This window comes from Carassius auratus, chromosome 1 (genome assembly GCF_003368295.1).
Source record: "Carassius auratus strain Wakin chromosome 1, ASM336829v1, whole genome shotgun sequence".
Taxonomy (NCBI): domain Eukaryota; kingdom Metazoa; phylum Chordata; class Actinopteri; order Cypriniformes; family Cyprinidae; genus Carassius; species Carassius auratus.
In genome coordinates, this window is record NC_039243.1 from 11,864,191 (window position 1) to 11,925,117 (window position 60,927).

General features: G+C 36.2%; 2 protein-coding genes across 2 annotated transcripts; one reads left to right on the forward strand and one right to left on the reverse strand.

Annotated features, from left to right (window-relative positions):
• Positions 1–20,652: 20,652 nt before the first annotated feature.
• On the forward strand, positions 20,653–41,647 carry muc13a (mucin 13a, cell surface associated). Its single transcript, XM_026272887.1, has 5 exons — positions 20,653–27,420; positions 40,663–40,727; positions 40,834–40,979; positions 41,073–41,150; positions 41,327–41,647. The coding sequence occupies exons 1-5, from the start codon at positions 21,043–21,045 to the stop codon at positions 41,428–41,430; spliced, it is 6,771 nt and encodes a 2,256-aa protein (XP_026128672.1). The 5' UTR covers positions 20,653–21,042; the 3' UTR covers positions 41,431–41,647.
• Positions 41,648–42,724: 1,077 nt separating this feature from the next.
• On the reverse strand, positions 42,725–48,010 carry LOC113109550 (mucin-5AC-like). The gene is made up of 13 exons (XM_026273176.1): positions 47,918–48,010; positions 47,489–47,552; positions 47,074–47,136; positions 46,410–46,969; positions 46,097–46,158; positions 45,706–45,875; positions 45,091–45,479; positions 44,776–44,837; positions 44,385–44,554; positions 44,016–44,158; positions 43,839–43,900; positions 43,452–43,612; positions 42,725–43,272 (listed from the first exon to the last, which is right to left on the reverse strand). Exons 2-13 carry the CDS (start codon positions 47,526–47,528, stop codon positions 43,187–43,189), a joined length of 1,968 nt encoding a protein of 655 aa, XP_026128961.1. The 5' UTR covers positions 47,529–47,552; positions 47,918–48,010; the 3' UTR covers positions 42,725–43,186.
• Positions 48,011–60,927: the final 12,917 nt, after the last annotated feature.

Genomic DNA, 60,927 nt, shown 5'->3' on the forward strand with positions numbered 1-60,927 from the left:
AAAAGTATTTTTTAACATTATTCTTCAAATTGAGTTGGCAGCAGAAATCACACAGAACAGAACAAAGTGTTATAATGTTATTATTTTGTAGAACAACATTTTGTGTAAAATACATACAAATCCTCAGGAGATCATGTTGAATTTGCTCATATAAAAATGACGCCAAGTAAACATGCTTCATGATGCTTGGAATATCTGTGCAGAATTTTGATTATGAGATAACAGGCATCCGTAAGATGTCAATTTAAAAAAAAAAGAAAAAAAGACAGACAAAGTTTTGTTCGGATATTAACATTTATTCTTAACACAGTTGTCTACTATTGTTAAAGACATAAAAGTGAATGAATGAATTATTCAATTATTAAAAATCCAACAGGTTTAAATTCAGATAGAATATAAGTAAAATAATGTGTGCGTATCTTAGTTCACTGAGAATATGTTTATTTGTATGTATATATTTATTCATGTCTGTATACAAAATATTAAAGAATGTAAACTCTCTTTTGAACAAAAATGCAGTAATTGATTCATGTAACATTGGCAAGCTGACATCAAGATTTTACTAATACATCTATAATCTGGCCTGTGATTAACAATAAATAATAAATAAAAAAAACATGAAAAGCTAGTTTGACCGGTTTTTTTTTTTATTTTTATTTTTTTTAGTTGTCTTCTTAGTATGCTGCAAAGAAAATATGGGGCTTTCCTGAAAACTTTCCGGGATTTACCAGCATCTTTACAGGTGCTGATCATATAATTAGAATATCATCGAAAAGTTGATTTATTTCAATAATTCCATTCAGAAAGTGAAACTTGTATATTATATTCATTCATTACACACAGACTGATATGTTTCAAATGTTTATTTATTTTAATTTTGATGATTATAACTGATAACTAAGGAAAATCCCAAATTCAGTGTCTCAGATAATTAGAATATAACTTAAGACCAATACAACGAAAATAATTTTCTTGGCCAACTGAAAAGTATGAGCATGTAAAGCACTCAATACTTAGTTGGGGCTCATTTTGTCTAAATTACTGAAGCAATCTGGCGTGGCATGGAGTCGATCAGTCTGTGGCACTGATTTTCCTTAGTTGTCAGTTATAATCATCAAAATTAAAAGAAATAAACATTTGAAATATATCAGTTTATGTGTAATGAATGAATATAATATACAAGTTTCACATTTTGAATGGAATTAGTGGATAAATCAACAACTTTATATTTTGATATTGTAATCATATGACCAGCACCTGTATTTTACTAACTCACTGCATGCTGAAGGAGACCCAGCTGATCTCACCAGAAAAAAACTCAGCACCACCATCTAGTGGACTGTAAAGAAAAGTATTTTATTATTCAACCAAATATTATCATAAAGGATCAATATTTGGCATCGGTGTATCGACACAGTACTACTGTATCGATTACCCACCCCCCTCCGCACCAAGTGTCGCCTAGGGTCACCTTCATAGAAGCAATGCCATTTTTTTGTTGAGTTGGTGCAATAATATTTCATGTATTTGCAGGAACCCAGGTTGACATAAAAAGGACCATGCCCACATTAGTGGTTCTATTGATTATTATAGGTAAATATCTATTTAAGATTTTAATGTTTGTGCAACATAGTAGCATTCTAGCTCTAGAAAATCTAAATAATGTGTCTGATTCAGGTAAAAACTAATTATCTGCCCTTTTCTACAGTGGAGAAGTAACACCAGTAAATTAAAATAATAATAATAATAATAAAATAAAAATAACAGAATCAATTATTGTTGTTGTCCAATGCCATATTTTTTCTAGCCAGTAACTTATTGTTTCATCTCTCACATCATCAGCAGTTTCACATCATACGCGCTCAGCAGACCAAAGAGTTAACAACAGTAAGACTTTAATGTTTTTTAAAGAAGTATCTTATGCTCAAAAAGGCTGCATTTATTTGATCAAAAAAATACATTAAGAACAGTAATATCGTGAAATATTATTGTAATTTAAAATAATGCTTTTCTATTTGAAAATACCGTAAAATATCATTTATTTTTGCGACGCTAAATTTTCATCAGCTATTACTCGAGTCTTCAATGTCGCATGATCCTTCAGACATCAATATGCTGATTATCAATGTTGAAAACTGTTGTGCTTCTTAATTAGTTTCAAGTTTAAAATTAAATTAAAAGAAAGAAAGAAAGAAAGAAAGAATACTTACCCAAACTTTTGAACAGTACTGTATTTTGTTACGAAATATGAATATTTTGAATAAATGGTGTTCTTTTAAACTTTTTATGAATCAACAAATCCATTTGTAGGCATTATTGTTTTCAACATCAGCATTTTAGACTGATTTCTGAAGGATCATGTGACACTGCAAACTGTAATGGCTGTTGATAATTCAGCTTTGCTTCCCCGGAATACATTGTAATGTATATTTTTAAACAGTGTATATTTTGATGATAAACAACAATAAACAGTTCTAATTCCTAACTGATTTCTACTTAAAATTTTGTATAAGGATTTGTTACTTGATATGAATTTTCGACAAACTAAGACCAGCAGCTGTCAACCAAGATTTCTTAAAATGATTTAAAAAAAAACGAAAAAACAGAAATAAAAATAAACTAAAACAGCGAAATATTTTGAAATTAAACTTACATTTTTTAATTTTCTTTTCTCAATGCTTCCCACTGTTTTTGACAATATAAGGTAGCCTAAAAAGTAATTTAAATTAATAAAATCTTAAAACTTCAATGACATTTTATTATTAAAGGGGTCATATGATGTTGCTAAAAAGAACATTATTTGTGTATTTGGTGTAATGAAATGCTGTTGAAGGTTAAAAAAACACTTTATTTTCCACATACAGTAAATTATTGTTTCCCCTCTATGCCCCGCCTTTCTGAAACGTGTTGATTTCTACAAAGCTCATCATTCTGAAAGGGAGGTGTGCTCTGATTGGCCAGCATTTACTATACAGAGCCATTGTTCGCTGTGAAGGATGAGAAGGACGAGAGAGAGTCCAGGCCTGGTCCTCTCTCATCCTTCACTGTCGTTGCTCCTCTTTTATCCTTCCGATCTCCTCCATGGGACTCGAGACCGATGAGTGGTGCAGGTTTTGCTCATTTCCAAATTACTCCACCAGCCTCGCCCCGTTCCTTCGGCTTTCGGTCCCGCCCCATTCGTCACATTCACTGACAAGCTGCTTGTCACTAAACAACGGCTCTGTGTAGCTAATGCTGCTCCATGTGATAGCGCGCAGGTGATGGAGATTTACCGTTGGTTACAGAACCAGCTTTACTGACAAAATGTGCTTTAAAAATGGCATGCTGCCCTACTGGCTGACTGCCTCAAGTGTGTGATGGAAATCTTACGCCACTTACCATACTGTGATGCAGTGTGTCCTGGCATGATGAGACAAATCCAATAAAATCAATGCTATCTCACAACCAATTCGTACATATTTTACGAGGTGGCTAATTCATACGAATTTGCACGAACTCACTCAAACGATTGTGAACAATTGGTCAGTAGGTTTAGGGGCGTGGTTAGGTGTAGATCATTCGTTTAAAATCATTCGTACAAAATACGTACGATTTAGCATAAATCATATAGCACAAATCATATGAAATAGTACGAATGAGGTACGTACAAATTCATACAAAATAGCCACCTCATAAAATTAGTGATGGGAAGTTCGATTCTTTTCCGCGAACCGGTTCTTTCGGACGGTTCGATTCAATAAACCGGTTGAAAAAAACGGTTCATCGGTTCTTTCACGCTCGACGTAATGACGTCATTGGCGATGACGTAATGGCGTCACATCTATCAAACATTCAAATATATAAAGTCAGTAATCATAACTTTAGTCAGTTAAAACCTCATAATCATGAAAAGTTTACATTTGAGTTTTGCAACAACACCTAAATACAGTAACAGCAATAATGTGCATATGAGGATTTAAGTATTGAAGATATAAAGTAAATAAATTAGGTGTCATCAGCGCACAAACCATGATCCACTTAATAAACATAATCCATTGCGATGTATTTGTTATTAAATGAACTTATGTTTCGCCAGATTGCCCTTCATCCAAGCCCTCGAAATACCCGCGCTCATAACATTACTAGTACAGAATCAGAATCAATCACCAAAAGAATCCCTTCGGTTCAGACATGCTGTGAGTCAGTTGGCTTCACGCTGAATCGCGCATGCGCAGTATTATCAGTTCATCGGTTCTCAATTCGGATGCGTCCGACAGAAACGATTCTCGGTTGAGTGTACTGATGATCCGAAAACCGATGCAACCGGTTCTTGACTCGAGAACGAGAATCGCTCTAACCGGCACGTGCTGCAGTTTGCTTGTGTTCATGTTCTGTTTACTACAAACTCAATTTGTGAATGTCATCAACTATAAATACAGTAAAGATATCTCATAAATCATCCCTTATTCCTATTAAACATAAGAGTCTTTAGAGTCTTAATTATTGTCCAACTTCCCTGAAAACCCATTTGGCCTTTTGCCTGATGATATGCGCAATATCATCAGTTCATCGGTTCTCAATTTGGACGTGTCCGACAGAAACGATTCTCGGTTGAGTGTACTGGTGATCCGAAAACCGAAGCAACCGGTTCTTGACTCGAGAACGAGAATCAGCTCATCGGTTCTCAAATCGGACGCGTCCGACAGAAACGATTCTCGGTTGAGTGTACTGGTGATCCGAAAACCGAAGCAACCGGTTCTTGACTCGAGAACGAGAATCAGCTCATCGGTTCTCAAATCGGACGCGTCCGACAGAAACGATTCTCGGTTGAGTGTACTGGTGATCCGAAAACCGAAGCAACCGGTTCTTGACTCGAGAACGAGAATCAGCTCATCGGTTCTCAAATCGGACGCGTCCGACAGAAACGATTCTCGGTTGAGTGTACTGGTGATCCGAAAACCGAAGCAACCGGTTCTTGACTCGAGAACGAGAATCAGCTCATCGGTTCTCAAATCGGACGCGTCCGACAGAAACGATTCTCGGTTGAGTGTACTGGTGATCCGAAAACCGAAGCAACCGGTTCTTGACTCGAGAACGAGAATCAGCTCATCGGTTCTCAAATCGGACGCGTCCGACAGAAACGATTCTCGGTTGAGTGTACTGGTGATCCGAAAACCGAAGCAACCGGTTCTTGACTCGAGAACGAGAACTGCTCCAGCAGTGGGCGTGTTTGTTCATTATCTGGCTCGGCTCGGTGTTCATCTTCAGTTCGGTCTTCACAGTATTTCATTCAGTGTACTGTTTGAGTAAATGGATTACCCCAGGATATTGGTTTATTCTGACTCAGAGGGAGTGTCAGTCACGTTAAAAAAGTTAACAGCTTAGGTAATTTGTGGATTTATGCTTATTGGAGAAGTGAACCGTTTCAAACGATTCAGTTCGATTTGGTGAACTGGTTCAACCGGTTCACTAAGAATCACGAATCGGCCATCACTACATAAAATATGTATGAATTGCCGTGAGATCAGGCTGAATAAAACCCATTACAAATTAGGCATTTTTTTTGCATCCAGTGTGGGCATAATTACTGATTATAATGACTTTTATTGTTTTTTTACGTGTTGTGTTGCATTCCACCGAGTAAACTTAAAACCATGTCTGCATCTGTGATAAGAGAAAAGACACAACAACAAGCGCTTCTCTTCACTGCTCAAAACTCGTGTTTCAATCATCCGTGACTAATTATTTAAATATGAAAACGTAATAACCGACTGTTAGTCAGAACAGCCGGAATGTAGTCTTCTCTCCCAGGATCAAGAAACAGTCCTTAACCACTGATTTCTAGTCGTGTCTTCTTTTGGAAGGCCAAACAGAGCAGTTTCGCTTTCGCAATGAAACACACAGCGTTTTAACAACATGACGGCTGCAGTGGCAGCAACAAAAAAGTTATGCCTTCATTATTTGCATGAACATTTGAGCTGCGTTCCCACATAGTGACATAGACATGTGGGGGTGCTGTTTAAAATGAGGTTGGGTTTAAGACTTTAGTCTTTGCTACTTTAGGGATTTTATATATGCACAATAACAGCTAGTAACACTCCAAAGAGAAAGGAAAACTTGAAATGGTATCACATGACCCCTTTAATATATACTTTTCTGATAATGCTAAGCTCTAAAAATCTTGTAAAATAAAGGCTTGAATATGGGTCTTTTCCTCACAGCCATGTGGATTCTGAATATCTGGATTACAGTGCACAAATTTCTTTTGTAATTATATTGCATTTGTGTGTGTGTGTGTGTGTGTGTGAGTTTACTTTATGGTTCAATTGTCAGTAACAGCATGTCGGAGAAAATGCATTTTGTGTCCCACCGAAAACAAAGTAAACATTACATGAATGTTTAAATGATTGCAGAAATTTTATCCATTTTAAGGGTTAAAAAGTATTTTTTAACATTATTCTTCAAATTGAGTTGGCAGCAGAAATCACACAGAACAGAACAAAGTGTTATAATGTTATTATTTTGTAGAACAACATTTTGTGTAAAATACATACAAATCCTCAGGAGATCATGTTGAATTTGCTCATATAAAAATGACGCCAAGTAAACATGCTTCATGATGCTTGGAATATCTGTGCAGAATTTTGATTATGAGATAACAGGCATCCGTAAGATGTCAATTTAAAAAAAAAAGAAAAAAAGACAGACAAAGTTTTGTTCGGATATTAACATTTATTCTTAACACAGTTGTCTACTATTGTTAAAGACATAAAAGTGAATGAATGAATTATTCAATTATTAAAAATCCAACAGGTTTAAATTCAGATAGAATATAAGTAAAATAATGTGTGCGTATCTTAGTTCACTGAGAATATGTTTATTTGTATGTATATATTTATTCATGTCTGTATACAAAATATTAAAGAATGTAAACTCTCTTTTGAACAAAAATGCAGTAATTGATTCATGTAACATTGGCAAGCTGACATCAAGATTTTACTAATACATCTATAATCTGGCCTGTGATTAACAATAAATAATAAATAAAAAAAACATGAAAAGCTAGTTTGACCGGTTTTTTTTTTATTTTTATTTTTTTTTGTTGTCTTCTTAGTATGCTGCAAAGAAAATATGGGGCTTTCCTGAAAACTTTCCGGGATTTACCAGCATCTTTACAGGTGCTGATCATATAATTAGAATATCATCGAAAAGTTGATTTATTTCAATAATTCCATTCAGAAAGTGAAACTTGTATATTATATTCATTCATTACACACAGACTGATATGTTTCAAATGTTTATTTATTTTAATTTTGATGATTATAACTGATAACTAAGGAAAATCCCAAATTCAGTGTCTCAGATAATTAGAATATAACTTAAGACCAATACAACGAAAATAATTTTCTTGGCCAACTGAAAAGTATGAGCATGTAAAGCACTCAATACTTAGTTGGGGCTCATTTTGTCTAAATTACTGAAGCAATCTGGCGTGGCATGGAGTCGATCAGTCTGTGGCACTGATTTTCCTTAGTTGTCAGTTATAATCATCAAAATTAAAAGAAATAAACATTTGAAATATATCAGTTTATGTGTAATGAATGAATATAATATACAAGTTTCACATTTTGAATGGAATTAGTGGATAAATCAACAACTTTATATTTTGATATTGTAATCATATGACCAGCACCTGTATTTTACTAACTCACTGCATGCTGAAGGAGACCCAGCTGATCTCACCAGAAAAAAACTCAGCACCACCATCTAGTGGACTGTAAAGAAAAGTATTTTATTATTCAACCAAATATTATCATAAAGGATCAATATTTGGCATCGGTGTATCGACACAGTACTACTGTATCGATTACCCACCCCCCTCCGCACCAAGTGTCGCCTAGGGTCACCTTCATAGAAGCAATGCCATTTTTTTGTTGAGTTGGTGCAATAATATTTCATGTATTTGCAGGAACCCAGGTTGACATAAAAAGGACCATGCCCACATTAGTGGTTCTATTGATTATTATAGGTAAATATCTATTTAAGATTTTAATGTTTGTGCAACATAGTAGCATTCTAGCTCTAGAAAATCTAAATAATGTGTCTGATTCAGGTAAAAACTAATTATCTGCCCTTTTCTACAGTGGAGAAGTAACACCAGTAAATTAAAATAATAATAATAATAATAAAATAAAAATAACAGAATCAATTATTGTTGTTGTCCAATGCCATATTTTTTCTAGCCAGTAACTTATTGTTTCATCTCTCACATCATCAGCAGTTTCACATCATACGCGCTCAGCAGACCAAAGAGTTAACAACAGTAAGACTTTAATGTTTTTTAAAGAAGTATCTTATGCTCAAAAAGGCTGCATTTATTTGATCAAAAAAATACATTAAGAACAGTAATATCGTGAAATATTATTGTAATTTAAAATAATGCTTTTCTATTTGAAAATACCGTAAAATATCATTTATTTTTGCGACGCTAAATTTTCATCAGCTATTACTCGAGTCTTCAATGTCGCATGATCCTTCAGACATCAATATGCTGATTATCAATGTTGAAAACTGTTGTGCTTCTTAATTAGTTTCAAGTTTAAAATTAAATTAAAAGAAAGAAAGAAAGAAAGAAAGAATACTTACCCAAACTTTTGAACAGTACTGTATTTTGTTACGAAATATGAATATTTTGAATAAATGGTGTTCTTTTAAACTTTTTATGAATCAACAAATCCATTTGTAGGCATTATTGTTTTCAACATCAGCATTTTAGACTGATTTCTGAAGGATCATGTGACACTGCAAACTGTAATGGCTGTTGATAATTCAGCTTTGCTTCCCCGGAATACATTGTAATGTATATTTTTAAACAGTGTATATTTTGATGATAAACAACAATAAACAGTTCTAATTCCTAACTGATTTCTACTTAAAATTTTGTATAAGGATTTGTTACTTGATATGAATTTTCGACAAACTAAGACCAGCAGCTGTCAACCAAGATTTCTTAAAATGATTTAAAAAAAACGAAAAAACAGAAATAAAAATAAACTAAAACAGCGAAATATTTTGAAATTAAACTTACATTTTTTAATTTTCTTTTCTCAATGCTTCCCACTGTTTTTGACAATATAAGGTAGCCTAAAAAGTAATTTAAATTAATAAAATCTTAAAACTTCAATGACATTTTATTATTAAAGGGGTCATATGATGTTGCTAAAAAGAACATTATTTGTGTATTTGGTGTAATGAAATGCTGTTGAAGGTTAAAAAAACACTTTATTTTCCACATACAGTAAATTATTGTTTCCCCTCTATGCCCCGCCTTTCTGAAACGTGTTGATTTCTACAAAGCTCATCATTCTGAAAGGGAGGTGTGCTCTGATTGGCCAGCATTTACTATACAGAGCCATTGTTCGCTGTGAAGGATGAGAAGGACGAGAGAGAGTCCAGGCCTGGTCCTCTCTCATCCTTCACTGTCGTTGCTCCTCTTTTATCCTTCCGATCTCCTCCATGGGACTCGAGACCGATGAGTGGTGCAGGTTTTGCTCATTTCCAAATTACTCCACCAGCCTCGCCCCGTTCCTTCGGCTTTCGGTCCCGCCCCATTCGTCACATTCACTGACAAGCTGCTTGTCACTAAACAACGGCTCTGTGTAGCTAATGCTGCTCCATGTGATAGCGCGCAGGTGATGGAGATTTACCGTTGGTTACAGAACCAGCTTTACTGACAAAATGTGCTTTAAAAATGGCATGCTGCCCTACTGGCTGACTGCCTCAAGTGTGTGATGGAAATCTTACGCCACTTACCATACTGTGATGCAGTGTGTCCTGGCATGATGAGACAAATCCAATAAAATCAATGCTATCTCACAACCAATTCGTACATATTTTACGAGGTGGCTAATTCATACGAATTTGCACGAACTCACTCAAACGATTGTGAACAATTGGTCAGTAGGTTTAGGGGCGTGGTTAGGTGTAGATCATTCGTTTAAAATCATTCGTACAAAATACGTACGATTTAGCATAAATCATATAGCACAAATCATATGAAATAGTACGAATGAGGTACGTACAAATTCATACAAAATAGCCACCTCATAAAATTAGTGATGGGAAGTTCGATTCTTTTCCGCGAACCGGTTCTTTCGGACGGTTCGATTCAATAAACCGGTTGAAAAAAACGGTTCATCGGTTCTTTCACGCTCGACGTAATGACGTCATTGGCGATGACGTAATGGCGTCACATCTATCAAACATTCAAATATATAAAGTCAGTAATCATAACTTTAGTCAGTTAAAACCTCATAATCATGAAAAGTTTACATTTGAGTTTTGCAACAACACCTAAATACAGTAACAGCAATAATGTGCATATGAGGATTTAAGTATTGAAGATATAAAGTAAATAAATTAGGTGTCATCAGCGCACAAACCATGATCCACTTAATAAACATAATCCATTGCGATGTATTTGTTATTAAATGAACTTATGTTTCGCCAGATTGCCCTTCATCCAAGCCCTCGAAATACCCGCGCTCATAACATTACTAGTACAGAATCAGAATCAATCACCAAAAGAATCCCTTCGGTTCAGACATGCTGTGAGTCAGTTGGCTTCACGCTGAATCGCGCATGCGCAGTATTATCAGTTCATCGGTTCTCAATTCGGATGCGTCCGACAGAAACGATTCTCGGTTGAGTGTACTGATGATCCGAAAACCGATGCAACCGGTTCTTGACTCGAGAACGAGAATCGCTCTAACCGGCACGTGCTGCAGTTTGCTTGTGTTCATGTTCTGTTTACTACAAACTCAATTTGTGAATGTCATCAACTATAAATACAGTAAAGATATCTCATAAATCATCCCTTATTCCTATTAAACATAAGAGTCTTTAGAGTCTTAATTATTGTCCAACTTCCCTGAAAACCCATTTGGCCTTTTGCCTGATGATATGCGCAATATCATCAGTTCATCGGTTCTCAATTTGGACGTGTCCGACAGAAACGATTCTCGGTTGAGTGTACTGGTGATCCGAAAACCGAAGCAACCGGTTCTTGACTCGAGAACGAGAATCAGCTCATCGGTTCTCAAATCGGACGCGTCCGACAGAAACGATTCTCGGTTGAGTGTACTGGTGATCCGAAAACCGAAGCAACCGGTTCTTGACTCGAGAACGAGAATCAGCTCATCGGTTCTCAAATCGGACGCGTCCGACAGAAACGATTCTCGGTTGAGTGTACTGGTGATCCGAAAACCGAAGCAACCGGTTCTTGACTCGAGAACGAGAATCAGCTCATCGGTTCTCAAATCGGACGCGTCCGACAGAAACGATTCTCGGTTGAGTGTACTGGTGATCCGAAAACCGAAGCAACCGGTTCTTGACTCGAGAACGAGAACTGCTCCAGCAGTGGGCGTGTTTGTTCATTATCTGGCTCGGCTCGGTGTTCATCTTCAGTTCGGTCTTCACAGTATTTCATTCAGTGTACTGTTTGAGTAAATGGATTACCCCAGGATATTGGTTTATTCTGACTCAGAGGGAGTGTCAGTCACGTTAAAAAAGTTAACAGCTTAGGTAATTTGTGGATTTATGCTTATTGGAGAAGTGAACCGTTTCAAACGATTCAGTTCGATTTGGTGAACTGGTTCAACCGGTTCACTAAGAATCACGAATCGGCCATCACTACATAAAATATGTATGAATTGCCGTGAGATCAGGCTGAATAAAACCCATTACAAATTAGGCATTTTTTTTGCATCCAGTGTGGGCATAATTACTGATTATAATGACTTTTATTGTTTTTTTACGTGTTGTGTTGCATTCCACCGAGTAAACTTAAAACCATGTCTGCATCTGTGATAAGAGAAAAGACACAACAACAAGCGCTTCTCTTCACTGCTCAAAACTCGTGTTTCAATCATCCGTGACTAATTATTTAAATATGAAAACGTAATAACCGACTGTTAGTCAGAACAGCCGGAATGTAGTCTTCTCTCCCAGGATCAAGAAACAGTCCTTAACCACTGATTTCTAGTCGTGTCTTCTTTTGGAAGGCCAAACAGAGCAGTTTCGCTTTCGCAATGAAACACACAGCGTTTTAACAACATGACGGCTGCAGTGGCAGCAACAAAAAAGTTATGCCTTCATTATTTGCATGAACATTTGAGCTGCGTTCCCACATAGTGACATAGACATGTGGGGGTGCTGTTTAAAATGAGGTTGGGTTTAAGACTTTAGTCTTTGCTACTTTAGGGATTTTATATATGCACAATAACAGCTAGTAACACTCCAAAGAGAAAGGAAAACTTGAAATGGTATCACATGACCCCTTTAATATATACTTTTCTGATAATGCTAAGCTCTAAAAATCTTGTAAAATAAAGGCTTGAATATGGGTCTTTTCCTCACAGCCATGTGGATTCTGAATATCTGGATTACAGTGCACAAATTTCTTTTGTAATTATATTGCATTTGTGTGTGTGTGTGTGTGTGTGTGAGTTTACTTTATGGTTCAATTGTCAGTAACAGCATGTCGGAGAAAATGCATTTTGTGTCCCACCGAAAACAAAGTAAACATTACATGAATGTTTAAATGATTGCAGAAATTTTATCAATTTTAAGGGTTAAAAAGTATTTTTTAACATTATTCTTCAAATTGAGTTGGCAGCAGAAATCACACAGAACAGAACAAAGTGTTATAATGTTATTATTTTGTAGAACAACATTTTGTGTAAAATACATACAAATCCTCAGGAGATCATGTTGAATTTGCTCATATAAAAATGACGCCAAGTAAACATGCTTCATGATGCTTGGAATATCTGTGCAGAATTTTGATTATGAGATAACAGGCATCCGTAAGATGTCAATTTAAAAAAAAAAGAAAAAAAGACAGACAAAGTTTTGTTCGGATATTAACATTTATTCTTAACACAGTTGTCTACTATTGTTAAAGACATAAAAGTGAATGAATGAATTATTCAATTATTAAAAATCCAACAGGTTTAAATTCAGATAGAATATAAGTAAAATAATGTGTGCGTATCTTAGTTCACTGAGAATATGTTTATTTGTATGTATATATTTATTCATGTCTGTATACAAAATATTAAAGAATGTAAACTCTCTTTTGAACAAAAATGCAGTAATTGATTCATGTAACATTGGCAAGCTGACATCAAGATTTTACTAATACATCTATAATCTGGCCTGTGATTAACAATAAATAATAAATAAAAAAAACATGAAAAGCTAGTTTGACCGGTTTTTTTTTTATTTTTATTTTTTTTAGTTGTCTTCTTAGTATGCTGCAAAGAAAATATGGGGCTTTCCTGAAAACTTTCCGGGATTTACCAGCATCTTTACAGGTGCTGATCATATAATTAGAATATCATCGAAAAGTTGATTTATTTCAATAATTCCATTCAGAAAGTGAAACTTGTATATTATATTCATTCATTACACACAGACTGATATGTTTCAAATGTTTATTTATTTTAATTTTGATGATTATAACTGATAACTAAGGAAAATCCCAAATTCAGTGTCTCAGATAATTAGAATATAACTTAAGACCAATACAACGAAAATAATTTTCTTGGCCAACTGAAAAGTATGAGCATGTAAAGCACTCAATACTTAGTTGGGGCTCATTTTGTCTAAATTACTGAAGCAATCTGGCGTGGCATGGAGTCGATCAGTCTGTGGCACTGATTTTCCTTAGTTGTCAGTTATAATCATCAAAATTAAAAGAAATAAACATTTGAAATATATCAGTTTATGTGTAATGAATGAATATAATATACAAGTTTCACATTTTGAATGGAATTAGTGGATAAATCAACAACTTTATATTTTGATATTGTAATCATATGACCAGCACCTGTATTTTACTAACTCACTGCATGCTGAAGGAGACCCAGCTGATCTCACCAGAAAAAAACTCAGCACCACCATCTAGTGGACTGTAAAGAAAAGTATTTTATTATTCAACCAAATATTATCATAAAGGATCAATATTTGGCATCGGTGTATCGACACAGTACTACTGTATCGATTACCCACCCCCCTCCGCACCAAGTGTCGCCTAGGGTCACCTTCATAGAAGCAATGCCATTTTTTTGTTGAGTTGGTGCAATAATATTTCATGTATTTGCAGGAACCCAGGTTGACATAAAAAGGACCATGCCCACATTAGTGGTTCTATTGATTATTATAGGTAAATATCTATTTAAGATTTTAATGTTTGTGCAACATAGTAGCATTCTAGCTCTAGAAAATCTAAATAATGTGTCTGATTCAGGTAAAAACTAATTATCTGCCCTTTTCTACAGTGGAGAAGTAACACCAGTAAATTAAAATAATAATAATAATAATAAAATAAAAATAACAGAATCAATTATTGTTGTTGTCCAATGCCATATTTTTTCTAGCCAGTAACTTATTGTTTCATCTCTCACATCATCAGCAGTTTCACATCATACGCGCTCAGCAGACCAAAGAGTTAACAACAGGACCCAGCTGAATGTAAAGCCGTGGCACCTTTACAGTTTTTCACTATTCATTTAACTCATTTTAAACAGCATTTTCTTTATCTCTATAGAACAGCTCACTGGAATATTGGCCTGTGGCCAACCGTACAGATATTAAAACTTTCAGGTAAGTGAGAAAACAGAAAAGGGCCAAAAAGAAAACAAAATATCAAAAATATAAATGCATAATTTTCGCTAGCTTTTTTGCAACTTCATGTAGGGACATATTTACAAACCAAACTAGCATGTGACCATAACCCCATAAAAAATAAAAAATAAAGTAAAAAAAATAAAAAGTTCTGTTAAACTTGAAATTGTGACAGAAATATATTACTATTGTACAGTAGAATGTATTTCTCAAAGTAGGAGTAGTAATAATAATAATAATAATACAATTATTAAAGCAATTGTTTAAAGGAAGAACCACATTATTTTTCTTCCAAAATGTTTAAATTTTTTGTAATGGTTAACCTCTTGGGTGCAACACTTTGTTTGCTTTCAAATTAAAAGAATGGTTACATTTTATATGCACATAATTTCATATGCACATAAATTGACAGTCACCACTTATAAGCTGCTACTAAATATTGTAGAAACGTAATTTTCTGTAAAGTTGCTTTGCAATGATTTGTATCGTAAAAAGCGCTATACAAATAAAATAAAATTGAATTGAATTACATTTTAAAAGATTCAATTCTTAATTTTTATAATTAAAGGGTACATGTGTACACACACTAACAACATGTAAAACAACATGTAAAAGTGAGTTCAGCATCTGAAGACCCCTTTAATGTTTTATGACTTGATTACCACTATTTTTGGTAATAAAGTTAGGTAATAGAAAGTTGCATTGAATATGTATTAAATTACAAATACAGAAACATTAAAACAGACAACACAGAATATCTAAACAAATAAAACATTTCATATGACCATACTATTATAAACATTGCGATAAAATGTGAATTTTTTTGACAAAATGTAAATCTAAAATTACAATTTAGTCAAACCAGTAAAAATGGAATCCAGATAAATGAACATGTAAAACAATTAATTAGAATGAGAACAATAAAAAATAAAACAGTTTTCATAGGGCCCTAAAAATATAATTATTATTGTTATTTTTAACAAAACGGGTGCATTTATTTTTAACAAAATTTGTTTTCTTCTTGCAAAATAATATATGTTAATATTAATTTTATCTTTCAGGAAAGGATCACTAGTTATTTCCAGACAGTACTGGTACCCCGTTTTAGAAATAGGTAACAAATCAATATATATATATATATATATATATATATATATATATATATATATATATATATATATATATATATATATATATATATAAAAAAAATCTAGTTACTTAAACATTAAATCTGTCTATATGTTTTTTCTCTGCATGCATTTGTTTTTCAGCCATTAAAAAAAAAAACACATCCCCTGCAATTACCCCAGCCACAACACCAACAGAGTCATTCAGCTCATCACCAGCAACAACTATCTTACCCACTTCATTTTTCCCAACAACTGCACAAACAACTTCTTCAGGGTCATCAACAACCAAAACAACAATATCTACAGTTTCACTAGAGCCCCTAAAAACCAGCATTCAAGCACATATCAGAAAACAGAAGACCACTCAAAGTGAATTCTCAGAAACCACAACAGAGCTTCCAACTTCAGCACTGCCAGAAACAATCACTACTCCAACTACAATCTTACCAATTACCAACTCAAGACAACAAACAGCCATCACACATATTATAACTTCAACAGTGCTACCAAAAACTACCACTTCAAACAATATACCATTAGAAATTTCAACATCAGAGGGTGCTACAACCAGTACGCAGACAGCAACTGTAACGAATGGCTCAAATGCACCAAAGGTAACAACAACTGCCATTTCATCTGCAAATCTGCCTGCTACATCAGGTGCAGGAGTTAGTTTTGAAAGTACAACAGCTGAAAGAACATCCACACCTGCATCACCAGTATCAGATACTACTTTGTGGTCGACAGTTTCACCTGGAACAACAACTGCAGCAACAACAATTTTAATACCCCAAACAGGTTTGACAAAATATGTTACAAACCGTTCAAAGGATTACTAATGTTATAGATTTTTAAATGTTTTTGAAAGAAGTCTCTTAAGCTCTGCTGCATTAAATTTAATAAAAAATGAAACATTATTTTAAATATTTTTATTAAAAAATACATATATATACTTTTTTTATTTGAATATATTATTAAAATCAATGTTGTGTTTGAATTCCTTCACCACTAGTGGGAACCAGGGATGGACTGGGAGTAAAAAATTTCAAAATAATTTCTCCCAAATAGGCCCATCACAACTACAAACAGTTGCTACTATCTCACAATATTACAGCAATCCTTCTGCATTTCTGGCAAATGACATCAAAAAACCCATAGTGCCCTGCAGAATAAAACAATAGAAACCATCACAGAAATTCTAATAATTTCCACTACAAATACCATCACCTTTTAACCAGTAAAATCATTAAATAATGGTTTCTTGTAGTGTCTTTTTGGACATATTACATTAGGATTTAGTGGTTTTAACAAAAGCCAGCAATAGAAGGTGACCAATTAGCTTACCAGTAGAGACCAACATGCACCATTACAGTTTCCATTAAAACCAATACAGTTTTCATTATAACCAGTAAAATCTTTACACATTGTTGTGCTCAGCAGTGTATTAAAAATAAAAGTATGCAAATGCAGAATGCAAAATGTAGAATATATGACAATGATAAACATAAACCTAGAATCTAAAATCCTGAAACATCAGAATTCTTAAATTTGAGTGTCTGCCTCCAACGTCACTTAATCTTACACTTTTTTTTAAACTTTAAAATAATTAAAATAAAGTAGATGTTTTTTTGTTTTTTCCAGGTTTACTTTGATCAGCGAGCATAAACAGAAGCTCAACCATACTTTTGATGCGCAAGGATAAATGGTTCTTCTTCAGGAACTCGAGCTGAATCTGAGAACGCTTTGGGGAATGCCTTCAGTGTGACCCACTCTGAAAAATGTGTGTAATCAGTCCAATTGATTGAGTGGCGTAGGCGGGTGACGTCAGAGACCAGGAAGTTTAAAAGCATGGGCGGCGAAGCCAGCATTTAGACTTCTGTTTTCAGCAAGTGTTCTGTGCTGTGTGTGTACTGTTACAATATTTGTTTGTTAGACTTGGTGTTGTTCCATTGGGCAGTTCATGGCAGCTATGGTGGCAGCGGAGAGACATTTGTGGCTGACCCTGTCCGATATGAGGGACAAAGACAGGGTCTGCCTCATGGACACCCCGCTTGTGTCCTCGGACCTGTTCGGCGACACAGTGTCCGTCTCACCTCAGTGCCCTCAGGAGATCATTCTGCCAACCCTGCTGGAGTTAGAGGGTGCAGTCACTGCCTGGAAATGTAGTGGTGCTGAGAGGCTTGTCACCTCCGCGGAGGTTTCTAGAACAGTTAGTTCAGCTGTCTCCAGCTGGTCCACCATTACAGAGCACTGAACTAGCTGTTCTGATTACACCAGAGGTCAGTCTCGAGAGACTGATTCCCTTAGTAGACAATTTAGCAGCATGGAAACTACTGCCTAATGTGTCTCAATGGGTTCTGAACACTGTAGAAAAAGATGCTACAGAATCCAGTTTGGTTCTCCCCAAGGGTTGCTCCCATGCTGGTGGGTCCAGAACAGGCTCTGGTTATGGAACAGGAAGTGCACACTCTCCTGAGGAAGGAGGCCATCGAGGTGGTCACTTCTTATGACAGAGAGTCCGGGTTCTACAGCCAGTACTTGCATAGTTCCAAAGAAGTATTAAGGGTAGTGTCCCATTTTAGATCTGCATCTATTGAACCATTCAGTCAAGTGATTGAAGTTCAGGATGCTCACTCTCAAACAGGTTGTGTCTCAGATCATGTCTGAGGACTGGTTTGTCATGATCGATATAAAAGACACATACTTCCGTGTCTCCATCCTTCCCCAACACAGGAAGTTACTGAGGTTTGCTTTTGGGGGTGAAGCATACCAATATCAAGTACTTGCCTTCGGCCTTGCAATCTCACCCCACACTTTCTCGTGTGTGGATACAGCCCTGGCTCCACTCTGACTCCAGGGCATCCACATACTGAACTATATCGACGATTGGTGGATTTTAGCTCAGTCAGAGCAGATGGAGGTTCAGCATCGAGACGTCATTCTCACCCATATGAAAGAGCTGGGGTTAAGCCTAAACACCAAGAAAAGTGTGCTTTCTTCATTAGAGAGGACCACTTATCTAGGCGTGGTGTGGGATTCGACCATGATGCAGGCACGTATGTCACCTGCTTGGATCGAGTCGATCCTCACCATGGTCACGAGAGTGAGAGAAGGCAGGTCACTCACTGTCAAGCAGTTTCAAAAACTGCTGGGTCTGAATGCAGCTGCATCCAACGTGATACCTCTTGGCCTGCTGTACATGAGACCCCTTCAGTGGTGGCTCAAGACCAAGGGGTTCTCACCGACCTTAATCATGCAGTGCTGCCTACTTGCCTTGAACATGTGGAGGAAGCCTTCTTGTCTCAGGGCCTGGTGCTGAACGCTCCTTGTCAGTCGGTGGATAGTAGAACCCATTTCTATAGCTTATGAGTCCTCTGGCCTCCCCTCTTCCCTGGGGGTCAAGACTCACTCCACTAGAGGTGTGATAGCCTCTAAGGCCTTCTTAGCAGGTGTCTCTATGCGGGACATCTGCGATGCTGCAGGTTGGTCCACGCCCTTAACCTTTGTTAGGTTCTACAGACTAGATATGTGAGCCACTCCTGTTCTCTTGCCCTAGCTGTGAAGTCTCCCACACTATGCACAGATTTGTAAGTTTGGCTGCATAGGCATTCTCGTTCCCCAAAATGTTCTCCGATAGAGCTTGAGTTCCTGAAGAGGAACATTTCAGGTTACATATGTAACCATGGTTCCTCGAGGGAAAGAGACGCTGGGCCTCAGTGCCATACTTCTGGCATCTCTGCCGGTGCTTGTTTCATCCCTTGAGCTAAATGCTGGCTTCGCCGCACATGCTTTTAAGCTTCCCAGTCTCTGACATCACCCGCCTATGACGTCTCGCCCATCCATTGGACTGATTACACATGTGATTCAGAGCGGGTCACACTGAAGGCATTCCCAAAGCATTCTCCCATGCAGCGTCTCATTCCCTCAAGGAACTATTGTTTTGTGGGAAGTCATGGCCTAGTGGTTAGAGAGTTTGACTCCTAACCCTAGGGTTGTGGGTTCGAGTCTCAGGCCGGCAATACCATGACTTAGGTGCCCTTGAGCAAGGAACCCTCAACTGCTCCCCAGGCGCCACAGCATAAATGACTGCCCACTGCTCTGGGTGTGTGTTCACGGTGTGTGTGTTCACTGCTGTGTATGTGCACTTTGGATTTGTTAAATGCAGAGCACAAATTCTGAGTATGGGTCACCATACTTGGCTGTATGTCACGTTACTTACATATGTAACCTAAGATGTTTTTGTGGAAACTCAAATGTGCCACGTACCACACGAGAATGAATCTTACTGGTTCTCATGTCAAGCAATCATGCTTGAGCTTCTGTTTGCCATAACTGATATGTGCACTGATTAATGTTTATATGTTAATAAAAGCCTAAATTAAATCTGTTCATCATATAAAGTGTTAAAGTCTCTTCCAACAATTCAGACTAAACCTCTCAATTTATAGGGATTAGTTTTACAATCTCTTCACTGAAATGTCAAAGTGGTAGTTGCAGAGACTGTCAATGGAGGGACAGAAATCTCTCATATTCCATGAGAAGTATCTTCATTTGTGTTCCAAAGACACAAGAGTGATTTTTGGGTGAACTATCCCTTTGCAAATGGCTGGCCCTTTTGTCATTTTTTAAACAGGACCATTAACAATAAATATACATGGTGATGGAAAACAACAGCAAGCAAAATAATCAAGCAAAGTAAAATTTAAAAGAACATTGATAGAGAAACATTTTAAGAAGCCAAAAAAAGAAAGAAAGAAAACTGTTGACAAAACAGTTGACTACTTATTGCTACTGATATTGTTACACTAAAAGATGTTAATGTTATTACTGTACACTAACTTGATGTTCATTTGCTATACCTATAGGTGTCGTGACAACACTTCTGCCTACACAAACAGAAGCTACAACAGAGGCAGTGACAAGCAATGCAGTACAATCTGCAATAACAGAGTCATCACCACCTCAAGTCATAACAGAATCTTTAACAACCAAAACTGTGTCAATAACACCAAGTGAAACAACAGTGTCTTCATCAGAAACAGCACCACCAACAACAAAAATAACATCATCTAATGTGATTTTTACAGCTGCCAAGGCAAAAAGTGCAAATACTTTAACATCAACAGGAAAATCATCAGCATTGCCAACAACTGGTTGGGGCACAACCACAGCAGCAACTGCTAATAATGAACCAAAAACAACCAATTCTACACTAACTGAGGTTTCATCTACTGTTTTAGTTTCTATGACAGTAGATACTGTGACAACAACAACAGCTCTAGCAGAGTCTGCTACTGAGACCAAAGCTTCAACCTTTGAACAAGTGACTTCAGCGTTGCCAGTAACAGCACTGGGCTCAACCACAGCAGCAACTGTTACCAATGAACGAGAATCAACCAAGAATACACTAGCTGAGGGTTCATCTACTATGTTACATTCAGTGGCAGTAGATACAGTCACAACAACATTGACAACAAGCTTAACAGAGTCTGCTACTGCACCCAAAGCTTCAACCTTGGTACCAGAGACATCTCAGGTCACAGGAGAATCATCATCAGTCCAAAAGGAAACTACAACATTAATGTCAGTTAAGCCAGTAACAGTGGCACATACCTCAGAAGTCTCCACCACTGTTGAAAGAGTGAAACAAGAACCTACAACACATGCTGACAATGGTTCTTCATCAGCAGGAATAACTACATTGAGAGCATCTGGTACAACAGAATCAACATTGGCTTCAACTACAGCAGTACTAAAAACAGAGGGATCACCACCTTTACCTGAGACAAGTGATGTAAAGACAACAACTGCAAGATCATCCAGATCTACAGAATCAACTGCAGAAGCCCCAACATTGTTGGTACGAACAACAAGTACAACTAATGCAACATCAGCAGGAGTGACATCAGCATTGACAGCAACTGCACTGGGCTCAACCACAGCAGCAACTGTTAGCAATGAACCAGAATCAACCAAGAATACACTAGCTGAGGGTTCATCTACTATGTTACATTCTGTGGCAGTAGATACAGTCACAACAACATCGACAACAAGCTTAACAGAGTCTGCTACTGCACCCAAAGCTTCAACCTTGGTACCAGTGACATCTCAAGTTACAACAGAATCATCATCAGCCCAAAACGAAACTACAAAATTAATTTCAGTGAAACCAGTAACAGTGGTTCATACCTCAGAAGTCTCCACTACTGTAGAAAGAGTTTCACAAGAAACTACAACACACGCTGACATTGGTTCTTCATTAGCAGGAATAACTACATTGAGAGCATCTGGTACAACAGAATCAACATTGGCTTCAACTACAGCAGTACTAAAAACAGAGGGATCATCACCTTTACCTGAGACAGGTGAAGTAAAGACAACAATTGCAAGAACATCTGGAACTACAGAATCATCTGCAGAAGCACCAACATTGTTGGTACGAACAACAAGTGCAACTAATGCAACATCAGCAGGAGTGACATCAGCATTGACAGCAACTGCACTGGGCTCAACCACAGCAGCAACTGTTAGCAATGAACCAGAATCAACCAAGAATACACTAGCTGAGGGTTCATCTACTATGCTGCATTCTGTGGCAGTAGATACAGTCACAACAACATCGACAACAAGCTTAGCAGGGTATGCTACTGCACCAAAAGCCTCAACCTTGGTACCAGTGACATCTGAAGTTACAACAGAATCATCATCAGCCCAAAACGAAACTACAAAATTAATTTCAGTGAAACCAGTAACAGTGGTTCATACCTCAGAAGTCTCCACTACTGTAGAAAGAGTTTCACAAGAAACTACAACACACGCTGACATTGGTTCTTCATTAGCAGGAATAACTACATTGAGAGCATCTGGTACAACAGAATCAACATTGGCTTCAACTACAGCAGTACTAAAAACAGAGGGATCATCACCTTTACCTGAGACAGGTGAAGTAAAGACAACAATTGCAAGAACATCTGGAACTACAGAATCATCTGCAGAAGCACCAACATTGTTGGTACGAACAACAAGTGCAACTAATGCAACATCAGCAGGAGTGACATCAGCATTGACAGCAACTGCACTGGGCTCAACCACAGCAGCAACTGTTAGCAATGAACCAGAATCAACCAAGAATACACTAGCTGAGGGTTCATCTACTATGCTGCATTCTGTGGCAGTAGATACAGTCACAACAACATCGACAACAAGCTTAGCAGGGTATGCTACTGCACCAAAAGCCTCAACCTTGGTACCAGTGACATCTGAAGTTACAACAGAATCATCATCAGCCCAAAACGAAACTACAACATTAATTTCAGTGAAGCCAGTAACAGTGGTTCATACCTCAGAAGTCTCCATCACTGTTGAAAAAGTGACACAAGAACCTACAACACATGCTGACAATGGTTCTTCATCAGCAGGAACAACTACATTGAGAGCATCTGGTACAACAGAATCAACATTGGCTTTAACTACAGCAGTACTAAAAACAGAGGGATCATCACCTTTACCTGAGACAGGTAAAGTAAAGACATCATCCAGAACTACAGAATCATCTTCAGAAGCCCCAACATTGTTGGTACGAACAACAAGTGCAACTAATGCAACATCAGCAGGAGTGACATCAGCATTGACAGCAACTGCACTGGGCTCAACCACAGCAGCAACTGTTAGCAATGAACCAGAATCAACCAAGAATACACTAGATAAGGGTTCATCTACTATGTTGCATTCTGTGGCAGTAGATACAATCACAACAACATCGACCACAAGCTTAACAGAGTCTGCTACTGCACCCAAAGCTTCAACCTTGGTATCAGAGACATCTCAGGTCACAGGAGAATCGTCATCAGTCCAAAAGGAAACTACGACATTAATGTCAGTAAAGCCAGTAACAGTGGCACATACCTCAGAGGTGTTCACCACAGTTGATAGAGTGAAACAAGAACCTACAACACATGCTGACAATGGTTCTTCATCAGCAGGAATAACTACATTGAGAGCATCTGGAACAACAGAATCAACATTGGCTTCAACTACAGCAGTACTAAAAACAGAGGGATCACCACCTTTACCTGAGACAGGTGAAGTAAAGACAACAACTGCAAATACATCCAGAACTACAGAATCATCTGCAGAAGCCCCAACATTGTTGGTACGAACAACAAGTGCAACTAATGCAACATCGGCAGTAGTGACATCAGCATTGACAGCAACTGCACTGGGCTCAACCACAGCAGCAACTGTTAGCAATGAACCAGAATCAACCAGGAACACACTAGCTGAGGGTTCATCTACTATGTTACATTCTGTGGCAGTAGATACAGTCACAACAACATCGACAACAAGCTTAGCAGGGTATGCTACTGCACCAAAAGCCTCAACCTTGGTACCAGTGACATCTCAAGTTACAACAGAATCATCATCAGCCCAAAACGAAACTACAACATTAATTTCAGTGAAACCAGTAACAGTGGCACATACCTCAGAAGTCTCCACCACTGTTGAAAAAGTGACACAAGAACCTACAACACATGCTGACAATGGTTCTTCATCAGCAGGAACAACTACATTGAGAGCATCTGGTACAACAGAATCAACATTGGCTTCAACTACAGCAGTACTAAAAACAGAGGGATCACCACCTTTACCTGAGACAAGTGATGTAAAGACAACAATTGCAAGATCATCCAGAACTACAGAATCATCTGCAAAAGCCCCAATATTGTTGGTACGAACAACAAGTGCAACTAATGCAACATCAGCAGGAGTGACATCAGCATTGACAGCAACTGCACTGGGCTCAACCACAGCAGCAACTGTTAGCAATGAACCAGAATCAACCAAGAATACACTAGCTGAGGGTTCATCTACTATGTTGCATTCTGTGGCAGTAGATACAATCGCAACAACATCGACAACAAGCTTAACAGAGTCTGCTACTGCACCCAAAGCTTCAACCTTGGTACCAGTGACATCTCAAGTTACAACAGAATCATCATCAGCCCAAAACGAAACTACAACATTAATTTCAGTGAAACCAGTAACAGTGGCACATACCTCAGAAGTCTCCACCACTGTTGAAAAAGTGACACAAGAACCTACATCACATGCTGACAATGGTTCTTCATTAGCAGGAACAACTACATTGAGAGCATCTGGTACAACAGAATCAACATTGGCTTCAACTACAGCAGTACTAAAAACAGAGGGATCATCACCTTTACCTGAGACAGGTGAAGTAAAGACAACAATTGCAAGAACATCTGGAACTACAGAATCATCTTCAGAAGCCCCAACATTGTTGGTACAAACAACAAGTGCAACTAATGCAACATCAGCAGGAGTGACATCAGCATTGACAGCAACTGCACTGGGCTCAACCACAGCAGCAACTGTTAGCAATGAACCAGAATCAACCAAGAATACACTAGATAAGGGTTCATCTACTATGTTGCATTCTGTGGCAGTAGATACAATCACAACAACATCGACAACAAGCTTAACAGAGTCTGCTACTGCACCCAAAGCTTCAACCTTGGTATCAGAGACATCTCAGGTCACAGGAGAATCGTCATCAGTCCAAAAGGAAACTACAACATTAATGTCAGTGAAGCCAGTAACAGTGGCACATACCTCAGAGGTGTTCACCACAGTTGATAGAGTGAAACAAGAACCTACAACACATGCTGACAATGGTTCTTCATCAGCAGGAATAACTACATTGAGAGCATCTGGAACAACAGAATCAACATTGGCTTCAACTACAGCAGTACTAAAAACAGAGGGATCATCACCTTTACCTGAGACAGGTGAAGTAAAGACAACAACTGCAAATACATCCAGAACTACAGAATCATCTGCAGAAGCCCCAACATTGTTGGTACGAACAACAAGTACAACTAATGCAACATCGGCAGTAGTGACATCAGCATTGACAGCAACTGCACTGGGCTCAACCACAGCAGCAACTGTTAGCAATGAACCAGAATCAACCAGGAACACACTAGCTGAGGGTTCATCTACTATGTTACATTCTGTGGCAGTAGATACAGTCACAACAACATCGACAACAAGCTTAGCAGGGTATGCTACTGCACCAAAAGCCTCAACCTTGGTACCAGTGACATCTCAAGTTACAACAGAATCATCATCAGCCCAAAACGAAACTACAAAATTAATTTCAGTGAAACCAGTAACAGTGGTTCATACCTCAGAAGTCTCCACCACTGTTGAAAAAGTGACACAAGAACCTACAACACATGCTGACAATGGTTCTTCATTAGCAGGAACAACTACATTGAGAGCATCTGGTACAACAGAATCAACATTGGCTTTAACTACAGCAGTACTAAAAACAGAGGGATCATCACCTTTACCTGAGACAGGTGAAGTAAAGACAACAATTGCAAGAACATCTGGAACTACAGAATCATCTGCAGAAGCCCCAACATTGTTGGTACGAACAACAAGTGCAACTAATGCAACATCAGCAGGAGTGACATCAGCATTGACAGCAACTGCACTGGGCTCAACCACAGCAGCAACTGTTAGCAATGAACCAGAATCAACCAAGAATACACTAGCTGAGGGTTCATCTACTATGTTGCATTCTGTGGCAGTAGATACAATCGCAACAACATCGACAACAAGCTTAACAGAGTCTGCTACTGCACCCAAAGCTTCAACCTTGGTACCAGTGACATCTCAAGTTACAACAGAATCATCATCAGCCCAAAATGAAACTACAACATTAATGTCAGTAAAGCCAGTAACATTGGCTCATACCTCAGAAGTCTCCACCACTGTTGAAAAAGTGACACAAGAACCTACATCACATGCTGACAATGGTTCTTCATTAGCAGGAATAACTACATTGAGAGCATCTGGTACAGAATCAATAGGATCAACATTTGCTTCAACTACAGCAGTACTTAAAACAGAGGGATCATCACCTTTACCTGTGACAGGTGAAGTAAAGACAACAACTGCAAGAACATCCGGAACTACAGAATCATCTGCAGAAGCTCCAACATTGATGGTACGAACAACAAGTGCAACTAATGCAACATCAGCAGTAGTGACATCAGCATTGTCAGCAACTACAGCCAGGACAACCACAGCAGCAACAATAACTACAACTGGAGATGTAGTGACAACAAAAATAGTTCTAGCAGTGTCTTCTACTGCACCCAAAGCTTCAACCTTGGTATCAGTGTCATCAGTATTGCCAGCAACTGCATCAGAGACAAATACAGCAGCTAATGTTAGCAGTGAACCAGAATCAACCAAGAATACATCAGCTAAGGTTTCACCAACTGTATTACATTCTACAACAACAACAACAACAAGGAAGCCAGTAACAATGTCTCATACCTCAGAGGTCTCCACCACTGTCAAAAATGGTACTTTATCAACAGGACATACTACATTGAACAAATCTGGTACCCCCGAATCAAGAATTGCACTGACGACAGTAGCAACAGAGACCACAAACACTGATCCTCCTACCATTGACGAGGGAAGCATACACTTAAGATTCAGTCTAAATGAAACTTTCAGAGAAATATATAACAACCGATCATCCCCTGAATTCATTGCATTAGCAACACATGTGGTAACTGTGGTAAGTCTAACTTGTTTTACAAACATAAATGCTATTTACTTTTAAAAGGATATTTATCAAATCAGCTGGTACATCATGGTTACCTACAGTAACACAAAATTCATTTAAATAATTCACCATTTTATAACAACATTTCTGCAGATACAGTGAAATTTATAAGCATTAAGAAAAGTTTACTTTCATCGCACTACTGTAAAAAGATCTAGAAGGCCCTAGAAAATGAAAGTTCAAATACTGAAGAACTGAATGTGAACACACAATACAATATACTGTTAATTACTCTTCAGTAAATAAATTCAGCTTCCTCTGCCAAATTGCATAACAGTATAGTAGTTACCTTATTTGCTATACTATAGCAATTTCTAATAGTCAATCACTACCTAATATATAATAGTCAAGTAATATCAATATCTAATAGTCTACTGTCAAAAGGCTTTCTCTACACTCTTATGAAAAATGGTTCTAAACACCAGAAAAGGATTCTTCAACTTGTAAGAATAGCAGAACCCTTTTTTGGTGCTAAATAAAACCCTTTTTATCAGTTCCATAAAGAACCATGCTTTGAAAGTGCTATATAGAACCTTAATGGTGCTATAAATAACAATTTTAATGATAGTTTAATTTTTATTAATATTAGTATATTTATATAATTAATATTAGTTTAATCAATATAATTTTAATAAATTATTTATTACTACTGTTTTTTTTTACCCCTCTATCTGCCTTGTCTTATAATATCTTATAGCTTCTATTAAGGTTTTCATTAAAACAACATTAACAAACAGCATGTTGTGTCAGTTAGGTATTTTTATTTTATTTAAGGACATGTGAAATTGTAGCAAAAATTAAAGTGATCTAACAGCTGTTATTAGTAGAATACACTTATAAATGACAATTGACACTGAACATAAATAAAAACTTACATAAGTAAAACAAAAATAGAAACAAAAATTAGTGTAATGAAGACCAAGTTCAAGTGAAATACAGTATTTTCACAATCATTTATGAGTATGGTGGCCATATGCGCCATTCATATGGGACACGACCTGGCCAGGATTTTATTATTGCCTAAAACACCTGAAGCAGTTTGACCAATAACATGCAGGTATAGTACATAATCAATAAATTGTGGGGCTGCATGTGAGAAGGTGAGATCTACAGGGAACAATCAAAGCAATGCAAACATGTGCACGTGTTTGTTCATTAGTTTGACTTGAAGCATCTCTGCGCACTGATCAAAAAAGATGCCAAAGTGACTTGACATACAGCCAAGTATGGTGACCCATACTCAGAATTCGTGCTCTGCATTTAACCCATATAAAGTGCGCACACACACACACCCGGAGCAGTGGGCAGCCATTTATGCTGCAGCAGCTGCCCAGACAGTAAGCAGTTTCGCACCAGGACCGGCCAAATATGGGCTGAAACTGCTTGCTGTCTGGGCAGGGAGCAGTTGGGGGTTCAGTGCCTTGCTCAAGAGAACTTACATCATGGTATTGTCGGCCCGAGACTCGAACCCACAACCTTAGGGTTAGGAGTCAAAACTCTCTAACCACTAGGCCATGACTTCCCTAAAAGTTAAAGTGATGTGACATACAGCCAAGTATGGTGACCCATACTCAGAATTTGTGCTCTGCATTTAACCCATCCAAAGTGCACACACACCGTGAACACACACCTGGAGCAGTGGGCAGCCATTTAGGCACCCAGGGAAAAGTTGGGGGTTCAGTGCCTGAAGGGCACCTCAAGCGTGGTATTGCCGGGCCGAGACTCAAACCCACAACCTTAGGGTTAGGAGTCAAACTCTCCAACCAGTAGGCCACGACTTCCCCAGGAGCAAGAGTGATTTGAAAGCATAATGAGCAGTCTGCTCTGCTTTTCTATAGCTCTCATGAATGTCACACAACAATTGACCTGCACATTGCAAACAATCTAAACCTGGACATTTTAGGCAATATTAAAATCTTTGCCGGGACATGTCCCGTATAAACAGCGCATATGTCCACCTTATCTATGATGCCTGTAAGTCCATCATTATGTGTGAGGTAGATTATTGTGGGTGCTGGTGGAAATTGAGCAGACATAAGTCGTCCGGGTCAGAGACAAAGTACACTTTAATGATTTCAGACTTGTAGAGCATTTACAGTTCTTGAATTTAGTTGAGTGGATGATTGTAGTACAGGCAGCAGAGATTATGGCAGAGTAGTACAGAGTAGTTTGGAGTGTAACTTAATATGAGTGAGTGAGTGGTTCTAAACAAACAGAAATAACAAGAAGCAATTAGTAATAAAATATGAATTCACTCTGTTACTTATACATAATATCTATACTTAAACATAATAGCAATATAGCCTATTAGCAAATTAGTGAAATAAAGATCGTTTCAGACATGTTCTGACTAGATTAGCACTTGTGGAAATAGCATCACATTCTTTGGCAATTGAGCTCGGAAGAACCGTTAATTATGGCTTAAATATCACAACAATCTCACTTATTCAGTAAATGTCCCAAAGTGACTTTAAGTTTACGATTTTATACACCAATATCGCTATATAACCGTATCTCGTATGCATTACTAGAGCTAGCGCCGTATATGGATGATGCAATACACAATGAGTATGGCGCACATAAATAATTAGAATGAGAAATTAGAGATAACACAAACTTATGCCTTCAAATACAGAAATGTAAAGATGAATAAAAAAACACAATCACTCACTTGTATATGAACGCACTCAGTAGAAAACAACAAAAGCTTGAACAACAACGAGGAATGTCCGTGCTTTGAACTGTTAAAGGGATTGTTAAAGGGGGGGTGAAATGCTATTTCATGCATACTGAGTTTTTTACACTGTTAAAGAGTTGGATTCCCATGTTAAACAAGGACAAAGTTTCAAAAATTAAGTTGTACGTTTGAAGGAGTATTTTTGTTCCAAAAAAACCTCTTCCGGTTTGTCACAAGTTTCAGAAAGTTTTTTTCGAGTATGGCTCTGTGTGACGTTAGATGGAGCGGAATTTCCTTATATGGGTCCCGAGGCACTTCTCCCGGAAGAGCGCGCGCTCCCGTATAGCAGAGCACTGAGAGGCTGAGCACAGCCTGATCAGAGCGAGAGCGTCGCGAAAAGTCACAAAAGAAGTGTGTTTTTGGTTGCCAGGGCAAGACAACCCTGCACAGATTACCTAAAGAGAAACAGCATTAAGGGACCAGTGGATGGAGTTTATTTTTACAGAGCATCAACGGAGTTGTGCAAGTGTTTTTGTTTGTTCCCTGCATTTCGGATTGCACATCGTTTATTTCTTAAGGATAATGCAGTCCCAACTTAAAAGGGTCACGATCGTGTGTTGGAACCGCAGGCGGTGAGTAAAACTGCTTCAAATATCTCTGTTTTGTTAACTTAGCTATCAGCGCGTAAGCACATCAAGTAAACAACATGCGATGTTGTCATCAAACTGCACTTTCCACATGTACAGCTTAAAAAAAAAAAAAAAAAGATGACATAAAGTGGAACTTAGTCATTTTCCAAAACCGCTAAGCAAATATATACCATTTCAGTACATACCACATAGCATACCGCCTTTGCTGATGCTGCTCATGTTAAATGTCAGCCTCTGGATCTGTGTCACAGCTTCCACATGCTCTCAACTCAAAAGCCTACTGGCGCTCGTGATTCTTTAGCTCCTCCCACACGTCACGCCTCCAGCCGGTCGTGTTTTTCCGGGAAAAATCGGTACAGACTATCTTTCTTTTATGAACATAATAAAACTAAAGACTTTTTGGAGTTATGAAGGATGCAGTACTACTCTATAGGTACTCAAGATTAGCAGGATATTGAGTGAAAACGAGCATTTCACCCCCTCTTTAAAGGGGAATACTGACAAATCAGTGTAATACCTCATAAAGTCACAAGGGGCACTAATGGCACTTTACTTAGCTGGCCTTTTCTACATTATGTGTATTTTGGTGTGATTGAGTGGCAGTTTCTCTCAGCAGATGATGAGGTTGTATGATGTGACAGCATCTGAAATGGACAATTGAGTTCAGAGTTACAATGTGCCACATTCCTTTTGTTTATGTAAAAACATCTCAGGTTACAAATGTAACCATGGTTCCTCGAAGGAAAGAGAACACTTTGGGAACACCTTCAGCATAACCAGCTCTGAATAACGTGTGTAATAGGTCCATCGTATGGGCGAGAGATCAGGAATTCGAGATAGTCTCTGCCTATTGTAGAAGCCTGAACAGATAGGCTGAGAGAACAGTACAGTCAAGAGTGGCTTGCATATCTAGGTCATATAGAATCATAGGTCTTGCATAGAGACACCTGCCAGAAGGCTTTGGAGGCTCTTGTTGAGTGACCTTGACCTCTAGAGGCGAGGGGAGATCAGAGGACTCTAGATGGCAAGGCACTACTATTCACCAACTGAGGGTCTGTTAGCCTCTCTAAGGGGGACCATAGCACACAAGTGTAACCCCCCTCTCCCGGGTCCTCTCCGCCGCTCCCCACACTCCCTCCGAGTGGGGCTCGAAACCAGGTCTCCGGCATGTGAGGCGGACGCACTAACAAGGAGGCTAAATGGCTACAGCTTGCACTGGACACATACAATAAAGCTTTTGCTGGTCTGACTCCCTGAAGGGAGGAGTACTGAAGGCCTTGAGTATTACAGGCCATGGTGTAGAGGAGGGGAACATAGGAACATACCCCGCATGAAGGTAAGAAAAGCTTTGGCCAGACTTGAGTGCAAAGTCAAGATTGGAAGGGACCACTGAGAGGGCCTTAAGATCCCCAAATCTCTTGAGAGAGTCAAACCGGATTATGTTGCCTCTCTCTACAGTGTGCAGGACCCATTAAGACACATTTGGCAGAAGTTTCCATGCTGAGTGGACCAGCGTGGAACAACTGTACTAGCTGCTCTAGAGACCTCCATGTAGATGGCGTGCCTCTTAACACTGAGCACTTAGTATGTTTCCGGGCTGTGACTGAGAGTGGTGCTTGCAGGAGAACGCTGCTCCCTGTAACTTTAGCAGGGTTTGCAGACCGATCTCCTGAGGGCACTGAGGTGAGACAGATACAGCGTATTGTGGTGTAACTCCTGCCAGTGGCGTCGGGACTTCTTGGTCGAGAACTTCTTAGTCTTAAGTACGGTCTGCAGATCCAGCTTAGACTTTGAGACCCCCTGAGCCAGAGCGTCGGTTACACTAGCGGTCCCGCTTGAGGTGATGCTCTGTTTTTATGCCTCTCTGTATGAGAAGCTGGTACTCAGAGGGGGCTGTTCCCGCACGGCAGCCTCCAGAGCTAGAAAGCGGCGAGGGAGGAACCACTTGAATGCTTCCGCCTGTTTACACCACATTGCCATAGTAGTCAGAAATGGGGATGAAGAGGCTGGCTGGACAGGTTTTCCCCATGACCTCAACACCTCAACACCTCTGTGTGGAGGTCGGGGAAAAAAGGCAGGCTCCAGCACGGAGCTGGTGGCTTAGTACTAGGGCTGCACGATTTTGGGAAAAAATGACATTGCGATATTTTATTTTTCTGCTATATATATTGCGATATTTTTTCTTACAAAGAAAAATGGGGTGAGCACACTTACATTCTCATTTTAAATGATTTAAACATCGACACCATCGTGTCAATTGATTAATATGCATGATGGTGAGAGAGCAAGACAGCGCTCTGTTGTTTGAAGATGACTGCTCTCTCTCTGTCTCTCGTGTGCGTGCTCTCTCTCTCTGTCTCTCTCGCGCTCTCTCTATCTCGGTCTCTCATGCTCTCTCTCTCTCTCTCTCTCTCTCTCTGTGTGCGCATGCGCGAGTGCGGAGCGTTTGGGGCGATTGTATGAGCGACTGAGTGGTGTGTTTGAGTGAGTTTCAAACTTTTTCCTTTTTTCTCTTTTTAGATAAGGTATTGGTTGAGCTTATTGAAACTACGGCAGTTTTTTTTATTATTTGCTGACTCTGTCGGCAAAAGAGAGTAGCTATGGGATCTAATTCTGATGGCTTTGCGTCTTTGACTGCACGCCATGGGTGCAAGTGTTTATCAGATGAAACTGTGTCAGTAGAAGATTGTTTAATTGCTGTTACCAATGCAGTTGGTGCTTTAAACATCTTGTCTGCATCGAGAATGAATAAGGCAGTTGTTATTTTTTTGAGGGAAACGACTATGGTTGATGATTTGGTTGAACGTGGATTATCTGTGAAAGATGCATTCATTCCGGTTTTGCCGCTGTCTAACCCCTCGAAAAAAGTTATCCTCTCCAATGTGCCTCCGTTTATTCCAAAGGATACACTTGAGCGCATTCTTGCGCGTTATGGCAAGTTAATGGGACCGATTAAAATGATACCGCTTGGTTTAAAAGCCCCACAATTAAAGCACATAATGTCACTTAGAAGTCAAACGTACATGATTTTAAATCCCGAATTTCAAAACCTGGAGGTTGCTGTGAAACTGGCATTGAATGGGAAAGATTATACGATCTTTATCACTGTTGATTCAATGAAATGTTTTATTTGCTCGAAACCGGCTCATGTCAGGCAATCGTGTCCTTTAAATATGGAAGCTGAGAAGGAGAAAGAAAGTAATCCTGTAGTGGATCAGGTGAATACTGCTGTGGCAAATGACACTGCAGAAAATACTGAAATAATACAGCAAGATGAAACTGCTGTGTTACTTAACAGTGGAGAGGGCTCTGATGTGCTTGCACAAGATACTGAAGTTACAGACAGTGCTTCTGTCATTACTACAGATGGAAGTGTTGAAGTTGATGAGGAGCTCAAAGTTGACGGGGCAGGTAGTGATTTAATAAAATACCAAGGAAATCAAAATGAGATTGAGAACATACAGGTACAAAGCAGCAGCCTACCACAGGATGAAGGCCTAGATCTGTTGTCACAGAGAACTGATGATTTATCTGAGAATGACTCTGAATGTGAAGAGTATGATGTAAATTCACAAGGAAATTCTGCAGGGAACTTTATTTCCCAGTCAAAGCTTCCTTTTTATACATTTCAACAGTTGAACAATTTTCTGGATGCTACTAAGAATCAGAGAAAACCCAAATTGGAAAAATATTTTCCTGATTTGGAACTTTTTGTTGAATCTGGTGCTATTGCAATGCGAAAGGCGACATTAGAGGAACTGGATCAACCGAAACGCTACAGGCTTAAAAAACTTGTTAGTGTAGTTAGAAGAAGCCTAAATTCACGTCTGAAAAAACACTGATTCTATGAAAAGTGTCAAAAGGCAGATGTGGTGGGTTGCTTTATACCCCATTGTGATTATTGTCATGACCTTTTTTAATATTGGGTCTTTAAATATTAATGGTTGTCGTAGTATAGTTAAAAGGAATGATCTTTTTAATTATTTAATTCTTAAAAAGGCTGATGTGATCTTACTCCAGGAAACACACACGGATTTGCAGAATCAGTCACAGTGGTTTAGCGATTGGAAGGGTAATGTGTGTTTGAGCCATGGCACAAATGTTAGTGCAGGGGTTGCAGTTTTGTTTTCACCCCGGGTTGGTGGTAATTTTAAGAGTATTGAGATAATACCAGGGAGAATTTTACGAGTTGATGTTAATTTAGGTGACACAGTTTTTTCCCTGTTTAATGTATATGCTCCAAATGATGGTCGGGAGCGTATTACTTTTTTTGAAAAGTTATCAGATGTGTTATCGCACTGTCCCCAGGATAATATTATTATACTGGGGGGTGATTTTAATTGCACTTTAAATCAATCAAGCAATTGGATCGGAATCATAATGAACCACATTCCCTTTCGGCTAATACTCTTAAAAGAATAGTTGCTCAATATAATTTTGTTGATTTGTGGAGAGATACATTTCCTGGGCTTAGACAGTATACCTGGATGAAAGTGAACTCAAATAATATGTCTGGAGCAAGGCTTGATCGGTTTTATACAGAAGCACGTAATAGGGGAAGATTTTTTAGAAATTCTATTTCGCCTACTTTTCTCTCAGATCATCATTATATTTCTATGGCTATTTCTGTTGAGTCCACCAAATCTTATAAATCACTCTGGCACTTTGATAATAAGGTTACTTCAGGATCACGTTTTTATTCACTCTTTTCACCTTTTTTGGGATTCTTGGAGAAAGGAGAGAGTGAATTTCCAGTCTTTAAGTCAATGGTGGGACGTGGGCAAGATACAGATTAGAATTTTTTTGTCAGCAGTTTACTGCACATAGCAGGGGTGCCCTACTAGAGAAAATGAAAGCTCTTGAAGAAGAAATTCTTGGACAAAGTAGTCAAAGTACTACAAGCTCTACTTCCACTGATTCTTTCGAAAGGAATAAATTTCTTTTACGCAATTTAGCAGAAGAACAAGGTAAAACTGCCCTTTTAAGGGCAAAGTTCACTCGTCTAAATGATATGGACTCTCCTACTGCTTTTTTCTTCGGACTTGAAAAAAAAACATCAGCACATAAGCATCTTCATCAACTGAAACTCCCAGATGGACGAGTATTGACAACACAAATGGAAATTAATTCTTTTGCTATGTCTTTTTATGAAGAGTTGTATCGTGCAGAGCCTTGTAATGGAGTAGAAGCAGACACACTTCTGACTGATTTGCCACAATTGTCAAACAAGGATAAGATGGATCTTGAGAGTCTTTTAACAATGGCAGAACTTTCAAGAGCTGTTCAGGAATTGAATCCTGGAAAGTCACCTGGATTGGACGGTCTCTCAGCCGAGTTTTATAAGGCTTTTTGGAACTTAATTAATCAGGACTTCTATGATGTTTTGGTGGAAAGTATTGAAAAAGAGACCCTTCCTCTAAGCTGTCGGAGAGCAGTTTTAACTTTGATCCCCAAAAAAGGAGACCTTGGTTGTTTAAAGAACTGGCGCCCTGTCTCCTTGCTGTGTGTTGATCTTAAGATATTTTCAAAAGCCTTAACCAACAGATTGAAGAACTGTATAGAAACCGTTGACAATGACCAGTCTTATTGTATTCCTAACCGAACAATATTTGACAATGTTTTCTTGGTTAGAGACATTATTACAGTGGCAAAAAGGCATAACTTGGACATCGGCCTTCTTTCTCTGGACCAAGAAAAGGCCTTTGATAGGGTGGACCACTCTTATCTATTTAAGACACTTGATGCTTTTGGATTTGGTCATAATTTTGTGTCCTGTATTAGGCTGATGTATAATGATATTTTTAGCATGTTAAGAGTTAATGGTACATTAACAAGACCCTTTTCAGTGACAAGAGGAATAAGACAAGGGTGTCCTCTATCGGGTTTACTCTATGCTATTTCTATTGAGCCTTTTTTAAGTCTGCTGAGAAAAAGACTGTGTGGTATTGGTGGTTCTGGCTGCCTTAAAGTTCCCCAAGTAAAACTGATAGCATATGCCGATGATGTAACTCTGATCATTAAGAATTCAAATGATGTTGATAATATTATTTCATGTTTGAATACTTTTCAGAAAGCTACCTCTGCACGTATAAATTGGGAAAAATGTACTTCTTTGTTGATGGGAGACTGGCATGGTACAGGACCTCCTCAGTTGCCAAATCAGTGTAATTGGTCCCATGATGGCTTAAAAGTTCTTGGTATTTATTTTGGAACTGACCAGTACATGGAGAAGAATTGGGAAGGAGTGGTTGACCGGGTTATTGGCAAAATCCAGAAGTGGAGGTGGATTCTGTGGTATAAGGTTACAGTGCTAAATCCCCCTAAAGAACTGTTACTAAAGGTTCAAAGGGCATTTGTTGAATTCTTTTGGAATGGCCATCATTGGCTTCCTCCTGGGGTTCTCTATCTTCCTGTTTCAGAGGGAGGTCAAGGCCTTATACACGTTGAATCCAAAATTGCAGCAATGAGATTGCAAACATTGCAAAAACTGCTGTACTGTTCAGATGGAAAGCCATGGATTGATTATTGCTTGTATATTCTCAAAGACCTTGGAGGAACAGATCTTGACAGAGAGTTATTTTTAATTGAGAAGCCTTATGTTGAAAATGCGAATTGCTCTCTTTTGAAATTTCATGAATCCATTTTTCATTCATGGAGTTTGTTAAAATTCTCAAGAGTAGATGATGAAAATTATGGGTGTTCAGAACCTCTGTTTTTTAATCCTCTTTTTAAGACACAGTTTTCATTATCGGGATCTGTAATTAAAATGTTTCTGAATGCAGGAGTAACTAGAGTTATGGACCTGCTCGATACAACAAGAGGTCAGTGGCGAACGGTTCAGTCACTTGCTGACCAGGTTGGGATAAGGTCAGTAAGAATGGTGGAAGGGATAGTTAAGAGCTTTAAAGCTTGTTTCCCCCCAGTATTAACTTCACTTATAGATTCTGTTTTAATTGATGGTTTGGTCTTTAAGACTTTTCCAGCATTAAAAATTGTTCCAAAAAAAATTGGAACTTGAAGAGAATACTAATAGTTTCTTGTTAAAGGGGTTTGAATTTTTGGATTTCCAAAGAATGGGGAAGAAAATAATTTACCATATTTGTGCTAAATCTGCACACTTTGAACAACTGAAGGAAAGAATCGACACTAAGTGGAGAGCTTATCTTTCTGTGCCCAGAGATGTAAATCCCTCGTGGAGGCTGTTGTACAAACCCCCAGTTCCTAAAAGATGTGGAGATCTACAGTGGAGAATACTTCACAGTGTCTTGGCTACAAACAACTTTGTTTCCAAGTTCAATGAAATGGTTTTACCTGAATGTTCTTTTTGTAAGGCCTCTGACACTGTGTTTCATTTATTTTGTGAATGTTCAAGACTGGCTCCACTTTTTGGGAACACTAATAACGAAATATGGATTTTCTTTTACAAATACCCTTTTTATCTTTGGTTGCAAGTATAACCAATCATGTCGTGAAAGGTGTGTACTTGCCAATTTTTTAATAGGACATGCCAAGTTGGCAATCCTGAAAACACATCAATATAAAAACGCTGGTCAAGATGTTGACTTGTTGCCTCTTTTTAAATCATTGGTAGAATTTAGGGTTGCTGTTGAAATTGCGTATTATAAACAAACTGATAATGTACTTTTTTTCAAAACAAGGTGGGGTGTGAGAGATGCTTTAGTGACAATGAGTGAGTTTGGAGACATGGTTTTTAATTGGTAAAATTGTTCTGGTTTTATTTTTTGTATTAGTTTTGTAATGTTTTGAAAAAATGGTGTTAATTAAAAGAAGTTTAAGTCTCTCTCTCTGTCTCTCGCGCGTGCGCTCTCTCTCTGTCTCTCTCGCGCTCTCTAATACCTGTAATACAATGCAGGCAGGGAGGAACACACATCCTGAAACGCTGCGTACCCCCGCCCTTGAAGTGTTTGGTCTTGTCTTGTGCTTTTGACATGATTTTGTGACAAACAACACTAAATAAGACTTACAAACAGATATCAGACTGTCACCCCGCCCATGACTTCTCGCACAACCATTGGACTGGTTACACAAGTGATTCAGAGCTGGTCATAAACAATCATTGTTTATGAAGGCCAAAAATAGTATATAAGCAAAACACAAAAATTTACAGAATGTCACAATGTTAAAAGACCCAAGTAATAATTACATTACATTGAATTTACATTTAGTCATTTAGCAGACACTTCTATCCACAGTGACTTAAAAATTAGAGTAATAGAAGCAAAAAATAAATAAATATATATACACACACATATATATATATATATATATATATATATATATATATATATATATATATATATATATATATATATATACACATATATACAAGTGTTGTGACAAGTCCCAGTTAGTCTTACACAGTACACATAGCAATATATATTTTATAATAAATAAACAGAATAAAAAGATATAATAGAAATAGAATAGAAAGTTCTAGTGTTAAATAACAAAAATACTAATAAAAATTCTAACAATATGGATTATAAATTCAATTTCTCTGTCACTTAGTGGAGTAGAGGAGAGAAGTATCCTCAGCTGAACAGAGCTGCACATGCGTATATGTGATCAAAAAACTAAAAAGAGAAAAGAACATGTTTGTTTGGAAAACAGTTACAATTTGAAAGTTACAGTACTTTTGTATTTAAATTAAAGAATGAAATCATTAACCGGTTGAGAGTGTGTTGACAGTCTGTAGTTGTATCACTGAGCTCCAGAAAATCAGTAATGAAGTGCTTTGACAGTTACAGAATTAAAAAACAAAAGGTGGGAATAAAGAACCTTAACCTCTAACCATTTTAGCATAAAAGGGTTCTTCTTCAGGATGGTATGATTCTAAATAGAACCGTAACATATAAAGAACCTTTAAAGAGCCATCTTTTTTTTTTAAGTGTATCTCCTCTAGAGAGTCATTGTTTAAAAATACAGTAGATGAAGTACTTGGGTGTGCTACATGTGCTACAGTATTTACAGTACAGAGAATAGTTAAAGTTCTCTTATCTGCTACTATGCACTGTAATTACACTATGTGTGGAAACAGGTAAATTAGGTTTAACATTTTGAGAAATGTGTCTTTGTTTCGAAAACTGAATGAATGGTTTGGGAAATTGGGGCTAAATGATGTTACTGTTATGTCAATTACAATGTGGTTAGTGGCTAGTGCACACTACAAATAAAGCACTCAAATTTTTTGATGTTTTATGTTTAAACTAGTCTGTGAGAAAGAGCCCAACAAGATCGTAGTAGCTACACTCTGAGTACACATAAACGCTACAACAAATGTTTAACTTGCCAGAGAAAATATATTTGTTCAATAAACTTAAATATATTGAGAAAATATTTTAATCAATTAATTTGAGTTGTACAACAACACTATACTAGCTATAGCTAGTATAAGAAATAATAATAAAAAAAGGTACACGTAAGCAACCTACCATTTACTACAGCACGGCTCCCAAACAGAAGTTCATGATGATATTGTTTTGAGAAAAATGTTGTGCTATTTCCAAGCCAGTTTCTCATATTTACTTCAATTCTGATAGCATGTGAAGGAATAACTAATTGCTAATTTCAAAAGTAAAAGCGCCACTAGGTGGCTCCAACAACTAAACAATGCTTTCCCTGGCCTATTCATCCAAAACCAAATATAAATGAGAAATGTTTGTATTATTATTATTATTATTATTATTATTATTATTATTATTATATTAGCCTTAATTTAAAATGACTGAATTAGCTTTTTTATTCACATGAGGGGAGTGCATATTATTGTTGTTATTATTATATTAGGATAAATCTCATGCTGTACTCTATTTTAGGTAAAACTTTCATATTTTTCATTACATACAGATAAACGGAATTTACAGGGCAAGCGATCTCAGAGGATACAGACGAAGCAGAGTCAACTCTTTCACGTAAGCATGACTGCTGTGGTATGTCAAATTCATCATAAAGATGTCCTGGATGTTTTTAACACACTGGGGGTTAAAAATTATCATTTTTTATTATTATTATTTCCAGGAGTGGCTCCATTAAAGTAGACATGACTCTTATCTTTGAGAATTCTTCTATAGTCCCAAGCTCATTTGAAGTAGAAGCTATTCTTAACATGACCGCTCTGAATGGTACCATACCTCTGGACATCATACTTGAAACTATCAAAGCAGGTGAGTGTGTGACGTACAATACACAAATTAGCATGACAATTAAATCATCCGAATTTCAAAGTTTCACGTGTGTTACACATTTTTTTATTACAGGGGAAATAGTAACTTCTACACCAGTGCCTGTCTCAAATGTTGAATCTACCACCACAAAATACACATCGAGTACAAATGGTATTTTCCAACTAATACTGTTACAGTGTTAAATTGTGTTTCACTTAATACTTTTAAATACATAATATAAGGTATTTATTATATAACACATAAATGTGTAGTGTACCACCCCCTGAGAACTCATCACCATATATTCTTATCTTTTTGCTTTGTTTCTGTACTTCTTACCTTTTCAGAGTACACAAACACCACGTCTAGTGGCTTTCCATGGATGGTTCGCTGTTCACTTCTGACTATATATCCAGCCATAATTGTTTTATTAGCACAAACATTGTTGTAATTTTAAAGTGCACTGGTAAAGTTCACTAAAGAAACAAAATGAAAGGCAATATGTTTAATATAATATTTAAGCTGATTGTATTGGTGAGTAATGGACAAATGTTGTAGAAGTTTATTTTATGCAGAGACTGTAGTTTACGGAGAGACTAAAGACTATAGTTTTTTAGGACCATCAGCCTATAAAATAAAATGAATCTGAGAAGGACTAGTCATCAGGGATTTGTGCAATTTAACTGTTTCGTGTCAGATTAAAAAAAATAATAATATATGCATAAATGCTGGTTTGGAACTCAAGTGTACAAAATGCTTAATTTCATTTGGTTGCCTATATTCCTATATTATTGTATCTGATCTGTCTATTATTTGTAATTAAAGTTAATGTATTCTGTTGTATTCTCTGCTTTCTACTTACAGTATAACCATGGTAACAGTAGTTCATTTTTTTTTTTTTTGTCGTCTGAATCAATATTCTCTTGTTTACTAGAAATATCTTGTCTGAGCAGATGGAGTGTGTTCCTTTTCCCATTTACTTTTACTGGACCCAAGCTCATTGTACTTCACATTACACAGTTAAGAGATTAAAAACAAATTTGTAGCAGATAAATGATTAAAGTTTGGAATAGTCACTGTTGTACACTGGTAAAGTTCACTAAATAAAAAAAATTAAAGACAATATGTTTAACATCATATTTAAGCTGGTGAAGAATGGACAAATGTTGTAGAAGTTTATTTTATAAAGAGACTGTTTATGCAGAGAATATATTTTATGGCTATAGAGACTATAGTTTTTTCTTTAGGACCATCATCCTATTAAATATAATTAATCTGAGAATGACTAATCATCGGGGATTTGTGCAATTTAATTGTCTATGTCAGATTTAATATATATATTATGTTGGTTTGGAACTCAAGTGTACAAAAATGCTTCCATTTGTTTATTAACATTATTTGGTTACCTATATTGCTATATTACTGCATCTAAACTGTGTATTCTCTGTTATTAAAGTTCATAAATTCATACACTTTGCTTTCTATATCTTGCATTTTTTTAAATGTCACCTGAATCAACATTATCTTGTTTACTAGAAGTATCTAGTCTGAGCAGATGGAGTGTGTTGAAAAATTCCTTTTACCATTTACTTTTACTGGACTCAAAAAGATCACAAACTGCTTGTACTTGACTTGAGAATAGGCTGAATCTCAGTTTCTTCATGTTGTCAAAAGTCAAAAAATGGATTAATCTAGATGCAGTCTTTATTTGTAAAGTTTTTGCAGCACTGAATTTACTAAACGAACAGGATTCCACCATTTTATTAAATATATACTTCATAAAACATAATAGAGAACATTTAGCAGAACATTTTCAATTTACTTAAAGATTAAATACATAGATTTCACATCTTCAGAATCTAATTAACACGTAGGTAAATAATAATAGTTTATGGTTCAATCCATTTTCAGAAGAGCAAAACAATCTCAATTTTGAATTACAACATAATAGCTCTATAGGTAACTTTCACTTATGCCATTCCTGTGTCATAAAGAAATGTTCAGATTTGGTTCCAATGAACCAATCCTCATTCTTTCTCCCACTCAGCGTACACATAAACAACATGCTTTTTGTAAACAAAAGAAACCAAAATACCAAGAAAAGACTAGTAAATATCACAGCTAGATCATAACTTGGATTGTCTTGCTTTGTGACTTTCTGATTCTGAATGTGAAAAGATCAGAGATGCCACGTTCATTTTGTGTGTTTAGTGCATCACAGCTGACACCACTAGTGATGCTAGCGTCATCCACAAAGCAGTCAGCATACTAGCCAGGACCGGAGACCTGTTAACTGTAGTAATAAACAGAAACGGAATGTACATTAATCATTGAAACGTCTATTAAGTCCATTAAACAATGCCTTTTTGGATATTGTCCATAGTATTAGAGCCGCAGAACCCATCAAACTTAAAAAAAAAAAAAAAGTTATAAATCATTACAAGAAACTTGTATAAAAAAATGTATACTGACCAGTGTTTCCTGTTGAGTCTGTAACAGATAGTGAACTGACTGTGAATGTGAATGACCCATTTCTAGCACTTTCAAGGATTGTGTTAACCAGTTCTGTCGCTGTAGGAGCTGTGCTAGTTTTGTTAAATCCCAATAGAGAATCTACAATAACAGAGCCACTCCTGAAAGGAAATAATGTTAAAATAGGGAATAAATGAATAAAACTGTAATGCAATTACTGGTCTGTTGACTTTCTAAGCAACTAACCAATTAACAACTCAAAACTATTTATCAATAAGCTGATAAATAAACATATAGAAAAATAAAAATGTGGTAATGCAACAGACAGAGCTTTAAACAGAGCATTCAATGTTTTTTGTTATGATAATAATAATTTTATGACTTTACCTGAATCGCCAAATTTTCATGTCAACATAGTTTGAAAAACGTTTCTTTAAAACTCCATCAAACTATAAGAAATGAATAAAACAGCAGAGATTTTAATTTTACAATGGTGAACCAGATAAACCTTAAAACTGTTTTCCAACTGAAGTATTACCATTAATCAAAGGAAAAATGAATTACCTGAGTAGTGATATTCTTTGCCAGAGTTACGGCTTGAGGAGAGCTGATATTTGATAGTTCATTGGTGAAGACCTCATTCATTTTAAAGGTCATATTGAACTCAGAACGACCGCTGTCTGCTGTCGTAGAGACTGTTGTCGGAGCTTGAATCGCAGAAAAAAATGGTAAGCAATTCAATAATACTCAATAGTCATTTCAAGTTTTCAATGAATCTCAAACACAAAGACAACATTTTGCACCTGCCACAATTTGTGTTTGTGTGTGTATGGTCAAACAAGACTACTTAGGCCTATGCCATTCCTTTAGGGTTGAAAAGGTAACAGACAAGTAAATAATAGGAAAAAAATGCTTCTTAAAATAAACACTGACCACTGGTTGGTGTGATATCGGCAACGCTGACGGATGTGTTATCAACTGTAAAATTCAAATTCCCAGAATTAACTGCTGAAATAAAGGTGTCTTTCACGTCTGTCACATTAGGAGTAGTGCCGGCTGTGGTGTTAAACTCAAGCACAGAATCAGTCACAACGGAGCCATTCCTGTGGGGAAAAAGCATGTTGAATAAATAACCATAATTCAGTCATAATTACCCAACAAACAGCTGAATGACCAAATGGAACAATCAAATGGTCAGTTGATCAACAAACGGATGAACCAAACAACTATTAAAGGAATAAATAATATTGCATTCATTCATTTATTTTGATGAAATTTAAACTGGGTGTTTGTGAATTATCATAAGTGAATGTAATTGTTTTACCTGAAGCTCCGAATAATCATGCGGAGAAAGTTTGTAAAACGTTTCTTGTAAATTGGAGTAAACTATAAAAGAAAAAAAAGAACAAATTATTTTATTTACATACAACACTGTCATTTCTGTTTTGCAAAATCAAATTTTGCCTCAAGAATTGTTGTGAATTCAAGTAGACTAATAAACAAATATTTAGCAATTTATACAACATATAAAAACATATATGACCAGTTGTATTTATTTGTAATATTGCCAATACACAGAAACACCATATCTAGTGCTATTGCAATCAATACGATGCCTCGTTGGGGAAAAAAATACTACCGTGTTGGTGATGTCAAGTATCAACTGTTTGGTCTCGGGAGCATTCAGATCGGAGAACACTGGCTTGAAGGTTTGAGTAAGTCTGAACACTAAGTTAAGTGATGCAGTATTAGGAGCGGAAGAGACTGTTGCAGCTGGTGTAGAGACTGTTGTTGCTGGAGTCGTAGTTTGATTAAAACTTGAAGTTGTATTTGGAGTCTGATTTGTAGATGCAGTTTGATTTGCAGTTGCATTTTGATTTGTAGATCCAGGCTGATTTGTAGATGCAGTTTGATTTGCAGTTGCATTTTGATTTGTAGATCCAGGCTGATTTGTAGATGCAGTTTGATTTGCAGTTGCATTTTGATTTGTAGATGCAGGCTGATTTGTAGTAGAGACTGTTGTCGGAGCTTGAATTGCAGAAAAAAATGGTAAGCAATTCAATAATACTCAATAGTCATTTCAAGTTTGCAATGAATCTCAAACACAAAGACAACATTTTGCACCTGCCACAATTTGTGTTTGTGTGTGTATGGTCAAACAAGACTACTTAGGCCTATGCCATTCCTTTAGGGTTGAAAAGGTAACAGACAAGTAAATAATAGGAAAAAAATGCTTCTTAAAATATACACTGACCACTGGTTGGTTTGATATCAGCAACGCTCACGGATGTGTTATCAACTGTAAAATTCAAATTTCCAGAATTAACTGCTGAAATAAAGGTGTCTTTCACGTCTGTCACATTAGGAGCAGTGCCGGCTGTGGTGTTAAACTCAAGCACAGAATCAGTCACAACGGAGCCATTCCTGTGGGGAAAAAGCATGTTGAATAAATAACCATAATTCAGTCATAATTACCCAACAAACAGCTGAATGACCAAATGGAACAATCAAATGATCAGTTGATCAACAAACGGATGAACCAAACAACTATTAAAGGAATAAATAATATTGCATGTATTCATTTTTTTTTATGAAATTTAAACTGGGTGTTTGTGAATTATCATAAGTGAATGTAATTGTTTTACCTTAAGCCCTGAATGATCATGCGGTTTAAGTTTGGAAAACGTTTCTTGTAAATTGGAGTAAACTATAAAAGAAAAAAGAACAAATTATTTTATTTACATACAACACTGTCATTTCTGTTTTGCAGAATCAAATTTTGCCTCAAGAATTGTTGTGAATTCAGGTAGACTAATAAACAAATATTTAGCAATTTATACAACATATAAAAACATATATGACCAGTTGTATTTATTTGTAATATTGCCAATACACAGAAACACCATATCTAGTGCTATTGCAATCAATACGATGCCTCGTTGGGGAAAAAAATACTACCGTGTTGGTGATGTCAAGTATCAACTGTTTGGTCTCGGGAGCATTCAGATCGGAGAACACTGGCTTGAAGGTTTGAGTAAGTCTGAACACTAAGTTAAGTGATGCAGTATTAGGAGCGGAAGAGACTGTTGCAGCTGGTGTAGAGACTGTTGTTGCTGGAGTCGTAGTTTGATTAAAACTTGAAGTTGTATTTGGAGTCTGATTTGTAGATGCAGTTTGATTTGCAGTTGCATTTTGATTTGCAGTTGCATTTTGATTTGAAGGTGCAGGCTGATTTGTAGATGCAGTTAGATTCGTTGTTGCATTTTGATTTGAAGGTGCAGGCTGATTTGTAGATGCAGTTAGATTCGTTGTTGCATTTTGATTTGAAGGTGCAGGCTGATTTGTAGATGCAGTTAGATTCGTTGTTGCATTTTGATTTGAAGGTGCAGGCTGATTTGTAGATGCAGTTAGATTCGTTGTTGCATTTTGATTTGAAGGTGCAGGCTGATTTGTAGATGCAGTTAGATTCGTTGTTGCATTTTGAATTGAAGGTGCAGGCTGATTTGTAGTTAGATTTCCTTTAATTTTGGGTAAAGGAAAAATGAGACACAGATCAACAAAAGTGTTACATAATCAATGTGTCATAATGAACATTAAGATAAATCTGTAAACACACACTGACCAGAAGTACTGTTGCTGCTATCGGTAATGTTCTGATCAGCATTTCCTGGTACAAGTAGGATTCCTGTTTAAAGTGAAATTAGGGAAATGAGATGTGGTAACAAAACAAAAAATAATAATAAAATCAAATCAAATATTTGTTACTTAGATTTTGGACATTAACGCTGAACTGCTAGTTTCGTAATTATGATAATACAGCTATCACTGTAGGCTAAAGATATATCTTTATACAACTGGATTGTTGAGAAATTCACTTTTCAGAAAAGTATGAATAGAATGTTTGCCACTTTCTTTTCAGCAACTTTTTTTTTTTTACATATAGTTTCTGACCACAAAGTCATTTTGTAATTTCAATGCAATGAGGAACAATAACTATCACTACTTATTAAGAATAAGCAACACTACTTGGTTCTTACCAATGAGACAAAGTACAGGTACTATAATCCTCCACTCCATGGCTATGTCCTTTTAGCAGTATGCCTAAGAATGAAAATTAAACATATATGTATAATATAGCAAAGTTCAAAAATCTAACACATTTCATAATATAACAGAATGATAATAATAATAATAATAATAATATATAATCCACATGGGTGGTACACTTGATATAAAAATCTCAAAAAGTATCAAGAGCTGCATAAGAATAAAATACAGTTAGATTGACCAAGTATTTAAAGATTTAATAAAACACGATAATAAATTATACACAACCCCTTAATGTTTGAATCATGATTTACCAAAAAAAGCACACACTTATTACATAATTGTTGCCATTTTAAATTAATTTATATAACATTTTATATCAAATTGATACAGAACAACTCGGGGGAAAATGTACTTACCCTTTGATTATTGCACCACAAAACACAATCCAGGTTAATCCTTATAGCAAGTTTCTGTCACCTCTAAAATCCCAGCAGACAGGTGAACTGATATTTAAAGCCAGACAGTTTTTTTTAATTTGAAGAACCAACCAATGAGATAAGAGATGCGAGTTTGCTGACAAACTTGAAAAACAACAATCGGAGTAAATTTATTTCCTGGTATGTCCGTGATGGTTCACGATGACAGTTCAACCAATTATGGCAAACTGAAAAATCACAGCTGAAAAAATTAGTTTTTACATCTTTCAATGCTTTGTGCCGTCGCTAGTAAAACTGTACATTATTCATGTAGAAATTTGTACTTGGATTAAAGTAAAAATAAATAAATAAATAAGTAACATTTTCCCCCCTAAAATAAAATTGGATACCCAATGTGTTTGCACAAAGCTTAAACCCAATATGTGTCTAATATATTCTAGTCAATAGTACTTGTTGCTTTTAGACATTGCAATAACTGAATTAGCCAATCTGGTATGACCTAGATAATCTGAGAACCTTTACAGGCACAATGCAGTACTCACTAAATGATGTCACATTAGCCAGCTATCAAGCAAAAATTGGTTTTGTCTTGATAAAGTAATTAAAATGTGTGTTTTTCTCAAGGGATGGGGGTAATGTGTTAGCACTGGGAGAAATTCAAGTACATGATGAGAAGAGTGATATGCCTGAAATGTTCCTCTTGGACTGCTCATCCTTTAAAGCAACAAATACATATATACCGTATATGTATACTGACAGATATACATTTTTATTTTATTTAAAAAAAAAGTAAATGCATTGATACCAGGCTGGGACGACAGCAATCTAAATTGTCTTTAGAAATAAAAGGTGTGATAACATAGGTGTGAACAGTTACTGATGCAGTTGCATTTCCAGTTCATGTGCAAAAACATGAGGAAACTATGTAACTGGATTTTCCAGCAAATGTAGTTCCTCATAACTTACAATTCTTGTTCCAAACCAAAGAACCAGAGCCAAGATTTGGTAAATGTCCTCCGCTGAAAAAAATCAACACTCAATGTGCTTATCATTTAACGCATTATAATCTATTCTTCATATGGTTGCTTAGCTGATGTGTTGTTAGTGTTGCATCTTTCATTTTATTAAATTTTTTGTTTGTTTGTTTAGTTTTTTGTTTTTGTTTTTTAATTGCGACTTCCAGTAAACAGGAAAGAATGTTTCCCCATGCCAAAACTTTAACGTCACAGAATGGTCACCAGCTTAATAGCAGCCAGTTCATAAATTTCCCTGAGCAATCTGATCTTTTAATGTCATAAGACACAGCTTTTACACAGTTTCTTAAAAGCTTTCTGAAATGCTTTTGGCTCTCTTTTTGAAATGATATTTTCATTCATTAGCAACATCACTGATATATATATATATATATATATATATATATATATATATATATATATATATATATATATACTCATTCTATGGTTTTTAGACTTTCTATAATTTTTCTTTTTCTTTTTACAAGCCCTCCTAAATGAGGGATCCGACTTTAGGTCTGCTCTGCCCAGAAAACACAGCCTTGAGACTGTGATTAACTGATGCAAACATTGGCTCTGTAACATTTCTGACAGAGGTCTGACAGACCTGGCTAAAATGCTTCTAAGGACTGGGCGGTGGTATTGTATTATAAAGCAGGGTGCCATTGAAGGGCATATTACCATATTATTTTGTGTTTCTACAAGGCTGTTTAACCTGCTAGTTTGCACCTCCCTTTTGAAGAAAGAAAGATTCTTTAGATTTTTTTTTAAGTTTTTTAGATTTTTTAGATTTTTTTTAGATGTATCTTTTTTTATATAATCTTGAGAAAAATTGTTTAGAGCATCTTTAATATAAAAAATCATCATTGCCAAAAAGCCAAAAGCCCACTAAACCTGCTGCCTTAACCTGACTGTACACACTACTGTACGGATTCATTCAGAATAACTAAAACACTAACCAGTGCATAATCTAAAGCACCTTCAGCAGGCATTAATTATATAACACTTGTGCATTTAAGCCAAATACATGCTGAAAAGAATAATTTACTGCCATAGACACGAGTCATTCTCTCCGCCATCTCTGATGAAATAGTCAGTGTTTCCTCTGCATTATGGAACTTTTTGCAGAAGTTTACAGGATTCAAATGTTCTCCTGGGTGGTGTGCTTTCTATTGTAATTTCTAATCCCCCAGACACTGACACATTGACTAATTACCAGCAACATGTCAGAAGTGCTGGTATGCACAAAAAAAGCACCAGTATGCTAAAGTACTGCATACTGGTGCATGCCGGCCCACTTCAAGTAAATTTAAATTAAAAATTTAAAGTACTGACTAAAAAAACACAACATGTTAGATTTACCATAATTACAAGTTTCCGGCTAGTAAAAATTTTCGTCAGACTCATAATTAAAAGCTGGAAACCATTAATTTTAAGAAAGCTCTGGCAATTGTGATGCAATGCAAAAAAATGTCCAGAAAAAGACTCAGACAGCATTGAGAGTGTGAATGACTGTTAAAGCAAACTTTGGCTCTGTATCAGATGTGGCATTTAATACGAGCTTTGGGAAAGACCTGGCTGGAACACTTCTAAGGACTGGGTGTTACAAAGCAGGGTGCCATTGAGAGGCATATTACCATATCATTTTTGTATAACCTAGTTTCTTTAAGGCTGTTTAACCTGCTTAGTGTGCACCTCCCTTTTGAACAGAAACCCAGGATATGCTATAATCCAACTACAATGTACAGGCATAATTGTGGTTTCTGTTTAATGAAAAATGGGTGTCTTTATAAAAATAAAAAAGTCATACAGGAAAATCTTATTAATTATAAAGTCATCTGGAATGTATACGATTAAAATAGTTTTGACACTGTATAACATATATGTCATTGTCCTGTTACAATGGGGTTAAAGCCATATGTTTGTGCATATAAAAGTTCAAGTCCAATAGCTCTGAAACTCTGAATGAATTTCAAGAAACATTTTCTTGTTTCCCAGTCTCCTCTCGGAATACTTTTCACATTGCTCAAGAGTCTCGACAATTTGCCAACACTCTTTATTTAGTTTGTCGTGTATCTATTTGTTTGTCGCCTCGATCCTCCTCACTCAACCTGTCCATCCACATTTCTCAGATTCCAGACATTTTCCCATGTTTGCCCTTGTTTTAAATGTCTCTCCGTCTAATCTTCAAGATGTCATGTAATCTGAAAAGCATTTCATACAAATTTTCTACAAACATCTGATAATCATCTAACGATAAAGGTTATTTATACAGAATTCTGTTCGAACTGATTGTGCCTGGTTATACCTTTTTTATTTTATTTTTTAATAACATATATAGAAGTGAATTACAAAATTTGAACATAAGTGTTTTTTTTGTTGTTGTTGTGATGTCATTAAATACAAAGGCACACATTAATCCATTTTGCCCTTATGAACACTGCCACAAAAACAGATAATTTTAGTCTGAGGACATGAACAGTTCGGAGTCATTATATAATGGACATGACATCAGCTGTCCATGAAAATCCATGATGCATGTCATAACATAGACATGAACCAACCAGGATGTCTTTCACTTGGTTAAGGCCAGGCACTGAAAGGGATGATACTAGGCTCAGAAAGCATGGCAAGCTGTGACCAAAATAGCAAAAAAACAAACAAAAAAACAAAAACAGAAACACAACACAGGCTGGGTATATGTTCAGTTCAGATCAGGAGTCAACTAACATTAGATTTCAATTTCTTGCAAGGGACCAGATATGTATCATTACTAAACCTAATCCTGAATTTCTAAACAGTAAGTTTGGAATTTATATACATATATATTTTATTTTATCACACACACACTACTGTTCAAAAGTTTGAGATAAAAATGATTTTGAATGCTTTTACAGGAGTTTCTCATGCTCGTCAAGGCTGCTCAAAAATACAGGAAAAATATAATATAGTGAAATATTATTATGATGTAAAATAACCCTTTTCTATTTTAATATACATTAAAACCTGATTTATTCCTGTGATGGCAAAGCTGAATTTTCAGCATCATTACTCCTCTCTTCAGTGTCACATGATCCTTCAGAAATCATTTTAATATGCTGAATTATTATCAGTGCTGGAAACTGTTGTGCTGCTTAATATTTTTTTGGAACCGGTGATACTTTTTTTCAGTATCCTTTGTTGAAGAAAAAGCTAAAAATAAGAGCATATATTTCACATAGAGATCTGAGCTAACAATACAGTTCAAAGGTTTGGGGACAGTATATTTTTATTCTTTCTTTTTCTAAAAGAAATTGAAACTTTTATGTGTTCAATTGTTAAGAAGAAATGACAAAGATTTATGTGGTTTTAAAATATTTATATTTTGAATAAATGTTGTTCTTTTTCATTTTTTATTCATAAAAAAAAAAAACTAAAATGTATCAATGTTTCCAAAAAAAAAGTTTTCTTAAGGATTACGTGACACTCTGAATGTGAAATTCAGCTTTGCATCGCAGAAATAAATGATAGTTTAAAGGATATTACAATAGAAACCATTATTTTATAATGTAATCACATTTTGCAAGATTACTCTTTTTTTCTGCATTTTTGATCAAATAAATACAGCCTTGATGAGCATAAAAGGCTAATCTCAAACGTTTGACTGGTAGTGTGTGTGTATGTGTACAAATGTGCATATATCGTTAAGAAACACATGACTTACTGTAACACATTGTGAAAGTCTCATTCTAACAATACAAACCACAAACCACAAGTATAAAACTAGTAAGTTCACATTGTTGAGAGGAGTCACTGTGACTGGTTCACCAGTTTGCCATTCACTAACCGCATGCAAGTGCGTGGTGAGTGAGTGGACGGTGCATGCAAAATTGTTCATGAATTCCCCTCCTTAACACCAAAACTATGTAATATGATACATGACTGCTGCTTTGACATGATTTCATAAAATATTTAATTTAGTACTTTCTGGCCTGGAACTGTGTTACAAGAACCAAGCCAAACCAAAAAAAAAAAAAAAAAAAACATTTCGCTGTTCAAAAGCAGAAAAAGTTACATTTTAATGTTTAGGATTGTACAAACAAAAACTATGAAAAAAACATTAATAAGTGGTTGACAAAAACATCAAAGATACCCTTCAATGTTTTGTAATCAATTGCACATTCAATGGAAAGACAAAATGCAAACTCGACACTTCCACTGGGCTTTACTTATCCGCAACATTACCTTGATCTTCAGTCACATCCACCAATCACATTCAAGTGATCAACTTAAAACACCTGAAAAGTCACATGACACTGTGTTTGTATTGCCACACCTTGATGATTGCGGGGTGAATCATAGTTAAAAATACAGAACATTCACTATGGATATATTCATGAACATGACGTTCTTCCCCCACCCCATATTGTCTCTTCAACTGTCTACGCACATATGAATATTTTCACACATGTGTCCCTGGGAAACAGCCCAAGACAAGTAAATTTACTGCGGTAATAATACCCTAGAGCTGCATGAGATAACGGCCTTTGCTCAAGGGCACAACACAAGTGACTTTTGGATTGGCTTATGTTATTAATTTGCATGCTTTCAGTTACTGGCCTCAGAGAGAGAGAAAGAAATCAAAAACAAGGTTGCCATATATATATATGCAAACACACACACACACACACACATAACCAATATCATCATTTTGGGGTCAGGAAGATTACCCTACCTTTAAGAAACGTATACTTTGTTTGGTTGCACTTTATTTTACAGTGCGTGTACTAACATGTACTTATAGTGAACTTACAGTGTATTTATCTAAGAAAGTTCTGGTAACACAAGGTAACTACATGGGGTAGGATTAGGTTTAGGGGTAGGTTCAGGGTTAGTACCTAGTTATTACATAGTTATTGTAATTACTATAATAAGTACATAGTATGTACATGAGGAACAGGACTGTAAAATAAAGTGCTATCCTTTGTTTTTATGAATTGAATTAAATTAATCAAAAGTTAGTGGAGATGAATGGGGTATGGTAAGTAGAATTAAATGTCTGTAATTATCGGGTGATAGAGATCTGGTGTAGCAGGTGTGGCTTGTGAATCTGTGACGCTCTGTTAGATAAGATGTCTATCAGCGTGCTTCCCAAACCTGTCCTGGAAGACCCCCTGCCCTGTCTCCCTAATCAGACACTCCCAATTTAGTTCATGCAGTCTCTACTGATGAGCTGATGAGTGGAATCAGGTGTGTTAGATGAGGGAGACATACAAAAAGTTCAGGACAGGGTTGGGAAGAACAATGTGCTTTTGAATTAAAAAGGTAGCATGGTTTCTACAAACAAAAAAAAACAAAAAAACAAATTATGCAGATAATTTTTTTTTTTTTTCAATTGACAATAATTGCTTTTTTTCCAGAATGATTCATGGGACAATGAAGACTGGACTAATGACATCACAGGAATAAAGTTACATTCAGAAATATATTAAAATGTCAAACTTGTAATAATATTTCACAATATTATACATTTTGAATCTATTTTGAATTTTGAAATCTAGTCTTGGTAAGCATAAGGGATTCTTTCAAAAACAATACAAATATTACTGTGGTATGGTGGCACCGTGAACATATTCAGATCATTATCTGCATCTACACATACACACTATAGCTCAAATACCACAGTACTTTCATTGTTATGTTTTCAGCAACTTCATTGATTGTGGCATCATTAAAACTGTTGTAACATTATTTTTTTTAGCGGAAATAAATTTAATCATGTAATACATTATTTTCCTACTTGTCAAATTTGTCCCTTTATGAGTCCAGACAAATGGCTGAATATCTGTACCTTATCAGTTACATTTCCTAATGTTTATTTGTACATTTCCTAACAGTTTCATGTTACTGTACAAAACAAATTTTGGCCTGAATGTCTAATATATATATATATATATATATATATATATATATATATATATATATATATATATATATATATATCCATTTAGCAGATATATATGTCTGATGCAAATGGTGATGATCTGACAAGATTGACAATGGCCATACTCCTAATTCTGGGGAAAAGGTACTCAGTGTACTTGGTTTACACGGAAACAATGGCAAGTAGTACCTTGTTTCCAATTTGTATGTGTAATAACATCCATAGGCCATAAGGAAGTTGTCAAACATCTGCAATCCAGACAGGAACGTGACTTGTCTTGTATAACACTTAAGAAGACCAGGAACAAACACAAGCCACAAAGATTTGCTTGCATGTTTCGAGAGATAAAAATCTCAACTTATATGTCAATTATTACAGTTTGCATAATGCCAGGGACAAACACAAGTCATAAAAATGTGCTTACATACGTCGAAAGATTGTATGTTGATAATGGTGTGCCAAGATACCATTGAACCTGATAAAACCCCCAATACTAGACCGGCCTCACAGGACTCCTCATCTGTCTGTACAATCATCATCGCAGACACTCACTCAGAATTATTCTAGCGTTGTTCAAAAAGCAGTTAAAGGAGGAGGTATAATGATCAAGCATAAATAAATATATAGGATCAACGTGAAGGAAATGTTGGGGGATGAGAATTGTTGATTTAAACACAATCAATACAAACTGAAGAAGAATTGCTTTATGTTTGATAATTAATTTATTTTACTAACAAGTTACTGCCATGGGTACCCCATTATTTCCAGAGGGGAAGTTTTGTTGCCAAGTAGTCACGGAAATAAACAAGCTATGACAAAGTTTTATCTCATTCATTTAAACTCATTCAACCCATCATGAGTCCTTAAAAAAAAAAAAAAAAAAAAGTATCTCTTCCTTGTTGCATTTCCTCAACTTTATATGGGAGAGTTACATTCTTTAACAAATCTGAGCAAAGAAAAAATAAAATAAACCCGCAAATAAATAACTAAATTCACTTCAGCAACTAATTATTCAACTAACAGTGATGCTAAAGAGCTAATGCAAAAATTAAGTTCAAAGACAAAATTCTAAAGACTGTTGTGCACTTGTTTCTCTGGCACATAATGTCTATCGGCCAATAAATGTAAAGTTTGTGACAAAACGTCACAAAAAAGCACCTGTGCAAAAGTTCTCAGTATGTCAAAGATGTTCCTGTTTGTGAATGTGTTGAATTCTTCCAGACATATCAGTCAACATAAGCAATCAAGAGACAAAAAACCATGGCATTCCAAAGACGCACAGAGACAGACTGAGAAATATTAGAAGATCACAAGGCCTTGTAAACTTCCAGAAAAACATTTTATAAAAAAAAAAATAAATTATAGAAATAAATTCTACCACAATCTACTACAGACTACTGTATTGTTTAAAATGGTTTTAAATACTCTTTTGCATTATGATTATTGTGCATGCAAAACTGTTCAAGGAAGTTTAGAGTACGGTAAACGTTTTTAATCTGTGTAGAGCGGGGGGTGTCAATCTCAATTCCTAGTTTTGAAATAAACCGAAATGAGATGATAAACTGGATCAGGTGTGTTTAATAAGGGTTGAATCTAAACTCAGCAGAAACTGAGTTTGACACCCCTGGTGTAAAGGGAAGTATTGCATGTTGGAGTAGTTAACAATAAAGAATGGAAAATATACAGAAAACATACTAATACATCTAACAACATCACATAGAAAATACTTATTAACATAGTATATGAACAAGATTTCTATTTCTATGTAATAAGACATATGTAATAAGCTCACTGTAAAAACCTGAAGAAATCACATTATGAGTGCAGGGTTTTTCTTTCTTTCCTTTTTACCTGTTTGTTTTTGAAACATGAAACATTTAGGGCGGGACATGACGTTGTTTATTAGTAATTTTTCTTTGTCACATCCATCAACGTCGTTAGTCAGAAGGTGGTTTTAGAAGAAAAAAACATATTTTAAAGGATGTCATCTGGCAAAAACTGGATATACTTGTGAGTGAAAATGAGTAAGCAAGATTTATTTGTTTTCCTGGAAAAAAAAACAGCATATTTTAAATAAACAGTTTAGCACAGATGAACTAAAACACTTCAACAACCACTTCAATTTCATTTTTTTAATCTGGCACTTTATTTCTGGATTATCTTTACCTGTCCTGACCCTTAAAAATGACTTTAGTTGCTTTTGTGCACAGGGGGGGATCATAGTGCATTTTAGGTTATGTTGAAACATTTTTGTGCTATATACTTTACTACTGTTGGATACAGAAAAATCTCAGATACAGTGAGGGATAAAATGATTTGATCCCCTGCTGATTTTGTAGATTTGCTCACTGACAAGGAAATTATCAGTCTATCATTTTAATGGTAGGTTAATTTTAACAGTGCCATTCAAAAAAAAAGGTGTTGAATGAACGGAAAAATTTTTGAGTGAACTTTTCCATGAAATTTTATTACATTTACAAGTATCGAATTAGTTTGAAACTATTAGTTGTAATCTTGTTGTAAGAAAATTGGTCATTCCTATTAGATAAAGTTTTGCCATGCCTAATAGAGAACATTTTGTCAGGTTAACTAATCTGAATTTTGTCATGCCTACTATATAAAATAATGCCCTTTAACTACATTAAATTTGGTCATGTCTACTATATCTAACAATGCAATGTCAACTACAAACATTTTTGTCCTGCCTACTAGAAAAAATGTAATCGTTACACTTATCTAACTTGACTCTACAGTTACTTCCAAATGAAAGTAAAAATACTTGTGTTCTATTAAATTAAAACCTTTTTAATGTTTACCTATAGTGTACTGTGAAGAAAGTCAATATGTTAGAGTCAATTCATTTTGTAAAAATCTGAATTTAAAACATGAGCGCATTTAACCTTGCGTGTCTTCTTGCTTAAAACTGCAAATATGGCAATTAAACACGCTCACTAAGTTAAAAAATGACAATGCAAATAAAACATGAGCATATAAGAATAACAAAAAAAAAATATTTTGTTTTTTAAAAATGAGATTAAATGAGATTGAGAGACTTAATCACCTCTGCTCATCGTGCAAAAATTCAGATAAAACAAAAACACATGAGCATACAAGGAAATAAAACACAGCATTCACAAAGGGATCCTCAAACACCGCACACCTAACTGAAGAGTTTTGTTTTCAGTGCCTGTGCTTTGGCAGACAATTTATTCAAGTTCAGCTCGAGAATCATTTTTTGGAGCACTTTAAAAGTGTAATGGAACTCCTGTGGATAAGTAAGGTTTAAAAAGTATATTAGTCCAAGTGTCATGGCTGTAGCCAATGCTACATTACCTAAACCAAAGAGCATCTCCACATCTTCCAGTCTTCTGTTGCATCAGCAAATTCATGCTTTACATCATAATCCCAAAAAGGTCTTCGTGATGTCAGCTTCAGTTCTTGCAGGGTCATCATCCTTTGGGGAAAAAAAATTATAAAAAATTGTAAATGTATGGCATATAAAAAAAAATAAAGTGTTTCTTTTTTTTTTATGAAAACTGCAATACAGTCATTAAGAAATGTGTGCTCTGGTACGTTTCGATGCTTATGTGAACTCAATCGTACCAAATCATGGAAGTGAACCGCTTTTAATGAAAAATTATTTTGATGAAAATGTGTGTTTGTGTGTGTTTTTTAACTCACTTTCCTGATGAGCGTGACTGGCGTGCTGCAAGCAGAGAGCTGTACATCTCATTTATGTTCGCCTTCAACGTTCTTTAGAGCATTGTCAGTACATTCGTAGGACAGACGCAAGTGCCGTTATGTACCGAAGCTTTATAAATAAAATGAACAGTTCAAAAATGTAATACATAAAAGTGCAGAGAGTAATGTTAGGCATTTGCCGCCTTCTCCTGCCCTGTCATTACCAAGCAACGGGGTAAACAGCTGCTGGCATGATGAGGCAAGCGAACCGCGGTTCGGACTCAAATATTATAATATGAACACAGTCCAGCGGGGGCAGGGGGAGGGGGGAGCAACCGAACTCGGGTTCAGACCAGGAAAGTGAACCAAGTGTAAAACAACTCTACTTCCACAGCACATTCATACAGTCACGAGCCATTTGGAAACAATGCTATGGCCTTCAGTCACCAGATCACAACCCAACTCAACACCTTTGGCAGTGTTCCACATTATAAAGGAAAATAATACAGTGCCTTTGTCAGTATCACAATAATGAATAACTATGCTACCTTAAAAACATCTAACTATCACTCAGTGACTGTTTGAATTGGAAATTCCCAAAAAAAAATATTAATTTAGATCAATTAATGACATTAACAAAATACATTTATAAAATCCAGATATTCTTAATTTCATTCAAAATATTTAAGAATGAAGTACAGTTTCAAGAGCCATTGATACTTCGGTAACACTTTAGAATAATGTCCATTAGATAATGTGGTAACACTTTAGAATAAGGTTCCATTAGCTATTGTTAGTTAATGTATTAATTAACATGAACAAACAATGAATAATACATTTATTACTGTATTTATTCATCGTCGTTAATGTTAGTTAATGAAAAACAGTTATTCATTGTTAGTTCATGGTAATTCACAGTGCATTAACTAATGTTAACAAGCACAACTTTTGATTTAAATAATGCATTAGTAAATGTTGAAATTAACATAAACTAAGATTAATAAATGCTGTAGAAGGATAGTTCTTGCTTAGTACATGTTAACGAAAGTAGTTAACTAACATTAACTAATGGAACCTTATTCTAAAGTGTTACCGATAAGGTTAGTTAATTCATTAAGTAAGATGAACAAACAATGAACAATACATTACTGTATTTATTAATCTTTGTTAATCTTAATGAAAATACAGTTATTCATTGTTAGTTCATGCTAACTCACAGTGCATTAACTAATGTTAACAAGCACAACTTTTGCTTTGAATAATGCATTAGTAAATGTTGAAATTAACATAAACTAAGATTAATAAATGCTGTAGAAGGATAGTTCTTGCTTAGATCATGTTAACTAATGCAGTACACTAACATTAACTAATGGACCATTATTCTAAAGTGTTATCGATACTTCTTATTTCAAATCAATATTACTTATCTTTAACAAAAACTGGGCACAATTAAAACAACCGCTGACAGCAAACCCTTTCCTCATTCTCTGAAAATGGTTGAGTTACTGAGCACAAGCTTTTTTCCATTTTCTTAAGAACAGTGCAGTCCTTGGCACCACCAAATTGTTGCAAATCTTTGCCAAAATACAGGTTTGTGTATGTTTAATTCAATCTATAAAAATCATTAGAGCCCGACCGATATGGATTCTTGGGGGCCGATGCCGATATTAACTTGAAAAGAGACGATTTATAAGCCGATATTTTGGTTTTGAAAATAAACTGGATATTAGACCCATTTCCTATAAACTGCACTTACACAACATTCAATAGCAAAATATCTGCCTGTTCTATGTATGTGGGCTGTATAAACCATTTTCCAGAAGGGATTTATTTAAAAAAAAAAAGCCTTAGATTACAGTCTCAGTGACTAAACAAGTCTGATTTTAAACATTTAACACTTTTACTTTCTTCCAGTTGAAGCTGGTTTTAACAGTCTGTGTGTGTACTGTAAATAAATTAAAATACTAAAGTTAAAGTATTTGCAGAAGTAGTCCCACACTTTGCTGCTACAGCATTCACTTTTTTTCAGGTATCTGTAGGGCAGAAAGAGAGACAGAGAAAGAATAAGCATGTGTATTAATGATATCACCATGTATCATTACTCATGTCATCATTAGAATTATAATAATAATAAACAGGGATCTCCTACATAGGCAAAAATGAGAAATATATATATTTTTTTGTTTTATTTGTCAAGCAATAGGTATTTTATATTTAACCATATAACCGTTAGCTAGAACTACCACTCCGTTATTATATATAGTGTATAAACTAAATCATTTCACATGACGAATGACAGACTCACCGTCAAAACAGTACATCTCCGTGGCTTGGCTGATCACTTTCTTCTTTGTGGATTTCTGGCGCTGTTG

What these genes read in the sequence shown, in the direction of transcription:
- LOC113109550 (XM_026273176.1), bottom strand. Translation starts at nt 47,528, where the DNA reads ATGGAGTGGAGGATTATAGTACCTGTACTTTGTCTCATTG. An exon ending in TACTTGACATCACCAACACG is followed by an intron (nt 46,159 to 46,409) that starts GTAGTATTTTTT and finishes TTTCTTTTATAG; the next exon opens with TTTACTCCAATTTACAAGAA. An exon ending in ATGATTATTCGGAGCTTCAG is followed by an intron (nt 44,555 to 44,775) that starts GTAAAACAATTA and finishes TTTTCCCCACAG; the next exon opens with GAATGGCTCCGTTGTGACTG.
- muc13a (XM_026272887.1), top strand. Translation starts at nt 21,043, where the DNA reads ATGACAGTAGATACTGTGACAACAACAACAGCTCTAGCAGAGTCTGCT. An exon ending in AGCAGAGTCAACTCTTTCAC is followed by an intron (nt 40,728 to 40,833) that starts GTAAGCATGACT and finishes TATTATTTCCAG; the next exon opens with GAGTGGCTCCATTAAAGTAG. An exon ending in ACTTGAAACTATCAAAGCAG is followed by an intron (nt 40,980 to 41,072) that starts GTGAGTGTGTGA and finishes TTTTTATTACAG; the next exon opens with GGGAAATAGTAACTTCTACA.